The 55,101-nt window shown below is 41.8% G+C and overlaps 1 protein-coding gene across 1 annotated transcript; it reads right to left on the bottom strand.

Annotated features, from left to right (window-relative positions):
- Positions 1–5,969: 5,969 nt before the first annotated feature.
- On the bottom strand, positions 5,970–15,570 carry EMB1270 (Pentatricopeptide repeat (PPR) superfamily protein). Its single transcript, XM_078586548.1, has 5 exons — positions 12,020–15,570; positions 11,705–11,902; positions 11,120–11,210; positions 9,964–11,023; positions 5,970–9,867 (listed from the first exon to the last, which is right to left on the bottom strand). Exons 1-4 carry the CDS (start codon positions 15,529–15,531, stop codon positions 10,478–10,480), a joined length of 4,347 nt encoding a protein of 1,448 aa, XP_078442674.1. The 5' UTR covers positions 15,532–15,570; the 3' UTR covers positions 5,970–9,867; positions 9,964–10,477.
- Between the last annotated feature and the right edge of the window lie 39,531 nt (positions 15,571–55,101).

Raw genomic sequence — 55,101 nt, 5'->3', positions numbered from 1 at the left:
CATAGAGAGGGATAATGATAAACATGGCCTTGTGGTAGGGTGAAAATTTTTGCACAATGTGTGAAAATTTGATCGCTCCAAGCACTCTGCATGACATGTAGTGCAGATTTGTGTGGAAATTTGAACTGCACACCACAAGTAGGATAGAGAAAGAGAGATGTGTGTGTAAGTGAGAGTGGCATAGAAGAGTGACTGAGGTAGAGAGAGATGAGCCTCAATCTCAATAATGGGAACAATGAACATTAAGCTTCCTCTAGAGATTTATTGAACAAATTTGTCACATCTATTTCTTTTTTTGGACAGACTTGGGTATATTGTGACCGTACTGAATAAGAGTTATTCTATTCATTTTCAGAATATGCTGGTTGCTTCTAGTTATAATATCTAAGTAGATGTTTCTTGTTATAATATCCAAGTTAAGAAGATCAAAAAATCTTTGAAAAGATACATTACTTGTGAATTTCACATTATGGGTAAGCTACCCAAATCACCATTCTTAAGGAGCGGAGAAAGCCAAAGACATACTAGAATAAGAAACAATTGATATTGGATCATTCACTACTTGTCAATCTTGCATTATCGGTAAGCTACCCAATTACTGTTCTCGAGAATGAGTGTACCACAAATATACTAGAACTGATATATTTTGATGCATGCAGTCTGATGCATGTCGAAGCAAGGGATGGTTATCCTTGCTTCATCGCTTTGATTGATGATTTCTCTAGATTTGGATGGGTTTGCTCGACGAAATATAAGTTTGAAGCATTTGAGAAGTTTAAGGAGTTTAAGAATGAAATAGATAGACAATTAATAAAGAGTATTAAAACTATTTGATCAGATTGAAGAGGAGAATAATTTAGTATGGAGCTCATACAGTTTTTGAAGGATAATGGCATTCTAACTCAGCTGACTTCTCCCTACTCACCACTTATAACTTGGGTGTTAGCAAGGAAAAATCTTAATGAATTGGATATCATGAGATATATGATGAGCTTCTCAAAATTACTAGTGTCCCATTGGGGATATGCAATTAAAAAAATGGCAAGTATGGTGAACGTAGTACCTAGCAAGTATGTGACATCTACACCATATTTGATGTGGAAGGGAAAGAAATCTAACTTTACATATGATATAATATACGGTTCTTAAGTCCATCTGAAAAGGCACAACCCCGATAAGCAAGAACCAGAGATTCTGTTATGTATATCTGTTGGATATCTAAAGGAAACTCATGGATACTACTTGTACCTCCCTAAGGAAAAAAATTTTGTTAGCAAATTGGGTCACCTTCTTAGAGGAGGAATATCTTCTTTGAAGACAATTGAATGGTTAAGATGGGATCATCTGACCTCAGTATAAGAGCATACAATCCAATTAAGACAATGCAAGGACATCCAGGGGTAAAGAAATGGTAGGGTTTGCCCAACCGATATCCGGGAAAAAATGGGATCGTGCCAGATATCGGATATTGGACGATATCTGTCTCTGAGGGGTAGACGCATATCGGTACCGGATACCATAGGTAGAGGGACGCGACAGATACCGGATGCCAGATATCGGTTTTAGATATTCGGATATCAGAACCGGTATCGACTGAAAAAAATTAAGCTATCTATCTCATTCAATGGTTTATTTAAATCTAATGACTTACCTTTTAATAAGTTATCAAACTCTATTAATATATACAGAGTAATATTTTTATTTTCTTCCATATGGGATAACAGGATTCGCAGTTTACATTAAAATTTGAATCCTGTCATCCCATATGGAAGATATATAAAATCGTGCGCTGTATATATTACACAAGGTATATATATTAAATGAAATAATATTATATCGATAGATTTTCTTTATATTATAATCGACTTATATATAATATATATTTATGATATTAACACTTCGTCTAATAAATACAGCCCAAAATTTATTTATCTTCCATATGGGATAAAGTATTCAGAGTTTGTTAAACTCAGAATCCTGTTGTTATCCCATATGGAAGAAAAAAAAAAGTTTGACTTGTATATATTACAGTGCCAATAATCAAATTAAAAAGCTCTAAATACCCTCTACCGCAAGTTGATTGGCCTAATCGCTCTTTAATAATGAATGAAATATATTTTTATAAAATATATCGATGTTGGATATCGAAAACTGATATCCACACCCGATATCCGATATCGTCATCCTCCCCCCTGAGACAGAGACGGATGCTGACATTGAGACGGATATCGGTATCGGATATCGGCACTGTAGCAACCGATATCCGATATCCAGATATCAAAAATAACGGATACTGGAAATTGCCTTTCCAAGTATCCGATACAGCATCTGTCTCGATACCGGCATCCGGTACCGGTACCGGTATCGGGACGAGCGAACACTAGGCAATGGAATATCAGCCAAGAATTTTCCAATGATTTTTTAGCACATTAGTACCAAATCACTAATTCTGATGAATGATTAAGATTTGACAATTGTTTGTAATCAAAGTCATCCTAAGAGAATCAAGTAGGTGAGGGACTATACATACACAATAATTGATGACATAAAGGTTTCATGATTGAGTTGATACACTCTTCTTTGTATCTTTTAGAGCTTGAGGTATAGCTTGGCACCCCTTCTCCTCTCATCCCTTTCTCCATTCTCCCCTTGACTCCTCTCTATTCTCGATGTGACTGGTACAGTGTAATGATGATGGTGTAGTATGAAGAGGGCTCATTAGGATGGAGGAAATCTAATGTGCTAGGGATCGGGTAATTCTATAGGCTGCACATTTGAACAGCTCAACACATCACACAGAGATTGAGAAATCACAAATCCAAATCTTGCTCAAGTGTTTTGTTGATTAGGTTTTAAATGTCGCTTGGATTTTGTTCATATTCTTCTGCTTCATGAATCCTCTTTGTTTCATCGAAGTCAAGGCTATAAAACCCAAAACTCTTAAGTGTATCAATTTTTTACTACTAATTCTACCATGTCATAAATCATCCTGATCAACATTTAAGTACAATACCATTCATGGACTCATGTAGATAAATTAAATGAAGTCTTTCCTTAAAGATCATATATTTTTTATAGCGTATCTACATGAAAGGTTACAAGATATATTGTACTCATCATATAAGATAGCACATTGTATTATTCTTTTATGATATTTTCATGTCCTTCTCAAATGTTTTATAAATAATAATGTTTATGATAATAATATATCCATGATAAATTACTTAAATATATTCTCATTATAATAAGATCATTATTGAGAATTTCCTCTGACTTTACTCTTAAGCTCACACAAGAATAACGATTTCTATGATCTAAATAAATAAATTATGAATGAAATGTGTAATAAAAAATGTAATTTTTTTATTATTATTCTAGAAGAATAAATTATATATAGTACTTCTTGGCCTACCTTAGGAAGAAAATGTTTAATCCAAGAAACTGTTTGTAGTTTTCATGGTTTGTTTGTGTCGTTTGTCAATGTGATGACTTACAATTGGAATGCATTAAATGTTTTGAGGACACCTAGAGATCAGTTTGTTCCATGTGGCATGTCCAATGAAGCCAAACCATAGGGTCAAGAATGCCTTGATTATGCGCTTAACCATATTATCAGTCAAGATTAAAAAATATCAGGATTTTTTTATTTTTTCAATAATTTCCTGAACCATGCTTGATAATAAAATATTGAACATAATTATAGTTCAAAATATATTAAAAATTTTCAAAATTTTGAGACTAATTTTGCACATCATTCTCACACTATTAAGAGTTAAAGGTATTTATGAACTCTTTTTACTGGTTAATGGGTATCATGTAATTACATATCAAATAAATCTTAAATGTCAAAGATATGGATGTCTTCTTCACTGGGCACCAACTGATGATGTTAATCCCAGATGGGAGAAATAAGAAAATCTAGTGATGAAACTAACATGAGACAAGTAACAGCTAGGTCCATATTCTCAGTTTCCCACAATCCCACTTTGGTGGTCTTTGTTAAACAACACATTTTGGATGATAAGCTCATTTTTTGTATGAAGACAGTCATTTCTTAATGAGACTTATGCAATAACATTTAAAAGTTAACCTTAAGCTCCTGATGTGAAGTATTGTGATAACGAGTCAATTCATAGATAACAATGTTTAATACATCTTAATGTTATGATTAGTAAAGTACAAACATGGTGGAACGAAAGAAATGAAATGTATTGATCTTCTTTCAATGATCAAGCTAATCCAGGTCAAAGTCAAAAGAATTTAATGTGTCGATGATATAGTAACCAATCTAATAACACAACTCAAAAAGTATACTCACTAATTTTAATGATTTTAAAGTGATCTATATATATGATCAGAAGCACTCTTAATTAAGTGACTCACACAAGGCCTTGTATGTGCTGCCCAAGCCACACACTTTGGAAGATGCAAGTGGGAGTCAAAATAAATGAGAATAAATCTTACTAGAATCAGAGTAGATGCAACGTGTTAAGCTCTAGCTGCCTTCTGTCCTGGTGGCCAACCACTCTAGGAGGCAACGCTAAAATATGCTTTTTTAAAAATCATCACCTCTCCTAGTCTGAAAATTGAGGTGCATGACGGAGAAGAACTAAAGAAAAGTCCATAATGCTGTGAAAATTCAATGCTACAATAATCCTCAAAAGCTCATAGATGCTTTTGAAAAGTCATCACCTCTCCTAATGTGAAGATTGAGATGCAAAAGGAAGAACTAAGGAGAACTCCACCCTCCTTCTATGAGATTTGGACCAACGAACTACTTCTTCTCTTCCATAATGCTGCATCACAGCCTTGAGGTCCCTATCTCTAATGTTTATGATTAAGGGGGTCTTTTGTCATGAAATCTTCCCCTTCTTCATTCTCCTAACAAATGCTCTGGTTGACTCTCCATTCCCAGTGCTTGAGTACAACCATGAAAACATCAAATCACCATGCACCAATCATTGTACCGGCATCTAATGTTTGGTAAATATTTAACACGTGTTGTTTGCTAGGAAATTCAAGTCAAGATGTATTCGTGGCAGGAAGTTGTGAGAAAATATCAAAATGAAGGAAAAATCATGAAATTCATCTAAATATGAAATTAACTATCAAATGATATTATAACATGAAAATTAAAATAAATTATACTCATAATTAATTGTATTTCACATTATATTAATGCATCAATTTGCATGTTATCAGTTGGCCAATAAGTCCCTACTTCTGACCCCGATAAGATACCACACATCCCTATGAGCTTCTTTGGTGATCTAGTCAGCAGCTCAATAGATCTGTCAGCTAGTTTGCTCAGTTGAGGGGGGAGGACATTGTCTTGGTCTATCTCATCGTCTTTGTTGACCATGTTGTGGCACCCACTTGAGCCAGTTAAGAAAATTAAATAATAATACCTCAAAAGTTAAATGTTGTTTTTTCATTTTAAAAACTCATCAAAATGAAGGGTTGAAATTTTTGGAAAACTTGGAAAAAATATAGTTAAGTTTTTATCAAAAAATTACCTACAAATTTGTAGAATTCGTGGAGTTATTATATGCATGGATTTCTAAGCCTTAAAAATGGTGTGCTTTTTCCACAATGATGCTACAGACTGATGACATCACGTGTGGGATGTTTGTACATCATGAAGAAGAGGTCAGCATATGTGGTAGTGGCATAAGACATTCAGATCAACCAATTGCAATGTGAAATATAGTTTCTTTTCCCAGTTGTAAGTCTCAGGTAATATCTCTCAACTTCTGATCTTCCTGAATTTCTTGTGTAAGTTTGATTTTGTCGAGCCAATGCGTCATGGACAGAGAATTACATTCCCCGGTCGATGTAGGTGGTCGTCTGGATAAAGCATCAGCCACTATGTTCTTCTTGCCCGCCTTGTACTGAATGCTGAAATTATAGCCTAGCAACTAATAATACAACTCAAAAAGTATACTCACTAATTTTAATGATTTTAAGGATTTGCTTGCTTCTTCTGTCCACTTGAATGAATTTTTCTTCAATAGGGATGTCAAGGGTTGAGCAATAGCAGCATAATTTGATACAAATCTCCTATAATAACCCGTCAACCCTAGAAATCCTCTTAGCTCCTTTATGGTACTTGGCAACTTCCACTGTTGAATAGCATCAATTTTTGAGGGATCAGTCGGCACTCCAGCAGCCGAAATGCCATGTCCCAGAAATTCAATTTGAGAAGCCCCAAACTTGCATTTAGCTGGGTTAACATAGAGATGGTTTTGAGAGAGTAATGAAAACACTTCCTGGAGATGTTGATCATGCTGCTTGCTGTTTTTGCTGTATATTAATATATCATCAAAGAAGACAAGTATGAACTTTCGAAGATGCTTCCAGAAAATCGAATTCATTAATGCTTGGAAAGTTGCCAGGGCATTGGTTAAACCGAATGGCATCACATTAAACTCAAAGTGCCCATGGTGAGTTTTAAAAGCTGTCTTGGGGACGTCATCCAGATGCATTCTCACTTGATAATAGCCGGACTTTAAGTCTATTTTTGAAAATGTAGTCATCCCATGCAGTTCCTCCAACAACTCATCGACCAATGGAATGGGAAACCTATTAGGAATAGTTATTTGGTTGAGTGCCCTATAATCAATACAGAGTCTAAAACCTTCATCCTTCTTCTTAACAAGTAGGGCTGGGCTAGAAAAATTGCTGTTAGAATGCTGAATGACCTTGGAATCCAATAATTCCTGGACCAATTGCTCTAGTATATTCTTGTGCTGGAAGGAATATCTATAGGGTCTTTTATTGATAGGTCCGGACCCCGGAATGAGAGTTATTCGATGGTCACAATCTCTTTTGGGTGGTAAATCATTAGGAGGTGCAAAGACTTGAGGATATCTATCTCTTATCCCACGCAAAATTTGATCTAGGGATAGAACATGTACCTCATGATGTTGGGTGGTCGATTACCCTTGCACAGCTAGGCTCTGCAGGATGGTTTCCCTCCACTCCTCTTGCGCCCTTTCAAATTCGAATTGTGAGTACCTAAGTGAATTAAACTCAGGATCTGAGATGATGGTTCTGATTTGCCCCTTCCAAAATATCTTCATAATGAGGTGGTGGTAGTTGCAATGGAACCACCCCAGGGATTTTAGCCACGGTATCCCCAAAATCAAATCACAGCTTCCCAAAGGGAATGGGATGAAATTTTGCTCAAACTTGAGCCCTTGAAATGAAATAGGTAGGTTGAGGCAAATTCCATCTGTTTGTCTACAGAAGCCATCTCCCACCGCAATCCTGGACTTGTGATAAGGGCTGATGGGAATTCGTAGAGCTTGTATCACTTGTGGTCGAATGAAATTATAAGTTGCTTCTCCATCAATGAGTATTTCAACTTGATGATTATATAAGTTTCCCCACAATCGGAAGGATCAAAATTGCTTAGCAGGCCTCTGCTTACTTGCCTGCACTGCCATGAATTCTCCTGGTAAGAGGGGTCCTTCGTCCAGTTGCATCAAGTCTTCTTCGGTGATTGGTTGATTGTCACCTTCACAATCTTCTTGTATCATATATATGCTAAGCTTCTTATGGCATCTATGACCAGGAGTATATTTCTCGTTGCAATTGTAGCATAAACCCTTCTCCTTTCTCTGTAAGAATTCCTCAGTGGATAACTTTGTGATTTTCTTTTTAGTGTCTCTGGGCACCACTTCATTTCTAGCTGTGCTTTGAACTTCTCAAGGGGGTTGGTGTTGAGGTCGCCCTTCACCCCTGATTGTCACATGCGGTCTCGCATTGCTGTAGGTGTGGTTACTTCTGGGGAGATTGGTAACTGCTCGATCTTGATGCTCTTGAGCGTCCAAAATTGCTAGATTACTCTCAGCTTCTAGAATATAATCCATGATGTCCTGGATCCCGAAAGGCCTGTACTTGTTCAGCTCCACCCTGATTTCGGGTTTTAACCCATTAAGATAGACAGTCTCCTGGATATCATTGAGTACATGCGACAAGAATGCAACCAGGTCCTCAAATTCTGATCTGTATTCAGATACAGTACCTCTTTGTCCGAGGTTCATTAACTGCGTACACAGGGATCTAATTGAAAAATTATATCTCTTTTCAAAATAATGTCAAAATCCCATCCAATTTTCAAACCCAAAATTCTCCTCTGTATATATATACCACCCTTGGGCTGCTCCTTCCATGTGTAACGAGACTAGTTGAAGCTTCTCTTCCTTGTTGAGTTTGTGAATTTTTAAAAACCTCTCAACACAGTTGAGCCACATTTGCGCATTAGCGCCATTAAAGTAAGGCAGATCTCCCTTGCGAAATATAGTCCTTTGCTCCATCGATGAGTCTTGAATTACTTGCACCCTCCCGTGCTTGGGCTGATCCTTGTGCACATTTCTTGAAGATTGAGGCGGAATCGCCTCTAATTTGGAGTTCATAGCCTTCAATTGCTGCATAATTCCAACTAATATTTCAGCTGGTACCGGCACATCCTCACACTTCTCCTTGCCTTTGCCCCCCGTTTCTTCTATTTGTTCTGGAGGTTGCTCGTCAATTTGCTCTTGATGAACAACAACTCGCGATTGTCTTGAATCCTTGAATTTTCTTAATTCTTGATTTTTTGCAACCGCTTCTTGACTCAGATAACTCGATAATTGGATGATAACTCTTGGATCCGAGGATCGTAGGCTCTGATACCAGATTGATAGCGTAAGGGTCTATGCGATTCCGATCGGATGAATTTCCTGCATATAAGGTCGAATATGTTCCAAAGTATCCGAATAGTTGGATAATTCCAGGTACAAGACTCTTGCTCCCCGGTGGTGCTCCCCCTCCTCAACGAGACGTCTCCCACTTGGAGCTCCTCCTCGACGGCGATGGCCCCAGTTCCGACAGATGAATCCCGCTCCTAGGCGCCCCCCTTGTAGGCGAGCTCCTCCTCCCAAGCGACGGTGAGCTCTCCCGCCACTTCTTGGATTTCCCGATTCAAACGACTCGGGACCTTCTTCAAGAGTTTTGAAAGAAAAGATGGACATACCTGTCCCTCCCTTGCGGATCTTTATTTATAGGGGAGAGAGGTCCCTCTCCTCCCGCATTACTTATCTCGGTCAACGGCCTGTTGACCAGATCTCATTTTCCCCCTTCTCTGATATTTCCGGGAATAGTATTTATCAACATTCAACTAATATTCCAAGTGCATGTTGAATACATCATAAATAGTACTAAATTTCAATATTCAATGTAGAAGCACTTGAATTTTATCATGTCTTATCAAGCTATATTTCGTGTGAATAATACACCGTAAGCTTATATTTAGTTTCTTCTTAAACTTGTAATGTCCAAGTTCAACGTCTACTGGGAAAACTCTCTATTCTTTTTGCAGTTCAATTTATCGTGCGTCCTTGACATTTTTGAAGCATCCTTGTTTTTTAGGCATACATCACTATGATAATTGTTCCAGCTCAGTTTCTTTGGCTTTTGTTATCTGCAACAGTCAAATTCCTCGTAGACTGCATCAATATCCGTCATCTAACATTTCAACCCAATTAAACTTATTATCGTAGTCTATTTAATATCTGCAACTGTTGGGAGAGAGATAAACTGTAGGACTCAACTCAGCATTTTGTCTGGAGAAGTTCATTCAAAAGTTCTGATTATATGTAACGATGTTTTTATTGAGAACATGAGGTATTCAAAGTTTTTGTGCGAAGCAGGGAGCATTAATTTAGGGTCTCAATGATATTCGAGACAGCGAGAGTTTCAGAATGAACATTAATGAGTCATAAAGAATTGATAAGACCTTTACCATCATGAGGCCTGTGGGTGAGATCTGTGTCACTTGTGTTATCTGATCCAGGAAGTAAAGATTTTCTTCTTCCTCATCAACTGGAAAGTAAGCAATTCAGAATCAGAGAAGGTAAGGGATCACCACAAGTAAAGAGGGAGGTGTAAACAGGAAAGATGAATAAATCAGCATTTTACCTGGTTTCCCTGGCCAATTTTCGTCTTACTGCCTGGGGAAAGAACCTAGCGCAGCCCCTTCTCGCCTCATGAACACAAAAATGGGTCCAAGATCAAAGATATACCTCTCTTTAACGAGAAATCATAATCAACCGCCACTAAATTTGGTAGACGAAGGCTGCATTATGGAAAGTGTGAATAAAAGTTGAATCCATCGTAGCAGATCATCTTTGCACTGGTTGTACAAAGACACGTCACTGCCTTTCAAGACCAGGTGAAATTAGCCGTCTCGTTTTTTGATTTGCCATGAACCTGTTGCTTCAGAGCATTCATAGTGAAAGAAAAGAAGCTGCTAATCAAAGTATTAATCGTGGATCAAATCATCTGTTGACGATACCGCCTCATGTTTCTTCCGATCTGAGCCATCTAGAGTCGACATCTACCTCTTCGTTCCTTTTTTTCTTCTCCGATTTCTCCATCCTTCCACTGAAATCCAACGTCAGTGCTGAGCTAGTAAACTCTTTCGGCATCTTCATCATTGTGATGTCGATTCTGTGTGGGTACGATGCCGCCTCCTCATAAATTTTCCGTCACTAAGCCTCGTCGGCCTTCTAGATCTGACATCCACCTCCTTCCTCTTCATCTTCTCCAATTTCTCCATCCGCCCATTGATATCAGCAGTAATAGCCTTGTCTCTTTTCTCATCAGACATGAGCGCCAACCTCGCAAACTTCTTTGGCCTCACCTGCCCCATCCTTTCGAATATTTCTTTGAATGCAGGGACCAGCCCTGCTCTCATGAAGCAACCGTCGACCAGTTGTATCGAATTGGACTTTGGCAGGGAAGGAGCGTCCTTCAGCTCTAGGTCAGTGCAGAATGAAGAATCCTTCAGCCACATTCTGAGGGAGTGAGCCTTCGCCACAAGCAAACCAGTGCGAGTTTTACATGGCAGAAATGGCGATCCCATCTCCCACAGGTATGTCTTCAATGTGTCGTTCAGAGAAACCATGTTGTAGCGGGATGTTCCAGTGATCAGGACTACGGATTTCGGAGACTCTGGCGTTCCCTGAAGTGATGCATCCTGGTGAATTATAGAAAATACATCAAAGGGGTCAATCTGGACATCCTCTTCAATCAATCTTAGACGAAAAAGCTGTAGTTTTGGAGAGGGATTCACCTGCATATCATCAAGCCACAAGGTGAGAGCAATGAGGGCGGCGCCGGGAGAAAGCTTCCTGAAATCTGCTCCCCAGTCTTTCTCTGCCACCCTGGATCAATGTTGGCAGGTAAACTTTTGCTACCATAGAATGTCGTTTTTTTATTAATGAGAATGTGGATGAATGCAGCCATACATTGCATACTTATAATGCTCCAAGTTTTAAACGCTTTCATGACTAGAGGAATAGCAGTAATTTGGAAAGTTCAACAATTTTTTTGGAGAATCTTTTACCTAAAACCACACTCAGCTAGCCCAGAACTTACCGTTTAAAGTAACTTTCAACACCGATATTTCTACCGGGCAGAACGATTTAAGAACACCGTGCAATTATTTTTTCTTAGTAAGCCTTCTATTTCCCTTCTTCCCATAGGTTTACTGATTACTCCAGAAAACATTTTTTTTCGAGTTAGCTAAAACAGAGCTCTTTTGGTCCAAAAAGAGTCAGGACACACCATGAAAAGCATGCAAATAATGATAAAATAATAAAAAAATTAAAAGGGTAAATAACTTCTCGATAGAAGTTCACCTAGCGTAGATGTTTACCTGAACACATTGCGCCGGTAAATACCTTTCTTGATAGCTAGCTGAAAAATCCATGAAGCAGTGGCTCGACGCTCAAATGCCCAAAGCAGATCCTCCAAAGCATTGACAAAGTTGAAGGACGCATCCTCCTCAAATCCAAGTCGGTCAAGGAAGCTATCAAGCTCTACAACTAGTGTCTCAGCCTTTGCTGTCAAGAGCCTGTGAAGCAAATATTAGTTCAAGATGCTATTTGGATAGATGATTACCAAACAAAAAGAAGAGAAATTTCTGGGTTTTGGGGGTCAAAATCCATAGAGTTAGAGACTACCAACCAACCTCATTGGAAGATCTACCCCGACATCACGGAGTGCGCTTAAAAGCACCATTCCTTGGTCAGTCTCACTACACAGACTGGCTGCACGGATAAAACATGTCCATATCTTATGATCGGGTTCGATTCCGTGGATCTGCATCTCCTGCATCTTTTTAATACCCAAATCATAGTCCCCATTCTTTAGATATGCATCGATGACAGACATATATGGCAAGGTCCCAATGCCCAATCCTGAGTCTCTCAAGTTATTGAGCACCATCTCGGCCTCCTTAGGTTTCCGAGCATCACCGTAAGAAACCATGAGCATATGCATAGTCGAGATTGTTGGTTCCACACCTGCTTCTTTCATCAGGGATAGAACATGTTCAGCTTTTGAGTGGTTCCCCGAGTCCCTGTGAATTTTCAACATGACGTGGTATACAGAACGATCTAGTTTCTGCCCTGTTGACCGAATTTTGTCGAAGAGACTTTCTGCCTGTTCCCACAGTTTTGCCCTACCAAAGGCGGCCAGTAAGCTTTTATATGTGCCAAGCTTGGGGTGTAACCCATGGCTGATCATCTCACCCATCAAATACAAGCCTTCTTCTGGTCTGTTTTCCTTGCAGTATGCCGAAATAAGGACACTGTAAGTATCCTCGTCCGGCTGAAAACCTTCATTCAACAACTTTTTGTAAACTTCTTCCGTTTTTCTAAAGTCTTCAATGTTCAGGTACATCTTCAGGATTGAGTTGAAGATGGAAAGATCAGGTTTGAACCCAGCAGTTTCCATCTCAGAGATCATCAGTTCAACATCTCGAACGCGCTTTGAGCGGGCTAGGAGACAGACCATAGTCCTGTAGAGATGCAGGGTGGGCAGGTACCCGGCTGCCTTCATTCCGTGGTAAATTTTCTTCACTTCAAATATATTTCCTGCCTTTGCAAACGCTTCAAGCATCAATAGTATGGTGCTCTTACTAATCTTAAAGTCCATATCTTGGAGCTCTTGGATGACAACGTACAGCTCCTCCAGCCTCCCGTCAACGATCAACGCCTGCATGAGCCCATTAATAGAATCCACAGACGGGGAGTGGCCATCTCTGATCATGATGTTGAAGATAGCTCTAGCTTTCTCATAGAGCCCGCTCTCCGCATAGGCATGAATAAGCGCATTCCAGACTTTCCTGTCAAGTTTGGCCTGAAATCTGTTCCTAAGACACCCCACCAACCCCTCTGCCTTCTCCCAAAGCTTCAATTTCCCTAAGGATTCGATTAGCATGAGATAGGGGGAAATGTCACCTGTCAGGAACAGACCAAAACTCTCTGCTCGATCCAAAACATGCTGAGCGGTCTCCGGGAAACCCAACTCGCAGTACGCCGAGATCATGCTTCGGAAGATGATCTTAGACGGCTTGATCCCAACAAAACCCATATCCGAGAACAACTGGCAGGACTCGGAAAGAGCACCCTTCTTCTCACAGCACAAGATCAGGGCCTCAAAGGCCTGAACTTTGAAGTTCCCCCGGTCGTAATCATACTCCAAGAGCGCCTCCTTCAATCGCTCCTCCTTGCAGAGCATGATAATGTTAGCCTGACGGAGGAATCCCCGAGAGCTGGGACAACGATCCTTGATCAAATCAATCAGTACCCGGGCTTCATCATCCCTTTTCTCGGAGCCGTAAGCGTTCAAGATGGACACCAAACTCTCCTCATCAACCTCATCACCTCTAGCCACGGCCCGTTTGAGGACCTCCAAGCCCAGTTCAAAGCACTGCGCCCGGACAAGAATCAAAGACACAGAACCCAAGTCCATGACCTTCTCCATATCGGCCGCGAGCTCTCCGACCTTGTCGTCTTTGCCGGCTTTTCCGAGGGCGAGAAGAAGCCCGCGATAGAGGGTCTTATCCGGGCTGAACCCATCTCGAACCATGTCCCGGTAGACGGCCATCGTCTTCCCCAAATCCCCCATTCTGAGAGAAACCTCGAGCCCGACGTTGTAAGCGAGCCCGTCGAGCGCCACCCCGGACTCCCGCAGCAGGCCGAACGCGCGCTGGGCTTCCGCCCACAGACCCGCCTTGGCGAACCCGCAGACCAGCGCGCAGAACGCGCGCAGACCGGGCCGGACCCCCCGGGCCATCGCCTCCTGCACCACCTTCCCCGCCTCTTCAATCCTCCCGGACCGGCCCAGCGCGTCGACCAGGACCGTGAGCGTGACCGGGTCCGGCCCGCGGTCCATCTCCCTGTACAGAGCCAGCGCCGAGCCGGGCTCGCCCTTCTTCCCGTACATGTGGATCATGGTGTTGTAGGTGACCTCGTCGCGGGCGAACCCGGCTCGAGCCATCTCCGCGCAGAGCTCCTCCGCCGCGGCCGAGTCGCCGGCGCGGGCGAAGGCGTGGACGAGCGAGTTGAAGGTGACGGCGTCGGGGGAGAAACCCTTGCGCTGGAGCTCGGCGAGGAGCCGGCGGGCCGCGGCGGGCCGGCCGGCGCGGCCGTGGGCGGCGATCATGGCGTTGTAGGTCCAAAGGTCGGGCTCGCAGCCGGACCCGGCCATGTCGTCGAAGACCCGAGCCGCCTCGTCCGGGCCGGAGCAGGCGCTGATCAGCGTGTTGTAGGAGACGGTGTCGGGGCGGAGCCCGGCTCGGCGGAGGTCCCGGAGAAGGCCGAGGGCGGACCCGGGCTGGACCCGCCCCGACCTGGCCCGGGCGTGGAGCAGCGTGTTGAAGGTCACCAAATCGGGCTCGCACCCGCGGTCCCGCATGGCGCGGACCAGGGCCCGGGCCTCGTCGAACCGCCCGGCTCGGGCGTGGACAGCCATCATGGCGTTGTAGAGCTGCGGCGCGGCGGCTAAGTCCTTGTTCTTCTCCGCGGCGGAGAAGATCTTCTCGGCGAGCGCGGCCTGGCCGTGGCGGCCGAGCACGGCGATGGTGGCGGCGGCCAGGCGGGGGCCGCCGGCGGAGTGTCGGCGGTGGAGGGACAAGTGCTCGAAGATCTCGAGCGCGCGGGGCCAGCTCGCGGCGCCAACGAGCTTGACCAGGAAGCAGAGGTCGGTCGGGGTGGTCTGGACCAGCTTCGCGTCGAGGAGGGGGCCGACCGGGTCGCCGGGTCCGAGGGTTAGGACCCGGTCCGCCAGGAACTGGACCCGCCGGCGCCAGTCCTTGGCGCGCTTGAGGGCCAGCTTGGTCATCTTCTTGGACCGGGTGCGGGTCTGGTCGGGGAGGAAGGGGCCGGGGTCCGACAGCGGGGGGTCGTCGTCGTCGGCGGGGAAGAAGAAGGCGACCGAGCCGGGGTCCGGGTCTGGGTCCGGGGGTGGGAACCTGGGCGCGGGGGTGGGTTCGGGGGCGTAGTCGGAGGTGTCGAGATTGGGCCAGCGGACGGCGGGGGAGGCGCGGTCGTAGACGAAGGGCTTCGGGGAAGGAGCCTCGGAAGAAGACGGCGGCGCCTCCGCTCGGACGGCGGCGGTCCGCGGCTGAGATTGGTGGCGCCGCCGCCGGGGAGGGAGATGGAGGAGCGCCGCTGCCGCGCTCCCTGCTAGCGCCATTCGGATGAGAGGTTGTATCTCTCTCTCTCTCTCTCTCCTTCCCTCTCTCAACCCCAGGAAGTGAGGATATTTATATATCTCAAGGAATGATAGTTTTACTATAGTGAGTTGCAATTTAGGCAATTCTTTTACCACATATTAACTCTTTACTGATGATGATGACGATGATAAAATGTTGATGATAATGATGAATGACTAGGGAAACTTAAAAAAAATACAGCAGGCCTTGGGACGGGTGTCGATATTAGGACGGATGCTGAACCAGACTTCGGAAATGGGCTAATCCGATATCCGGATAACGAAAGACAATATCAGAGATCAGTTGCTACAGTGTCGCTATTAGATACTGGCATCCGGCTTTGTCTCAAGGGTGGGATGACAATATTGGATATCAGTTTTTTCACTATCTGACATATCAATATAGTTATATTTTGAATAATTTATTAATGCGTAAGTAAGATATAGGAGCTATATATATTGTATACTTGAGCATTCATTATTTGTCTTAAAGGTTTTCATCAATGTTCAATTAATATTTCATACTCAGTCTGGGTCAGTCCAAAATGGGCCCAATAGCATGAGCAACGCGATCCAATATATATAAACCTTTTTCTTTATATGGGACAATGGGCGCTCATTTTCAAAACCAATATCCAGATGGTGTTTTTGTTATCTGGATACAATTTTTTGGTACAGGTTTTGATATCCGATATCCAGATATTTGGATATCAGATAACAGATTAGATATCCGATACTGGCATCTGCCTCGTCCATATGCCTATGATTTCCATCTCGATTTCCAGTATTGAATGGATATTCAATATCCATCTGATATCCAATACCAGGTATTCGAAAATGCCCTGATTTTACCCGAATATTGGATATTGGTTCTCCAATATTGGATATCATGCGGCCTAACACTAGCCCCTCGTGTTGTAACATACATATTGTGGGTTTTGAATTCACACAATAATTATAGCCGAGTAGTTGGTAGAGAACTATATACATATTTATTCTCCAAGATTATGTGTCCATGATCTAGAAATGCCAAGAACTTCAGCATCAAACAGAAGAATAACCTAGCCACATGTCACTAACGATGATATAGAAAGATAATAATACTCGAGTAGTAATCCAAAGAAAATTTAAGTACATTTTTCCCAATTTCTGTCATTCTGTACCAATTTCTATCATTTTCCCAGTTAAAACCATAGCCCACTACCAACTTTTTTGTGCCCAAATTAATAAATTACCTGAGGTATTAGGAAACTACAGTTTTGAGCCCATAATTGTATAAACTATCTCACGACCATACTTTTTAAAAATGATGACTGTATAGTACCAATGGATAATTTGTGTAGTTAACATTTATTGAAATTTTGGGTTTAGTCCACTTTCTTTTGTAGCCTTCAGGGTATATCTTGAATAACTTGCTTATAATATAAAGAATGACTAACATGCTTGAATAAATTGAAGGATATATATCAAAGCATCGATACATATCACATTTTCTTGAAAATTTAATTGACGTTCAAAAAAGTTATGTAAATTTAATAGTGATTTGTGGATGCAAATGGGAGAAAAAGAGACGCTCTAGTCTATGTTCTAGACCAAAATAGAAAACCCAAGCCATGGCCCAATATTGGAAGTATATGTGGCCCGCAAGCCAATCACATATTCCATGTCATATTTAATATTCATTGATACAAGATATACATTAGAATACACATGTGTTCTGAATATTCATATTCAAAGGATATTCAAGATGGAAATCAAAATGTATGGATATAATATCACTTTCTAGTCCTTCTCATATGATGAGTATGGCTGATCCCATAGCCATTATTGTGGAGAGAGAAATGGACGATAGATAGTGGGTATTACTATTCAAAAGATTTCACTACATCGATCTGTATGAATCCCTCAATGGTTTATAACTAGCTTCAGTTCATGCATCAATATCAAAGCGTGCATCCAAACTCATTTACATGTTTTCGAGAATCTTTAATAATCTACATGACTACTAAATTGTTTTGATTAATTTTTTGGTGTGAATATACAACATGTTAACTGCACCTTAGTTATGTACAATAGATCACATTTTACATGTTACGGGTTGACCTTTTGGTCAAGTTTATGAGGATGTATTAGTTTCTTTTTTAAAATCTCAGGTATCAATAATAAAGGTTGTGTAAAAAATAAAAAAAAAATCAGTAGCATGCCAACAAACTGCATGCTAGCATGCTACAGCTCAGCAAGTTGGGGTTATAGGTGTAGCTCAAAAAGCCATAGCTTATCAAGACATATGCAACATCATAGGTATTTTGGACCATCATTACTTAAGAATGTCCACGATTGCACCTTAATATCATATATTGAATCCTCCATAACAGGGATTGGATGGCCAGTGGAAAAGCCATCTATTTTTTTCTCCGACCACTGCTTTTGTCGCTGGTGAACCATTTATGGTGATAACATGGAAAATCTCTTCTATGTGGTTGAAGAAAAATCTGAGAATGAAGCCACATAAACCTTGAAGAGTCCTAGTTCAGTCCCATTCCATAAAAAAACTAATTTGGTTATTCCTATGATAGGTTGGATGGAATTAGAAAACCAAATCTCTGAAATAGGAGAACGATAGATTTTCTCATCCTCTGCAGTATTCATAATTGTTTCTAGTTGGTAGGGTGACATCTTTTCAACTTAAGGGATAAATCATGAGCTAGTGAACAAATAAAATTATATTTGTTTGCTAACCTAAAGAAAGATGTCACCCATAGCTAGAGGTTACCATATTGTTAGATTTTGGGGCTTTACTTGAAGGCTATGAAAATATTATCTAAGTAATAAAAGTAGAAATAAACTCGAAATCAAACTCCAAAACAAATAAAAAATTGTGTACCTTGTGGGGAACTTGTTCCACCCTTGACTTACTTTCATGGAGAGCATTATGAAGCCATTTATGTGTCTGCCCTCAAGAAAAATCCACACGATCAAGATGCTCTTTGATCTCCATTTTCTCTTCTCCAAATATTCTAGAAGCTCTTGTGGAAGACACTCTCCTTAGTTGAAGGGAGAAATGAGAAGGAAGAGAGAGGGAGGGGTCAGTGCTGGCTGGCCTGGGTGCCTAAATGGATGCACCTCCCCTGTATTTTACTTAAAAAAATTTTCATACACATAAATTTATAGACCAAAAATAATAATTAGCCAACCTTATTAGTTAACTATATCAATGTATAAATTAATTAACTAAGGATCAATGTAATTGATGCGAAACGCCGACGGCCGGGATCGAGCGGCGCGTTTCACGTCACAGGATAAAATGATGATGTGGCCTGAATCAGAGTAAGAAATGATATGTAAATGAACAAGCAGTTAAGAATCAGGGGAATAAGAACGAGTACTATGACGGACACCAAGGGTGAGTGATCCGTGGATCAAACTCCCAATGACCTTCGGGATAACTAGACGTCTACGACGCGAGGGGCGTCTGACGGCCCTGTCTAGTTTGGAATTTAAGTGGCCAGAAGACAGTCCTTTTACCCCAAGAAAGTTCCTATTCTCGTCAATGGTGGCTCGTCCTATTCTGACGATGCTCGACAAGTCGTGGCAGAGGACGCGATAGCGGGAGACAGCACTGTAGATGATAATAATACTGGATTAGGATGGAGAGGAGACGGGCTGACCTTTTACATCACTTAATCCACAGCGTGTCAAGATGGGCGAGACGTTGGCCGGTCGGGAGGACTGGATTGGACTTGTTGGGTCGCGCTGAGTCACGGCACAGCGGGAGGGTCGCGATGCGGCGGGTGGCTTGGCGGAACAGGTTGGCGGCACAGAGCGGATCCACGGGCAGTATCAGCGAGGTGGCGGGGACGAGTCGCGCGCGCGCGGGACGACCGCGCGCGCGAATGAGGCTGGGGCGCGCGACCAGACCGTGGCGGCACGAGCCGCGTCACGGGCGGGTCGCGCGGCGGTGTGAGGCCACAGCACGGACAGGGCCGGGATGGCGGCTCCGCGGCGCGGGGGGGGAGGTCGTGGTCGCGAGGCCAGGCGGGGCGCGTGCGGGATCGTGCCGCGGCGCAGCGCGGGCAACGGGCGGAGCGGAGCTGCGACGGGGAGCGGCGAGCGCGGCGTTGTGGATTGCGATGGGGTCGGGGGTGGTCATGGACGTGGTGTAGGTGGGGGAAATCAAGAAATGGTGGGTTAAGGGGCAAGAAGGTGGCGAAGGCAGAGGCGAGGGAGAAGGGTGGCGCAAGCGATCAAGAATTGGTGTGGGTGGATCAAGAATGGGGTTATGCGGTGAAGGGAGGAATCAAGAAGATGGTTGGGCGGTGATGGTGGAGATCAAGAAGGCAGGGAACAGGGCGAGGGGTTCAAGAACGAGGGAAGGAGGGCCGGGACGAGGTACGGGAGCCAAGAAACGTGGTAGAAGGTGGTCGGATGGAGGGATGAGAAGGTGAAAATGAGGAAGAGAGTCAAGAACCTTGGTGGGGTGGATTCTTGATGGGTCGCGGGTGGGTCTCCACGGCGGAGACAGGTTTCCCGATGCAGCGCTCGGCCGTGGTCATCGCAAGATTCCGATGGCGTCCGAAGTGGTCTCGACGGGTGCCTTCTTCGTCTCTTGGCGGCAACAGCTTCTTGAATATCTATAACGCATGCGGAGTGATCTCGGCGATGCGGTTGAACACGTCACGCCCGGAGTGATCTCGACGGACAGGACGTGGGCTCTACTCTTCGGAGTGGTCTCGACGAAGAGATGGGGCTAGCCAAACCCCCTACGCTATGACTACGATAAGGGGAAGATTCTTGAAACAATTTCAATTCAAAAACTTCCAAATGTTCCTTGGGCATGCCCTCCCCTTATATAGGGAGGAGGGGTGCCAAGAGAACGTGGGGAGAGATCGAACCGTCGTGAAACGTGGTTCAGTCTCTCCTTACAAATTCAAATACAATTCTAAAATATAAAATCAAAGACGAGGACGGGCCCTACGATAATGGCCCAATCCATAATTCGGAAAGAAATACAACATGATGATGAAAATAATAAAATGGTAAAGCCTTGCTTACCCGGAGTACTTAAACCCCGGATGACGGACGTCGACTCGAGCGCCTCGGCGTGGCTGGTGGCGCGTCATCGTGGCATCCTCGGGTGGCGTCGTCGTCGCTGAGCCGCCATCTGCTGGATGGTCCTCCATCAGTAATCCAATTTAGAGGCTAAGTTAACAGCCAGTGGGGGCCAATCTACACATCATGCTCTAGAAAATACATAGTATCGAATGAACTCTCTCATGGAATCTTCATTGTCATCAATTATCATATATATGTATAATCCTTTGCCCACTTTGAACGACTTAGAGTGTTTTTAATCATCAAACCCTAATCTTCATTAAGTTGATACTGATGTATAATAGGAATCATTGGAGAAAGTCTTCACCAATATCCTCACTACTCTGATGGATAATATGTGGCCGTCAAGCTAAATCACACCACCATGTTTTACTTAAGTTTATTGAATAAAATATTAGTTCATTATTATTAGAGTGTGAAGTTTATAATGAAGTCCATGAATATGTTCAATGTCCTAGTGCATTGTAATGAGATTATTATATAGTGTTCACTAGTTTTTAAACATGTATTCTAAATCATCATATTTGATGGATAGTCGAGATGGACATTGAATTATCCAAATAGATTAACAATATCTGATCCTACTTATACGATAGGTATGGCTGATCATGTGGCCATTATTGTGGAGACACAAAGGACAGATGGTGGGCTCCCTTTAGAGAAAGAGTTCACTGAGTTGATCTATATGAATCCCTGAATGGTATCATACCTAAACGACAATCAGGTTGATTCCTGTCACGGTTGTATAAGTGATCTGTTGACCTGAGACACCAAGGACATCTCCTAGATGGACGATTACGAGTCTATAATCATGAGATTCAAACAAGTTTTAACTCAGATATAGAAACAAGTCCACAAAGATGATTGTGTGGTCAAGAGAGGATCACTCACCCTTGCTATAAGAGAATATTGACTCAAGGAAGACGATGCATCCAAATCCCTGGCCAAGTTTGTGAGGAGATTGGAGAAGATATTCTCCAATGATCCCCTTTATGCATCAATACTAACCAAATGAAGAATTAGAGTTTGACGATTAACCATACCCTATTTCATATGGAACTCTTGCCCGGATGAAGGATTATACATCTATGGTAACCGATGATGGATAAGGTTCCATTAGATAGTTAAAATAATACTCAATATGTTCTAGGCCAGAGGTGTAGAGTGGCACCCCACGGGCTGGAAACTTAACCTTTCGATTGGGTTAAACTGATCATCTACTAAATATCTATACGTTGATATAGTTAATTAATAAGATTGGTTGATAAATGCTATGAGACCTCAATGTTATTAATTAGATTGACATATGGGCCTAGAGGGTCAGTCGCATAAGACTAAAAGGATGTTGGAAGATAAACTTTATTTCAAAGGTTTTTTTGAAAAATCTTAAATTAGTACAAATAAAGGGGGCACCCATTTCTAGTTTCTCCACTCATTCCACAAGCTTCTTTGATGGTGAGAAGAATCATAAGATCTTCAAGGAGTGTGGAACAAGGAGAGGAGATCTAGCAGGCTTCTAGTCATGTGGATACTGCAGGAGGCTGAGCAGTGGATCGACTTGAAGAAACTCTCCCTAGAGGCAAGTCAAAGGTGGAAAAAGTTCCCCAAAAGGTACTCATTCTATTACATATTTTATAGATCATTTATGAAATGATGTATAAAATAAAATTTAAATTTAGTTTTCATACAACAAAACTATAGCCGTAGAACTCAACAACATCATCTCCCCTAATTCAATCTCCTTCTATACTGGGGGCAAACAGTCCCATCTTGACTACCCAATGACCTTCGTGTAATTCATATTATATTTGAGCTAAGACTCATAAACCATAGTCAAAATATGGTCATGCAATCCCAAGATACCCTTGGTATCACAGGTTAATGACTCACTTATACAACTGTGACACAAATCAACCCCTTTGGCTTTTTGGTATTATACCATCAAGGGATTCAAATGGATCACTTCACTGAAATTTTATCTCTAAAGAGCACCCAACGTTTGTCTTTAGTGTCACCAATGGCCACACCATCAGCTATAATTATTGTATAAGTAGAATCAGATAGTGACATTTTACACAGAAAGTTTGATGTTCATCTCAACTATCCATTGATACAATGATCTAGAATACATGTTTAAATACTAGTGATAGATGTACTATGATGTCATCATAATTCAAAATAGCATTGGATGTGTTTATGAACTTTATTATAAACATTGCACATGAATAATAATAAATATATATTTCTTTCAATGAACTGAAACGAAACATGGTGGTGGGATTTGCTTTAGGGCGACATAATATCCATCACATACAACAAAGTGATTAAATCTAGTAATTCAAAATCAAAAAACTCATATAAGTTAGACTTATACGAGTCTAAAAATGTATAAAAGATAAAAATATGATTTCAAAAATTGTTAGAAAAATTTTTCACTTCTGTTTTAAGAATTTCATAGAATACCCTTGTGACTATCTTTTTTTTTATAATTACTTCTTCTATAATATTATTTGAGTAAAAATAAAAAATTATCCATATCATTGGCTCTATTTATACATTATTGTTCCAATGTTCAGTCTATATGTATCCAATATTTGCATGAAAATATCAATAAACACATGCTCTCTCATTTAGGTGTTTTTCCAAATAGTTATTGTGCACTCTTTTTTTACTTTATTTTTTTACCGTCTTTCCAATATCATGATACCCTTTTCTCTCTCCAACTATCTCCCTATATCCTGCCCTATCCTATATATAAATCTTCCTATGCCTTTAATAATATCAACCTATACTCTCAAGAATAATAGTATTCGATACTAGTATTAACTGAATTCTAATTCCTTGATTCACTCTATCTCGAATAGTCCCTATGGAGACAACTTGACTCTCTTTTATACATTATTGAGCAAAGTAAAAAGCTTATAAATATAATGAAGTGAAATTACTTACAATGACAGCTCACTATCCTTATTTTGGTTTACTTCATCGTTGTATAAGCGGTACTTAGACCTAAGACACCAAAGAGACTTTCTGGATTGAGAGTTGTGTTTTGACTATGAGTTATGAGTCTATATCAACAAAATTCCAAACCACCATAGCTCCAATGCAGTAACAGGTCCATGAAGGTCATTCTGTGGTCATGACCAGAAGATCCACACTCGGTATTATAGGAGATTGACTCAATGAAGAAGATGTTAAATCCCTAGCCAAGGCCGCAAAAATATCGTAGAAGGTGTTATTGTGTGGTCAAGATGGGATCATCCACACTCGTTAGTAGAAGAGTTTGACGTAAGAAAGAATGATGTATTTAAATCCTTGGCAAGGATCACAAAAATATCATAGAATGCATTCTTTGATGATTTAACCATGCATCAATACAAACTAGGATGACAGTTTAGGGTTTGATGATTAACCATACCCAAAGCCATTTGGGAGTCTCACATGGATGACAGATTATACATACATGATAACTTATGGTGGGGAATTTACATAAGATAGTTGACGTACTCTTTTGTTTCTTCTAGAGGATGAGGTGTAGGTTAGCACCCCACAGGCTGGCAACTTAACCAATAAATTCAATTAAATTCATCCTTGATAATTAATATATTTATTGATATAGTTAATTGATTCCTTCACATAATAAAGAATTTTGAGCCAATAAAGTTATTGACTAGAGTGAATCATGGGTGTGAAGGGACACACAAATAAGATAGTAAAATGATTGTAGATGTACTCTAAATTTTGGAGACTTTAATAATTTTTTTAGGGACAAATTTTATGAAAATTTCCCGAGGACTTAGGTGAAAATTACTAGGATTTTATAAATAGAGTGGGGCACCATTGCTTGATACCCATACCTGTAATTTTGAGTGCCCTCCCCATTCTTCTCTTTCTAATCCCTAGTAATGCATCTAGTGACACTAGATGGAAAGGAAATTAGATTCTAAGATCATAGCTCTAGGGAAATAACAAGATATATATGGTTTGCATAGATTCTAAGATAACATGGGTGCTTCTAGAGGCCAGACATCTCAATGGCTTAAAGAAGTTCAATTGAAGTACCAAAAAATCTTGGCCAGAAATCTATGCAAATGTGATGCTTTGGTTTATCTATGTTTTTGGTTTTTAAATCCATCTTTGATTAAATATTCTGATGCACACTGAATTTTGGATGGAGCCAATCTAAGCCAAAAATTCCATGTACCCAATACATAATAATTTTATCCTTGCAACCCATTTAAGCCTTTTAAAGAGACGGATCAAATTCAGTTTTGGAAAGTCTATTTTTGAATTTGAACCATCAAAGGAATGAACAACAACTGGAAATATAAGTATCTAGCCCTAAAAACTCTAAGAATGATATCCCATTGCTGGGAAACTCAAGGCACTTCTACTTAAAATATTTCCCACTCCCTTAGTATCTTACCTTTGATTTCTTCTCCCACAGTTGTTGTTGGTGGCCTAGTGCATCATATTTATTTTATCTATTATTACTGTAAAACAGTGTAGGGCTGACTTCAAGCTTAATCAACATTATTGGAGCACCACTCAGCCCTTGGGGAAGTGACAACAATGATTGTGTGATCTCCTATCTTATTCATTTGAATTCACTCACATTTTATCTAGTAAATCCTTTCATATATAGCCAAGAAAACAAGATTTCCTACGCCACAAACCACACCAAAACTCTGTTTGTGTCCCATTCTACATCAATTCTAATCAGTACACATCTTTGTTCACTTTTATTGCCAGCCATCACTCTAAAGGCCCGCAAAGCATATATATGTTCACATACTTTGTTGCCTACAACGCTAGTTAACCATGATCAGTGGGATGAACTATCTGATTGTGTTGACTCCATTGAATCCAAGTCAAATTGATTAACCACACTAATCATAAACTGGTTTGGTTGTTTGAACAAACTGTTCAAGGACCGAATGACCAGGTCATTAATTGACTCCATGCCATGCTCCTACCACTTGTGTTTGTTCACTCAGCCCTTGCTATTGTTAGAGTGGCAAAGAATGTTATATTTATTCATTTTAATTCCTTTTCTGGCTATAAAAATTCCCAAAAATCCTAAAAATCTTAATGATACAATAATTATTTATATTTATTTAAATTATTTTCTACTATTTTTCTTAAATTTCATTGAACTTCAATACAGATTCACGCCACTCCCACACATCCATTATAATTTCACCACATATCCACCCCCTGTCAGTGCCACACTAACATTATTACCATACAACCATAGTCCACCCTCGCCATGCTCTTTCCCTATAGTACCCTCATCCAAAAAAATTCCAAACCCACTCATCTTGGCCTCACCCACATCCCCACCCCCATCTCCACAGTCTACTATCAATCCCAACCCTCAAGGGGCTTAACACACTCTCCAATTCTCCAAGTATCCAACCCCACCTCATACATGCAATCGTACATCCCCAAGCCCACCCGCCAGGGCCTCAATCCACCTTACACACTATCTAATCCTCCAGGTCCCAACCCTCACCTTCTACACTTGTTTGTAGGTCCCACACCCACACTCAATGGCCTCAATCCAGCCCACACACAGTCCAATTTCCCAAATCTCCAGAAACCACCATCTCCTTAATTTCACATAGTTCCGACCCCCACACCCCCATCCATTGGCTCATTAAGAAAACTGAATATTTTTGGGTAACTTAAAAGATAAAAACTATTCATAATTCATATATTCAGATCACATGTCTACTTCAAACAAAAAAATAAATCAACCATGAGTAAGAATAAGGCTGGGTGCTGATAACATGATAAATGCAAGATTATTTACATACATTTTATATGACTCTGGTATTATTAATTTAGAATTTATCATGCTATTATTTGAATTAACTAAATATTTATGCATTGGCTATAAATTCCAATTTTTCACATTATGGTTATTTTTAACTAACCTCCTTGATTTCTTTGAAGTAAAGCAGTTTTATTACTGATGAGTATTATATAGTTCCAAATGTGCATAAATTTGAAGGAATGAGAAGATACAATTCTGCAAGAGTTGAAGAATTTTTGAGAGTTAAGTGATTCTCAAAAAGGGGCTTGAAAGGATCAAATGGTGATGTGGGCCCTCAAAAGAGAAATAAAAGGGAGATGGGCCATGACCTGACCTTCCCATTGGGCTCTCAAAAGCCTTACAAAGAAAGAATCTGAAGATTAGAAGGGGAAGCTCTCAACCCGTGGAGAAAAAGAGGCAAAATGGCAAGAAAATAGAATAGAAAATGCCCAAAGGGATATTTTAGTAAATCTTCCTATGTATAAATAATATTTTTCTCCCTCATTTCCCCTCATTCTAGACGTGCTCAAGCAAGTGTCTGGCCAGCAGGACAATGCATTTTCCAAATCCAGGTTGTTCAGCCTGCTTAATGTAAGTTTGTTAAAGTTTTCATTCAATGTCTTCTCTTGTTTGCATTGAAAAATGTCTGATCGTGGCAATATAAGGATCCAGACTCAAGAGGAAGAATTAAGGGATCACCAGACTTGTAGTCAGGTTTTAGGAACTTAGATTTCCATTTTCCCATCATTATTTATCTATTTCCCCATTAAATCCATCACTTTCTCACTCTAAACACTTTTTTTTCTATTTTGTCTCTCTAGATCTCTAGAATCGATTCTTTCTTTCTCTAGACCTTCATCCATATCCCTAATTTTTTCCCTAAAAATTGCATTAAAATGTCCACCATTTGCACCATCAAATTCCATCTCAAACTGCTTCTACACCATTTCTTCATTTTTTTCTCTCTATCTCCTCATTTCAACCACTTTCTCTCTCTAGAGCATGTTCTTTTTCGCTCTAAAGTCTGTCACTATGTCTCTCTGGATTCTCCATCATCTCCCATTTCAAATTCCAAAAAAATCACATCGAACATTCATCAACTAGGCCAAACAAAATCAGATTTCTGCTCCTACCACCGCCACCATGCGTTGTTGGGCTGTGCGACGCGTGTGCTGTAGGGATACCCTTCCACCTGCCTGTCCAGGTGTGGGCATCTCACGCACCACACCCACCGGGAAAAAGGGTGTCATGTTCAGGACTTAGCCAATTTTTGCTAAGTCCTGGCTTAATTGGGTCGACCCATTAGGCCGGCCTACACACGCCAGAATCATGCCTGACGACCCAAAGTCCCAAAGCAGAACCGGTGCTGCCCGCCGCCGCCGCTTCCACCACCAGCAATTCCTGGAAAAGGTAAAATATTTATATTTGGAATTTAAAAATTGTAAAAAATTAGGAAGATCTCTTAAAATTATTTTTTGCATTTAAAAAATCATAAAAATAGAAAAAATCTCTAAATTCATCTTGTCAATTTCTAGTAATTTTAGTGTTTAAAAAATTATAAGAAAATATCTAAGTCTCGATTTTATTATTTCTAGTGGTTTTTGGTGTAAATTTAATTCTATAAAAATATTTTCTATTTATGAAAAATAATTAAAATTAGGAACATTAGTATAAAATATTTTAAGTGTTTTTCTTTGTATTTATGCTTCAATTTAAAACATATAAAAACATATAAATTAACTAAAAATATAGAAAAATCCCAGATATTATATTTTTCACTTTTAAACTCATTTCCTTCATTCCCAGCTTAAGAAAAATTCTGAATTTAAATTTCTGCCTCTCTGTGGATTGACCCCGTACTTGGCAATATTAATTACAGAGTATTTAAGTGGAAATTTCCATAAATAGTGTTGGTTAATTCTGAATTAAAACAACGACATTAACCCCCTACATTTAGACTTTTTAGGTGAATTTGAATGAAAATTCTAAAGTATGTGTTTTGATAAATGCTCAATGTCTATTATGCCATGAGTAAGTCAATCGGTTTTACATTAGATTTTCCATGGTGAATCTTATCTGCAAGCATGCATATAAAGATCATTGACTTTAGAAGGTTCGAGCTAAGAAAAACACGCATGCACTGGTTGATGACCTTCATGTAACGACATCTAATCATTGACCTCTGGTCAATGATTAAAATCATTAAATTATGAGTCAATACTTTTCTGATATGCCTAAAAATATGTTTTATTTCATTTACCAAAATTGATAAACCCTTGACCTGTGAAATGTGATGGCCACTATGGACTTATCTACATAATTTCATATTTTTTCCTAACTAATAGATTATTTACAAAATTTATATATATATATATATATATATAATTGCATGCTGGTAATATTATGAAGAAAATGATTTCAGACATCTACCATAAAATTTCAAGTTTTTTAGATGTTTAATTCATGGAGGAGCAGAAACTATAGGTTTTAACTTTAATTAATGTTCCAATGAATGAAAAATTGTGATTATACCAGCTCAAAGTTAAAGCAGTTAATTTATCTTATTTTTCTATCACAAAATTACTTTATATGAAAATTTTATACTTACAAAAATTACATACTTTCCCATTTGATTTTTAAATTAAAGATAGGAAGTTTTTTAACAATGATTTCAGATATGTCATCTCTCTTTCATTGCAAAAATAAAAAAACAAAGAGTAAGAAAGATATCTCACCGTGTGACAAAATATGCATGCTCTTTTTAATAAGCTTTTCAATCATTTTTTCTTACTTCATTACAAATCGATAGGAATTGGAATTTTTTTTATGTAGGTTTGAAGAAGTTACCAAAAGGACAACCTTCTAACAGAAATTTTGAATTCTCAATGATCTTGGCCTGGAGATTATCACTTTGCAAATTTGGTAACTATTTTAAGGTTTATATTGAAAAATGAAACTATTTGTGTCATTCATTAAATCAAAAAGAATTTATAAAATTGTACCATTTGATTTAGTGTTGACGAAGTTATAGGGGAGAAGGAGAGAACAGTGAGAGTTCAAAGGGAAAATTAAGTAATATTCAACTTGGGGGATTCACTCAAAATTTGATCATGAAAATAATTCCTGATCAGTCTTCATGTCATTATGAGGATGTGGCTAGTTTATTCACATTTCTTCGTGGTTTAATTTTAAAGTTATAGACAAAAGGAGGTTCAGAGGTCACAAATTCCTGAAATGGATTTTATCTTCTTTTGTAATAGATTCCTAACCTGAAACTTAGTAGACAAGTGCAACAGCTACATTTGCCCTTTCCATTCTGTTGTTTCCAGCCATTTTTTGGGCTGATCCAGAATTATTTTGAAAAGGTGTGAGATTCCTATGAAAGTTGAGGAATGACCAAGAGCAGAAAGTCTTTTTTGATTTATAATCCAAGTCTAGAGAAGAGGTATGGGAGCATCCATCTGTTGAAAAAAAACTTTCATGTTTGTTTCAGAGAGTACTTTTCCTTTTTCATCATTCCTGAAATCAGAAATTTAAAATGACTTCTCTTTATGTCAATTCTGCACAAATTTTCCATTCTCATATGGAAATGCATATTATAAAAACCACAGTCAAGTATGATACATTAACTCTCCACTTGTACGAGCCCATGATCACTATACGAGATGAACCTGAGTTTGGTTAATTGAAGTTAGCCCTAGGTGTAATAGGACTCCTAGTTACTGCACGAGGTTGGCACATATTGTAACTGTTGACTTTGATCCTGAGAAAGAGTAAATATAGAGATAAAAAGAAGAGAATGAGTGAATTAGTAGATAGGTAAAAGGAAGGCATACTGAACTATCTTGTGATAATTTAATCTTCAACATGTTTTTCTGTGAATGATATTGAATGATTAATTTTCATCGAATATTTATCTAAATAATATATGAGTACTTTTATTCACTTTATATGCAAACTTTAATTGAATCCTACTTGGCTTTGGAAGCTAACTGGGTGATGGCTTTGGGGGCTGAACAAGAGTTTTCGTGGGCTGAGTCAACAAAGGTCAAACAACTTTATGGTTGAGGATGACATAGCTATAATGACTTCCATTTTCTAGGTATCATCGTTATGCATTATGCTTGGGGTTACGCACAAAATTTTGGTTAGGCCTCATCATCACCTTGACCTAGATATCCCGACAGCTTTAATGGCTAGCCTAATCTACCAAAACAATTTAAGTTTATCGTATCGTCTATCTCAATCCCTTGATAGATAAACCATTTCTCAAATAGTTCTCTATATTAGAATAAATAAAATTTAAAGGACCTAATATATCCCCTCATAGGTCATAACTTATCCACATAACTCACAAAATTTTTTAAGGACCTAAGTCAACCCTCAATCATCTAATGAATGCTCATTTTCCATCCACTGTGGAACCCACCCGTTTTCACTATTTGACATGCACCCCCTCATCAGTCCACTCTTTGTCATAAGGATGTGGAAACAGGTACATCCATAGAGGAGATGACTAGAATGAGGAACCCTGGAGGTTACAAGGGATGTGAGAGCAAAATAATGGATTTGATATATTTTGGTGGCGACGACGTCACCGCATCGACATTGGACGCACCACCAACGTCATCTGACACGCCGGGCATGCAAACTCGTCAACAATATCCACCAAATAACCACCAGACTTTGGACGTGCCACCATCGCCTCTCGAGACGTCCCGCATCATGACACGTCGCCAACGACAGATCCAGAACTGCCCTTTGACGTGACATGATTACATGTCTCCCACGTTTTATTTTTACGTCATTTCCTGTATTTTCTCTTTCCTCCAAGGCCTATATGAAGGCCGATGTTGTAAGAAACACTTGGCAAAGTTATAATCAAGAATTGAGTTTTCTCTTCTTGAAGGGCAAGCCCTAGCCCCATCTTCGCCGAAGCGTCATTGCCTTCGCCGCCAGTCATCGTCTTCGTCCCCTTCATTGGAATCCTCGCCCGTAAAAGCGGCCACTCCGGCCGCCGCACAGGCCGCCAACATCTCCTGTGCAGGCCGTCGTCCCGGCCATCCACGCAGATGCCAGCGTCACCGTCAACCGCCCACGCTAAGGCGGCCCATGCAAGTAGCAGACCCCAACCACCTGCGCCTTGGCCGCCTGCGCAGGCAGCCAAGTTGGTGCCCGCACCCCTCTCGGCTGCGCAAACCACCGCCAACCACCCACACTAAGGCTGCCTGCGCAGGCAGCCGACCTTGGCCGCCCGCGCAGGCAGCCAAGCCAGCGCCCGCGGCCCTCTCGGCCACGCAGGCCCCCACCAACCGCCCACGCTAAGGGCACATGTGCAGGCAGCCAACCTTGGCCGCCCGCGCAGGCAGCCAAGCCAGCGCCCGCGCCCCTCTCGGCCGCGCAGGCCGCCGCCATCTGCCCACGCTTAGGCCGCCCGCGCCTTGGCCGTTCGCGCAGGTAGTCTAGCCGACGCCCGCACCCGTCTTGGCCGCACAGGCCGGTGCCCGCGCCCGTCTTGGCCGTGCAGGCCGCCGCCTGCCGCCCACGCTTAGGCTGCCCGCGCAGACAATCGACCCCGGCCATCCGCGCCATGGCCACCCGCGCAGGCCATCTGCCTGGCAGCCCGCGCAGGTACCTGCCTACCTGGGTCGCCCCCACCCACCTTGTTTATTGCTCATCTGGCAGCCTTCCTTGCTTGTCAGCAACGCCCTTCGCTAGGGCCACTCAACGCCCGGAACGCCCAGTTATATCGTCCAGTGGGCCATACAACGCCCGGATCACCCAACCACATTACGACCAGAATTTCCCATAGCCTCATCACGCACTCTGGTGCCGAGGTACGCCTGAACTCTTTGGTGTCGTATGTTCTCCGTCCAGTATTCCACGAGAATTCTTCCATCGCCATCGGATTTGCTTTGAGTTTTTTGGAATTTCAACAAATAGTGGATTAGGTCTTCTCGTGAGTTTTTCCACGAATGCGAAGTCGATAGTATTGGATTTGGTGCTTTGGCATTGTCGCGGTGGTTGAAGATAGTACTCCCCCCCTCGAGGAGGAACGGGGCTGCACCACCATTATTTCATTGGTTTTAAGTTTTCGAAACCGATCGTGTGGATTTGTGGTCTGTTTATCCCGCCTATCCTAAACCATTCCTACGACCCGCACCCATCGTTGTCCATCCCATCTCCTTAGTCGTCTGCACCCATTACTCTAGTTGTCCTGCATCATATTTAGAAAGTAAATATTACTTTCTCTTATGTAGGATGTAGGGAAACACCACATGGAAATATCCCGCAATGGATAAAGAAGACAGATCCATCAACTTGGCCCATTTCACTTTTGATCAGCCATCTTGACCAGTTGGACTAAGTAGAGTCTTCATTGAATAGGCAAAGTTGATGACTCATGAGATGTTGAAGTTTTAGACGACAATCAGGAAGATAGAAACATTGGTGAATGAGGAACATAAGGAACAAGCAAATATAATGAGTTGTAAAAAGAATGAATGCGAATTCGGGAAAAAATTGAGGATAAAATCAAAATAGAATTTTAAGAATATAAATAAATTTTCCCACACCATATATTACTGTTGCATTCTGGGGCCTTGAATGAGAAGAAAAATATGGTTCAAGTAGTGGAAGACTAATAATATAATCGAAATGACATCTACAAAATGATCAATCAAATCACCTAGGGATAGATCAAAATTCTGTATTTCTTGGGTCCTCAAGTGAGACATGTTAGCAGCTCAAGTTTGCACCATCTAGACATATCCATGTGATCCCTAGCACATTGAATCTCCTTCTTTTACCATGATGAGCCTTGTTCACATTCCGTTGTTGTCATCACACCATCCCAGTGGCGTAAGGAGTGGAGAGGACCCAAAGGGGGAAAAGAGAATAAAGGAAGGATCCCCGAAATTTGTTTTTTGAGAGAATTTCACTCAAAACCTTTCCCTATTTATACTAACAGAGTGTTTTTCATAAAAACCCCCAAAATTTAAATATATCTTCTAATGCCTAAAATACCATTTTTATGCAACCATATAGGTCCATTCATGAGTCTCTTCAACCACTCTCGTAGTCCAATAACCTTTATTGACCTTCTAAATTAATGAACTATATCATCCAATAGATTAATTAATGATGCATCGATTTAACCCAATCGATAAGTTGAGTCTCCAGCCCATGGGGTGCCAAGGTACACCTCGTGCTCTAGAAGATACAAAGGAGTGTGAATCAACTCACTTGTGGAACCTATATATCATCCATTACCATGTATGTATAGTCCCTCATCTACTTGACACTTCTTGGATGATTTATAGTATGTTGCAGTATCAAACATCTCCGTTAAAAATAATACGTTTAAAAAATCATCAGAGAACTCTTCTCCAATATTCCATTACCTTGGCCTTCATCACATTATCTTCCTTGAGGTGTCTCCTCTTATGTTGAGGGGAGACGATCCCATCTGGACAACCCAATTGTCTTTGTGAATTTTTTTATACACCCAAACAAAGAATGTTTAGATTTCCATGAATATGAACTCGTAGGTCATAGTCAAAGTTAAACCATCCATCAACAAGATTTCTTTGATGTCTCACATCTAAGAACCATCTATGCATCTATGACGTGAATCAAAATGATTGATAGTTTGGTATAATGCCATTCTGAGATTGGAATGGATCAATTCAATACATTTTCTTCTAAGCAACAATCTATCATTAGTGCCTCCACATTAATGGGTACGGGATCAGAAATACTCAACATATGCGCGAGACTAGATACTCCTATTCTTTGTAGATACTTTGATGTCCTTCCTAAGTATCTTTCAAAGAGGAATATTTAGAGCACATTCTTGAAGACTATGATCTCCGCATTATGATCTCATCTATTCATGGACTTCATTATAAGCATCACATTGATGTAACATGACGTGCCGGGATCGAATGGCTCGTGTTACACCACAAGGGGAGGAGGGCTAACCAGTAGAGCCCCGGCGCAAGGCAGCAGCGTCAATAACGGTGATGCGGTGAGCTTTAGCTACGGCTTGCTATAGGCAACAAACATAGGCATCGGCGGCGCAGAGCGGCGGCTGTTCTACCTGCAGCGGCATGTACTTCGCGGCGGTGAACTGGCGGTGGCATATTGTCCGATGGACATCTCCCTTGAAGCTACTCTAGGAGACCATAGCGGCATGCCTTGGATGGCGCAAAGGCGCATCGGCATAGGGCCGCCGTAACAAGGTAGCATCGGACTTCAGTGATGGCAATGTCAGACATTGCTATGATGACGATGATGGCTGTAAAGCTAGCTACTAGCAGACGGAGGTAGGCAACAGCGATGATGATGGCGGATGTTCTTCTTGCAGTGGCATGTACTTCACAACGGTGAATTGGAGACGGCGGGTCATCCGGCGATCGCTCCCCTCAAAGTTACTCTAGAGAACACTAGGCACATGTGTGGCGCGAGTAGACGCGGCGGTGCAGGTAGGCGCATCTGCGCGGATAAGCACGGTGCACGGGTAGATGCACCGGTGCAGATAAGCATGGCGGCGCAGGTAGGCACAATGATACTTGTAGGCGCGACGATGCAGGTCGGCGCGACAGTGTAGGTGGGCGCGGCGGCCTAGGTAGGCACGACGATGGGCTCAGAGGTGAGAGTGGTGGCGAGGATGGTGGCAGCACAGGTAGGCGTGGGGACAGGCTTGAAGGTGAGCATGGTGGAGAGGACAACGATGTTGCAAGTTGGCACAACGGTGCAGGTAGACGCGGCGGCGCAGGTAGGCACAGCAGCATAGGTAGGCGCGGTGACGGGCTCGGAGGCAAGCATACTGATGAGGACGGCGACAAGTGCATGTTGGCGCGGCGATGGGCTCGGAGGCAAGCGTGCTGATGAGGACGACGACAAGCACACGTTGGTGCATTGGCGCTGGTAGGCATGGTGGCAGGCGCGACAGTGGGCGCGACGACATGACGTGGCGGTAGATGCGGCCAAGGTAAGCAGCTGCGTCTGCGGTTGCGGCTGTAGTTGTAGCTGCGGCCAAGGCCAAGACAAGCGACTGCGGTTCCAGCTGCAACAGCGGCCTGGCGACTATCAGTTGTGATTGTGACTACCGCTGCAGCTACGACTACGGCTGATGGCCTAGCGGCTGTCAGCCACGGCTGCCAGTGGTCGGTCATGGACGGCGGCTGCAGCTGTGGCCACTACGGGCGGTGATGGCCGCTGCGGGCGATGATGGCTGTCGCGGGCGGTGATGGCCACTGCTATCGTCAGCGGCCGCTGCTCGCGCATGCTGTCGCTGTGGGTGGCTGCGGCCGCGACTCACGGCTGCCACCGCGCTGGCCTATGCGGCTGCGCTGACGGCTATGGCTGCGCAGGCGGCTGCCATAGTGGCTTCTTCTGCCCCTGCTACGGCTTGCAGCTGCAGCCGGGTCGGCGGTGGTGGCTGTGGCCTTGTCCGGCGATGGTGGGTGCGGCCCCTGCAGACTGCTCGGGCGCGTTGACGACTGTGTGGTTGACCCGCGGGTGATGACGGCGGCACAGGCGATGTCGATGGCGGCTGCTCCGGCAATGGCTGCGATGAAGCCCTAATTTCTCTTCTTGAGGGGCATTTTTGTAAATAAACTAAACTCGAAAACTAATAAAAAACACCTAAAATAAACCAGAAAAAAAATCAGGGGCTACATTTTGGCTTTCTTTTTTCTTCCTCTCCTTTCTTACGATGGGCACCCCCCCTCTTATAGGGGAAATATGGGCCTTCCCCCTTACAAACAAAGAGAAGAAGGCCCAAAAAAGTTTAATAGAGGGCCCTAATAAGAGAAAGCTCCACATACACACCCATACACACGTTCGCACACGCACAAAATTGTAGGACCATACCGGGGTCCTAGCAGGTGTGAACAAAACCAAAGAACCTATGTCTATGTATAGATGATCCCCCATCACACACTTATAGTATAAAATATAAAAATATTGCATTAATGAACATGGAATGAAATATGTAATGTCAAATTGGCTTACCAGTCATATATTTATGTTGGTCATTGTGAAACCATAAGTTGAATGACACAAATTGTTAAAAAAATCTTAATAATAAAAATAAAAAAACAATGGGATTAATGGACCAATCAGATCCATCAACTAGGCTGATCCGAATTCTGATCAGCCATCATGCCCACTTTGACTCTATAGACTCTTCATTAACTGTGTAAAACACGTTTTCATACAAGTTTTTCATTCTTGATCTGCTGATACAGATCAGATCGCTTAACCCTATTTTTATGTCAAATGTGATATGGGTGTTCTCACAATACTAGGGAAGGATACGGTTCAGTCTCAGTCCAGTTTTACCAAAAACTTAAAACTAGACCTGAAGTTCAGTCCATTCTTGGTTGGTCATGCTGACTAGTAAATGTGAAAGTATATGTTAGGTTAACTCGATCCTCACTACATCTAACTAGAATTTATCTGAATCTCCCCTCAGGTGCCCATGTAGTTTTATATAATGAGAGAGTGGGACAGGGAGAGAAAAAGAGAGAGAGGAGTACAACTAGACAGTGAGAGTGTGAGAATGAGAGAGTAAGAGAGTAAGAGGAAGAGAGAATGAGAGGGAGAGAGTAAGAGTGAGAGAGAGGGCGAGAGAGGGAACAAGAGAGAGAGAGAGTGAGAGCGAGAGGGAGAGAGTGAGAGTGAGCGAGAGTGAGAGAGAGAGCGAGAGAGGGAACAACAGAGAGCGAGAGAGAGAGAGGTAGTGAGAGAGAGGGTGAGAGAGGGAGAGAGAGGGTGAGAGAGGGAGAGAGTGAGAGTGAGAGAGAGGGTGAGAGAGGGAGAGGGAGAGGGAGAGAGGGAGAGCGAGAGAGAGGGTGAGAGAGGGTGCAAGAGATAACGAGATGGAGAGAGTGAGAGAGGGGTGAGATAGGGAGCAAGAGACAACGAGATGGAGAGAGTGAGAGAGGGGTGAGAGAGGGAGCAAGAGAGAATGAGGGGGAGAGAGTGTGAGTGAGAGAGAGAGTGAGAGACGGAGCAAGGGAGAGCGAGACGGAAAGAGGGAGAGTGTGAGCGGTGTTAAATCCACAGGAGGCTTGGCCAAATTATTAAGGATGAAGAAGATCACAAATGAAAGAAAATGAATGTAAAACCATACCTAGAGCCATCATGTCTTCTCTTAATCGAATCAAATAGTCTTGAAAGAAGGTCTTCTCAATCAGCTTAGGACTACTTTCCAAAGTCTCTCTGTGTAATGGAATGTTCAGGAGAAAAATCAATGACCTTAGGACCCAAGGACCTAGCCCCTATTTATAGGGAGAGGAGATAATCCTCTTTAGTCTATCTTAATTAATCTCATCATTATAATTAAGGCAGACTTGTCCTCTACACATGTAATTACCATAATTATTGTTATAAATATCTTAATCTCGTCATTAAAATTACCGGAATCACGTTAAATTGTATATGTATTTGATAGCTTAATAATATGCAATTATATACATATATAATGCTCATAAATTAATCACTTAATCAAACAATATATATACATGTCAATGAAATATTGCACATAATCACTTGATGAGCTCAAAGTTATGCCATCATTATTTTTTAAAACATTTCAACCAATCTCGTCCATCAATAAACTGGCATAGAATCAAGGGGCTTTTGTCACAATAATCACAGCTAAACCCAAACATTGATCCCATATACCAAGTCAATAAATGACATATATCAAGTATGAATATGAAGCATGAGAATTACACAACACATGATTCATAGATGTACATTTCCAACTTAGTCCTATAGATTATGAATGAAGATCAATTGAAGTTTGTTCACATGGGCTTAAAATTAGGTGATTACTTGTGCATGAAAATAACTCCAAAATATGTCTATTTTTGAATGATCATCAAAATATAAAATCCCACTGAATTGCATATCCTCAAGAGGAATTAAACCCATTTGAGTAGTGTTCTCATGAAAGACCTTTGGCGGTAGCATTTCATGAGGGGATTCACTACCATGGAATTTGTCCCAATATGCTCGATAGAAAACTGCCCATTCTGAACTTTTTTCCTTCAGAACTAGGAACTTGATATCAATATGCTTTGGCATCGTTAAACTCCTATTGTTATTGGTAAACATATTGGCTGACTGATTCTCACAATAGAGCTTTAGTGGTCTTTCAATTCCATTAACAACTCTCAAGCTTGTGACAAATTCTTCAGTCAATTGACTTGACTTGATGCTTTATTGCATCATATATATTCTGCTGCCATAGTAGAACATGCTATCAGTGCCTTATTTTCACCTCTCCAAGATATAGTTTCTGCTAACACAAAGATATAGCCTGAAGGAGATTTTATGCTATCAACGTATCCAACAAAATCGGAATCATAATACCCAATGATCTCTAGATGATCTGATTTATTGTATGTGAAGTTATTTGTTTTTTTTTTCTGAAGGTATTGCATGACTCTCTTGGTCACTCTCCAATGATCCATACATGGATTGCTTAAATATCAGCTAAGTACACCAAGAATATGAGCAATAACTGGGTGTCTACAAACATGTACATACAAGACTTCCCACATCTGTTTAGAATTCCATGATTATGAACTTCTAGGTTTTAAACAAAGTATAACAGTCCATCAACCAGATGACTTTGGTGTCGAAGAATCACTTACACAACTGTGACATGGATCGACCTGATTGATGACATGTATAATACCATTCAGCGACTTATCAAAGAGCTAGTACTATCTACACTTTTGGGCTATGGGATTTACCATACTTATCATATGAGTGGGACTCGAGGATGATATTATATCTAGTTGTTTTGATATTATTCTCAAGTATCCTTTGAATAGAAATGTTTATAACACTTATTTAAAGGCAAGTGATCACAACATTATAATCTCATCATAATTGACTTAATCATGGCACATATTTATATACTTCAATTATAAGAACGACACCTACTTTAGAAGGAAAATATATTTTATCAATGAATAGGGAACAAGATGTGGAATATAAGATTGGTTTGCAGGCCACATAAATTTCCAACAATATGATCATCTGTGTCTTCTTTATCAAACTCATCGTTCTTCAGATTCTCATGAGAATATTGATATTTATGGTCTTTCTTTGATTTGGATTTCTCATTTATTGGTTCTTATTAATGTGGACACGAGGTTCCTAATGAGGACATTGTACACCATGCAGTAATTCCTTGTTCTCTATTTTGTCAAATGGAGATTCTCCTCCGTAATTCAATCAACGTATTGTAAGATCAAGACTACTTTGGTGAATTTCTTTGGTCCTTAGAAATCTTGGTCCTGTGTCACTATGCATGTAGCAAAAATATCAATCAATGGTGACTCTATTCCCGAGTATCTACCCCTTGGGAGGATGTTATTATCCCCAAACGACGAATAATCTGAGTCCTAGTCAATGCCCATTTTGTGGCTAACCTTCTCTCAAGAACTGGAAGTCACATTTCAACAGACTCAGCAGGTGCGATCTTTAGAGAAGCTCTGTCAGATCCATTTATTCGACTCAGTTTGATCTTTAGAGAAGCTCTGTCAGATCCATAAGGGTTGATAGCTAAACTCTTTACATTCTACATTTTCCCTAACGGGGCGATACTGGCATAATGAAAAGAAGGATAAAAAATGGGCTTAACGGACGCATCAGATCGAGTCACTCAGCCAAGTTGAATTAATAAACTCTGTCATCAACTAGGCCGATCAGAACTTCAGCTAAATTCTCGATACGGCATACGACATAGGTGTTCTCTGAATACTCGGTCTCTTTATGAAATCTGTTTGCTACCCAGTTTGGTGTTAGAAAAATGACAAACCCACCGGCAGCAACGCTGAGACAGCCGTTACAGTACTTGCGCTCCAAAAAGAGTTCCATACATTAGACAAAGCAGTACAAGCAGAAGAGAGGGAGAGAAGAATTCTCATTCTTCCCCTTGTTCTGAGCGCCACAAAAGGAGGAGGGCACAAAGAGAGGAAGAAGAAGAAGAAGAAGGTCAGCCGCTAGAACCTACTGTTACGGGGAGGGGGGGGGTCAGACTGCCATCCACACGGGCAGACTCTGCTACACAGAAGAAGAAGACGGAAACGCCATTGATGAGAAGTCGTGGAGATAGACTCCTTCCTCAGAGATCGACGCCGTCGAGAGACTCGAGGCAGGCCCGAAGAATCTCGCTCTTGAGCGCGCTCTCCTGGAGGGAGTAGTTGATTCCCTGGAGGCAGTGGGCTCTCCACCTCTGGTCCAGCTCCCTCGCCCTCGCCGGGTGAAGCCGCTCGAAACCCTTGAGAATAACCCCGCGCGGCACCAACCCCTCGTTCTCCCTCGCCAGCCGCTCCACGACGCCGCCCAGATGCCCGCCATCGCCCGGGAAGCTCGCGGGCTCTTCTTCCTCCGCGGGAACGGGAAGCTCGCGGGCTTGCCAGACCTGCCGCGAGAGCTCGAACACGAGCCTGTCGTGGGGCTTGGAAGGCGCGCGTTGGGTGCTCTTGAGCTTGGCCGAGGCGACCTCCCACTTGTGCCTCAGCCTGCGCATCTTGTCGTAAACTTGGCTCCGGTTGAAGGGCATGTTCAGGCTCTCGCGGACGAGATCGACCGAGGAGGCCGGGTCGAGCCCTTCCTCCGTCCGGCAGCGGAGGAGGGCTCGGAGCAGCTTGATCTCGTCTTCTTCCGACCAGATCCGGTCGAAAGTCGGCTTCTTTTCCGAACCCGCAGCGCCCTCCACCGCACCCGCCTCGCTCTTCCGAGCCCGCTTGCGGCCTCGCTCGCGGCTCGCACCCCCCGAGCCCAACGCCTCGTCGGGCTCAGTCTTACTCTTCTTCTTCTTCTTCTTGTCGGGGGCGTCGACTGCGGGCGTGGTGGGGGGCCGGGAAACCAGACCAGACGCTTTGTTCTGCTTCTTCGTTGCGCTCCTCCTCTCGCGGGTGGACGCTGAGGGCGTATCCTTGGGGGGTTTCCAGGGCTCGCCGGCCATTGAAAGCTGAAACGGCGAAGAGATGGCGGTGGGCGCCGGTAATGGGGTTGGATGGGCGCCGCGCGCGCCGGGCGGAGGGCGATGTTGCGCGTAAAATCGCTGGGGAGGGCAAAAGTTATCGCATGGGGCCTGGGGGCGCCCGGGGCCTGTGTTGGGGGGTGGGGGACTTAAAAAAAGTTTTCCACTCAAGTCCGGCGTGCACCACTCAATGCGTTACTTGATTATTATATTCTTAACCTTACCGCAATTTTCTCCATACAATATGTACATACTATAAAAATATCCTCTTAATGGTCTAAATACATCAAAGGTCTAGAAACTCTTTTTTTACTAATCTTCCTCACCAAATTATAATCTCTCAGTACCTCTGTAGCCCTGAGGACTCCACCCATGCCACAACCGTCTCTTTGTTGTTTTGATTGAGGCGTCTACCCCAGCAATACTCAAGCAATTCTAAGCTCCTTAAAGAATCCTCCAGTTAATCTGTACTAAGTCAGGAAAAATATGAACTGTTTGGATGAACTTAACAACTCACAATGACCACCTTTAACTTTTAATTGGACATCATGATAAATCAACTGAAGGAAATGTACTAATTGAAGAATCTAGTAATAGTTTCCTTTCGTAATAACATTTTCTAAAATAATGAATCACTTTTAGAGTAATATATCCTTGTACACTTTCATAATGTAATGTCTTCTTGAAATCAGAATATTCCATCATGATATCTTCAAGAAGAGCTCCAACTTCATTGTGATCTATAAAATGAAGGAAATGAGGATACTCACCTAGGTTAGAGTGAGTTCAGTATAAACCTTTGATGAAGGGCCCCTTATTCCCTTTCCCTCATCCTCTTTGTGGTATTGTAAGGCACCAAAGTAGGCGGCATGTCCTACACAGGATTTTGAGATCGAGTCCTTAAGAGTGAAGACCAATATGCATCGGGTTGGTGACACCCAACCCTGGTCTTTAAAGCTAAGGCCCTTTTGGTGGTTGTGCTCATTGCGCGCAATGGCGGTTGATCAGAGCAAGGTCGTGCACGGGCTGGGCATGTGAGGCTGCCAGAGGCACGCGAGCACGAACGTCAAGTGCAAGACGCGCAGGCTGAGCAACAGTGGTGCAGGCATCACACGCATGCGTGCACTACATGTGCGGGGTGCGGGGTGGGAGATTTCCCACCAGGATACTAAGGCATTGGTGCACTGAGAGTGCCTAGACGGTTGTGGGGCGCGTGGTGCTTCAGTGGGTAGTTTTGGGTGCACAACGTCCGGTTTGGGGCATTGAGCATGGCAATGCCTACGCGGATCACGTGCGATGGTGTCAGTGCAGGTGTCGGGGCGCGAGGAGCGCCAAGGGTGGGGTTGGACAAGCAGGTGTGTCAAGTACCAAGGCCCACGGGCACGTGGCGCCCAGCCAGGGGCACGTGTGTAGCGACGGTGCCAACATGCACACACACGAGGCTGCTGGTCTCAAGGCGCAAGGGTGACACTACTTAGGCAAGCATCGCCTCGCCTCGTAACTTCGGTATCATCCCTGGTCTTCCCCCATGTAATGATTATGACTATAATGTAATATTTTATGATAGATAATGCAATGGCCCCAATATATGTACGGGGCTGCAACCCGGCCCTCTCTCGTTAACCTCCAAGCATTCTAAAGCTATTGATCAAGACTTCCAATGCACAATCGAAGGCTGCTCAGTGTTCTCGCCCAAGCACTTAGGCCAGCACACGTTCAATCTGGGCATTGTTCCTAGCTCGAGATTTGACTGTGACAAGAAGTGATAGTGAAAATTCTAAGTGATCTAATAAATCACTCAAATAATTGCCACAACCTCAATCAAGAATATCATATCATGCATCGTGATTTTAGAAACCAATTTTATTTTATTAATATCTATGTTAGCTTTTATTATCATTTTATTTTCATGGCATTAAATAATGATAATAACCTTCTCTAGTTATCTATTGTTGGGTTCTAGTTGCTGGATTGACTATCTGAAATGATCTTGTCAGCTCAAAGTTTTAGGTGTAGGAAGTTGTTGTAACTTTTAAGGATTAGCCAGAGAAAACTTCAGAAACAGAGTGACAAAAAATGAAGGAAAAGTAGGGGAAATTGATGTGGATGATGACAAAACTTCATATGTACATTTGGACAGTGTTTTTGCTCATATCTTGGATGCCCAATGCACCTTCTTAAACTTGGGTACTATATTTCAAATGACCCAAACAAAAGTCTCTTAAAATCATGCAGAATACTCTAGCCCCTTGATCAATATCCCATTTCATTCATATAAATTTATTCACTTATGGAACTTAAAAAAATCACCATCAACAAAACTACTTGACAGAAAATTTGAGCGGGGTAATTACAAATGCCCAAAATGTGCACAAAATGATGTTTACATGAAATTCAAAGTTAATTCAAATTATCTCGTGAATAATAAGTTAAAGTTAATATTTAAATCCTTAAATTTTATAGAATTAAATGATAAAATGATCACACTTATCATGTTACATTTCCACCCACCACAAATGATGTGCAGATGTGAATTCAATTCAAATGATATAATCAACCATCGTCAGCCAGAATCAACCATAAATAAAATGGATGAGACAAAATGCAGGGAAATTGGTTTGTCTCCTGATGTTATTCTTCTGTAAAATTTGGGCATCAAGTGGTAGGCTGTGCTGAGGAATTTTCACCTTTCAAAATTTGCATTGCACTCAAGGACAACCAACATCAAGACCACAATATAACATGCCCGATCAAAAACTGAAATATTATTCACATCAGCCTCAAGCAACGTTTATCCCAAAATAATGGAAAGATTGTCCTTTCTATGACTTTTGAATTCCTCTAAAAGTTATCCCTAGTTCTTTGAAAATGGGGCACAAGTCCAAATTTAGAGATATTATGCAGTTTTTTTTAATTTAGACCTAATAAACTATATTGTATAATGATTTATCCCCATAACACTATAAATTATACAGGGTACTTAAGGAGACAATCCATAAGGAAACATTAATGCAATTTCAGGATTTTTCTAAACTTGAAAATGAAAGAAATAGACTCAAAACTCAGAGTTTTTTGTATCCACATACTCTTGAGAAAATGGCATAGTGAAAAGAAGACATGAATATATCAACGCCACAAACTTGCTCTTGTCGACTTAGCCTCTCTACCACAACATTTTTGGGATGACAATATAGATATTGTTGGGTTCGGTGCCTTGGTTCGTCCACGAAAATCACGTTTCCATGGATGTGGAAGTGTAGTCGATCGATTCTCAATCGATATTTAAAATAAAATTGAAAGTACCTTTTGGGGAACTCGTTCCACACTTGAATTTACCGCTCTGAGATTGTTCTGAATCCGTTCACGCGTCTGGCCTCTAGAAGTATCTACGCGATCACTCGGTGCTTGGATCTCCACGTCTTCTTCTTCTTCAACTCTTCTTCAAAATCTAGAAGATCTCCCCACCATGAAGACACTCTTCCTTGGATGAGTGGAAAAGAGAGTGTGATGGCGAAGCCCTCAAGCTATCTATGTATATTTCTTTATCTAGGTTTAGATAAAATTTCCATTTTTTAGATTAATTTTTTTCCCTTATTTTCCTCATGGGTCCTATATAAGGAGCCCTCATGTATTAGAACAATAGATTTTCCCTTTGAGAGAAACCACTTTTTGGAAAGAGGTCAGAGTGACCTAGAAGAAGGCAGCTCCGCCGCGCGGCGCGACCGACCACGCCACCGCGCCGCGCGCTGCGCGCCGCCCGCGCGCGCGCCCGCGCCGCCTTGCCGCACCGCTCTGCGCCGCCTCCACGCCGCTCGCACCACCTCGCGCCACCCGCGCCGCCTAGCCGCGCCCAGCCGCGTTGTGCCGCGCCCTGTCGCCGAGCCAGACCGCGCCAACGCGCACCCAAGATCAGCCAACCGGCCCCATGGGCCATTCGGGCTAATGGGCCGGCACCAGCCGGCCTGGCCCATCAGGCCCAGCCGCCGGCACCGTGCCCTGAGGCGCCGCAAGTACGCGCCCCGAGGCGCAGTTTTCCCCTTCAGCCGCCTGGCACACTTCCCGAGGTGGCTACATCAGCCCAGCCCTTGTGGCTTTCATTATCGGGCCGCCTCCGGCCCATCGGGCCTTCTGGCCCATCACCGTGGCCCAAACCGCGGTCCCGCCAGTGGCCCAGACCTCGGCCCAAGCCATAGCCAGGCGCGGCCCAAGCCATAGCCAGGCGCGGCCCAAGCCATGGCCCAGCCGCGAGCCTAGCCTCGGCCCAGCCGCGGCCCACCCCGGCCGCCGCCGCTGACACCGACCGCTGCCACCTCAGGCCACCGTCGTCGCCTACGGCCGCCGCTGCCGTCATCGGCAGCCGCCGCCGCCAACGCTTGCCGTAGCCGCTCGTCGCCGCCGCCCGACATTGCCGCCGCCGCCCCCGCCGCTCGACACCGCCGCCGCCATTCGCTGACGCCGCACGCCGATGCCGCTTTTCAACGTCGCCACCGCTGCTCGACGCCGCTGCCGCTTGACGCTGCGCTGCACTATTTCGCCGCCGTATTCATCATCCGGCCGGCTGAACCTACCCCCCACCGGTAGTCGGGCCCACCAGCGCCCAGACGACTATCCATGGAGCATTGACCACACGAAGATAGAGACACCCTTTGGCCCCAACGAATTGAGGACCCCCCGTGCATGACCTTTCCGGGACACCCCCACATAGAGCGGGCGTGTCGTCCCAGATGATCGTCCCCGAGGAGGACGACTGACACCACGACCTTTCGTCGTAGGACGACGGCCACGTCATCTGTCCTGCATCAGAGTTGAGAAAGGGAGGGGCTGTCAAATCAGGCTTGCATGGGTGCTTAAAATGAGACCCCTTTCCCTCTTTATATTTCACTTAAAGTTTTTCTCAAAAACCCTCCAAAGTAAATTATATCCACCAATGCCCTTATAACCTTGTGCGTGTGACCCTCTAGGCCCATGTATCATTCTAGTTAATAATTTTAATAGCCCAATAACATTTATTGACCAACCTTATTAATTAACTATATCAACATATAGATTAACTAAATACGGATCGATTCAACCCAATCGATAGATTAAGTTTCCAGCCTTGAGGTGCCAAGCTACACCTCATGCTCTAGAAGATATGAAGTAGTCTCGAACTCTCTCATGGAACCTTTACCATCATCGGTTACCGTATATGTATAATCCATCATCCACGCGAGACTCTTGAATGATTTAGGGTATGGTTTATCATCAAACCCTAATCCATGATTCGATTAGTACTGATGCGTAATGGGGATCATTGGACAACGCCTTATCCAATATCCTCACTACCCTGGCCAGGGATTTTTCTGCATCGTCTTCCTCGAGTCAATATCCTCTTATACCGAGGGCGGATGATCTCGTCTTGACCACTCAACCATCTCCATGAACTGGTTACTACATCCGAGCTATGACTTGTTTGAATCCCATGATTAGAGGCTCGTAAGTGATAATCAAAATATAGTCGTTCATTCATGAGATGTCCTTGGTATCTCAAGTTAGTGGATCACTTATACAACCGTGAGATGAATCAACCTCATTGACGTTTAGGTGTAATACCATTCAAGGATTCTTACGGATCAATTCAGTGAACTCTTTCTCTAAAGAGCAAGCAGTAACTATCTTTGGTGTCGCCACACATAATAGCCACATGATCAACTATACTTATTGTATAAGAGGGATTAGTGATGACTTTAATTATGTCATAAAATAATCAGGGAATTGCCATTAATCAAAGCATTATTTGCATGCATTATTTCTATATTTACCATTTCAAATATGATTTTTACTAACCCCACTTGGTTCAGAGAATCAAGTGGATGAGATCTCATCTTTCATTTAAATGAGTACAGGTGTAGATGAAATCCAACGAAGAAAGCACCTGATTAAGCAAGACTTACTTACAAGGTCTACAGGACGAAGTCAAATTCTCAAAATACTGAAGGTCACTCACTTGGGCCAGCCTAAAAGCCCAAGAAGCCCAAGAAAGCCCAAGAAGCCCAGGAGAGGAACCTATAAACAGTCCTTCAAGGAGTCATTTGAGGGCTGTCTAGAATTTCTGCCTAAACAGGTTAGGTCTTGAAGGAGAAGAGTTTTGCAGACCCTCCAAGAGCTGATGAGCATAGGAGTTGGAGAGAGGAAGCAAGCTGAGGCATAACCAGAGCAAGACGATCACCACCTCGCCGTAAGGATCGTGACACAAGGTTGGTGTGATTGTTTTGGTTTCGGAGATTTCTCTCTTCCCCTTCTAAGACAATCGAAGTTGGGTTGGAAGGCACAAGGTCTCCAATCAAAATTGTTCATCGTTCGAAGTTAATTTCAAGTTTGTTTGTTTGTTTAAATCGTGTCCTCTTCTCATTGCCTCTCAATTCGTCCATCCGCCTACTTTCATCTAGTTCACAGTCCATTCTCCATCACCAAGGATCAACAGTAGTGCATAGCAGGCCGCGCACATCCTCTGCACATAGAGGCTGCACGCAGCCAACATGCGCACACAGCCTCTGCACACAGAGGCCACGCGCAGCCAATAGAGACGCGCACCCTCTGCACAAAGAGGCCGCGCGCTGCCATCAGGCGCGCACAGCCTCTACACACAGAGTGATGCGTGCAGCCAACAGGCCGCTCAACCCTGTGCGTAGAGAACCACGCGCAGCCAAGGAGGCTGCGCGCGAAATCAGCTCTCACCCAAATCTACAGGCGCAGGCCTGTAACTGAGGAGTTACAGGCGAGGGCCTGTAACTGAGCAAAAATCACATGTATAAATGTCTTCTGAAGATTAAATTTTCTAAAATCTAATCTTTTGAAGAAATTCTCCAAATTCCATCGACTGAAGATTCATCTAAACTGATTTTACTGAGAGATAACTAAAAGTTAATCACTGAAGAATATTCTACAGAGTTTTACTGAAGATTTTGGTCTTGCTTGTTAGAATAGCTTATAGGAATTTGATAACATAAATTAAAGTGAAAGGAATTACTATTACCTTACCTGCTCCTTGTGGATCGACACCTTACTCGTCCTAAGGCTGTGAGGTTATTTTTATTGTTGATTAGCCCAAATACACACACAACTAATTAGTAAAAACCAGTAAAAAACAGCATAATTTGAGATTATCAATCAGCTAGTGCTATTCTATCTAGATAATTCGATGTCTTTCTCGACTATCCATCGAATATGAATATTTGGAATACATGTTTAAAGACTAGTGATCATTGTATTATGATATCGTCATAACTCACTAAGTCATTGCACGTATTCATGGACTTCATTATAAACATCACACAGAATAATAAGGAACGTAAATATTTTATTCAATGAACTTAAATAAACATGGCAGTGTGATTGGCTTGACGGCCACATTGTATCCATAAGATATATCAACTTATGTCATAAATAAATTTCAAATCACCATGTAAAATATTTTTCGAAGTACTACCACACTACCAGTTAGTCCACACTTTTGTGTCCCTATTTACTAAAGCTAATACCTTATACTACAAATAAATTTGAATAACAGTTCGAGGCCTATGTATTCCTCAAATATAGTGGTTCACACCTTGGGTATCGGTGGCTTTTATTGACCAAATAGGAATATATATCTTACTTGATGTGGTGTTTGAAGATTGCACACTTCCATATGCCTCTTCAGCCATCTTATCACAACCTTTCTCTTCTCCATTACCTACATCAAATCTCTCGACCAAAACATCAGATATTGATGGAAATATATGTGGCCAACAAGCCAATCACATATTTCACATCTTGTTTATTTTTCATTAATAAAGTGTATTCATTATACTACACATTGTTCATTGTTCATTGTTCATTAATAAGTTCATGAATACATCAAATGACTTAGCCAATTATGATGAGATCATAATATGGGGATCACAGGGCCCTAGGCATATGTTAAAAATATTCCTCTTTAAAGGTTACTTGAGAAAAAAACATAAGTATATGGATAAATTAACACTATCTAATCTTGGCCATATGGTGAGGATGAATTGTTTAGTGGCCATTAGTGTAGAGATGCTAAGGATGAATAGTGGGTGCTCTTTAGTAGAAAGAGTTCACTAAATTGATCTGCACGAATCCTTGAATGGTATTATACCAAATTGTAAATCAGGTTGATTCATGTCACATTGGTATAAGTAGTTCTTAGACCTAAGATACCAAAGACATCTTGTGGATTTACTATTGTACTTTGATTATGGCCTACGAGTTCTTAATCATAGAGCTCTAAACAATCTTAGTTTGGATGTAGCTGAAAGTTCACGAAGATGACTGAGTGGTCAAGATTGGATTTTCACACTCAATATTAGACAACACAACTCAAGAAAAAATGATTCGACTACGTCTTTGGTCAAGGTAGTGGAAAATTTAATAAGATTTCTCTAAAAATTTCTGAACACGTTGATACTAACTTGATGATTAATTACAGTTTTATATTTTACCATATCCCAAGTCATCTTAAGAGCACCAATTGAATGAGGAATATATGTAAATGATAAGGAATGACAGACAGGTTCATGTGTGAGTTGATAATCTCATGGGCGAGAAAGTCGACCTATTAATTAGTTAAATTAATGTCATTGAATAATCTATACATTGATATAAATAATTAATTTAGAATCCCAATAAAGAATTTTTGGTCGTTGGAGTTAATAAATATACTGATATGTGGGCCTCGAGGGTCACATACAAATCATATTTTGGACACCAAGAGATATCTTAGAGTTAAGGGGTTTTATGAATACTTCCTACTTAATAAAAATAAGGGAAGGACCTGAATTAGACTCACCTAGGTCACAAATTTTTTAAGGCCCTTCCCTTCTTCTCCCTTCTCCATTTGCCTCCTCTCCATTTTTATGTGATAAATGTCGATTTATTGTGCTATGAATAGCCTAATAGGGGGGTGAATTAGGCTGTCCTTTAAAATTTTACTTCGGATATTAATATAATCCTTGATATATCCTTATCTATATTTTAAGGTGATGTGAAGGAGGAAGACAACACTCGAGATTTTTATACAGGTTAGGGATAGCCCCCTACTCCTGTCCTGTGATATCTGACTGGATTTTTTATTCAGTCCCTAACCAAGTTTTTACAGCCCCCAATCTGAAACATCCAGGTAATAGGGATGCACGGATATCTCCTATCTAGGAATTGAAAACACAAATGACCTTGAGACCCCTTGACCATTGAAGGTACACACACTTTCTCCTCTTCTTCCAATGGACCACTCAGGTCCCTCACAATTGCCCTCTCTGCCCTCACTCAAATTTTTACCTATCTTCTTACAAGAACAAATCACAAAACACTATTGAGTAGTCAAAATAATTCGATAGAAGCTTTCATAAACACATGATACATACTTTAAAATTTGACAGAATGAATATTGATGTCAGACTTGATACCTTTGAGTTGTGGAAGCCCTTGTCATTGATAATTTTTCTTAATATTCAATTGACAGTTTATCTCTATCTATGAAATCTAAGTTTTCGTCAATAAGCATATATTTCTCTTTCAACTATATTAAATACACAAACTTAAACAGTAAGAATAATTTTGACAGAGCTTCTTTTATGTTTTAGTGTCTTTTCAATTTTTATCTACTCAGGTTAAATTTAAGAGTTAATCAGAAAGAAGTAAACCAAGAAAAATAACCTTGAACCCAAACCTGACAGAACTTGTGAAAGTCCTTTACTCGTGATGTATGATTCAGTTCTCCTGAAGAGTTATTTCAACACGTAAAGATTTTCTAAGAATAGAAGAATATGTTCACCGTAGGACTAACTTCCATCTAAATTTTTATGGCAATCTCAATCAATATTCAATGTATTTCACTCACAAGTTTGCAGATAGTAGTATCTATCTCAGAAATGCAACGGAAAGAAATATTCCACAGATTTTTTGATTTACAATATGAATCAAATTTTGTTCCCCAATATTATTATTCTCAAATATTAAGTACATTTTCTCAGAATCTTGAGAATCTATTTGATAAGTCAATTCAAGGAATTATATTGAAATTCAGCTCGATGGATTACTATGAGTTTATGGAGTAATTAACTTCTGTGAGATAAAGTTCAGCAGTTACATAGTTTAACAAAGAATGCATATAAAATTTGTGTAACAAAAACCTTATGACAGGAATACGTTGTCGCCTGTTGAAGTTTCAATGTATGTATTCCTGACCAGAGATCTTATTGACAGGCTATAACGAATCATGCAGATAAAATTTTTGTAATGAAACCTTACAATACGAATTTTGCAGTCGTAAAATGATTTCACAGTTGTTTGTTGAAATCTTAATAAGTGTATTCCCGATCAGATGTAACAAGAGTTTGAATAAGAATTCACAGTCATCTGTTGAATCTCAATTAGGGTATTCCCGATCAGAGGTAACAAGAATTTGTTGTTGTTTGTTGAATTCTCAATATATGTATTCACGATCAGAGATTGAATTTACTTTTTGAGATATTCTCTCATAGAACCTTGTCAAAAAATATGGTTTACCCTGATGGAAATATATGTGGCCGGCAAGCCAATCACACATTCCACATCTCGTTCCGTATTCATTAATAGAACATATTCATTATAGTGCACGTGTGATGCGTATAATGAAGTCCATGAATACATGATCGAACTTAGTGAATTATGATGAGATCGTAATACGGAGATCACTAGTCTTTAAGCATGTGTTCTAAACATTCCTATTCGAAGGATACGCGAGAAGGACATCAAAGTATCCGGATAGAATAGCACTATCTAGCCTCACTCATGTGATGAGTATGGCCGGTCCTGTAAGCCATTAGTGTGGCGACACTAAGGATAGATAGTGGGTGCTCTTTAGTGGAAAGAGTTCACTGAAGTGATCCATACGAATCCCTGAATGGTATTATACCAAACTGTCAATCAGGTTGATTCATGTCATGGTTGTGTAAGTGGTCCTTAGACTTGAGACACCAAAGACGTCTTGTGGATGGACGGTTGCACTTTGGCTATGGCCAACGAGTCTCTAATCATGGGATTCTAAACGGTCTTAGTTTGGGTGCATCAAGAAGTACACGAAGGCGATTGAGTGGTCAAGATGGGATCGTCCACCCTCGGTATAAGAGGTGAAAGCTCTAGGAAGATGATGCAACGAAGTCCTTGGCCAAGGCAGTGAAATATCGGAGAAGAGTTCTCCGATGATTTTTGAATGCATCAGTACTAACTCGGATGATCGATTAGGGTTTGACAGTTGACCATACCCTAAGTCGTCCAAGGAGCGTCAAGTGGATGAGGGATTATACATACACGGTAATTGATGACGAACAGGTTCCATGAGTGAGTCGATACACACTCCTTTGTATCTTCTAGGACACGAGGTGTAGCTTGGCACCCCACGTGTCGGAGTCTCGACCTATCGATTGGGGTTAAATCGATCCGACGTTAATTAGTCTATATGATGATATAGTTAATTAATTTGGAAGGCCAATAAAGGTTATTGGGCCGCTGGAGTCATTAACTAGACTGATACATGGGCCTAGAGGGTCACACGCAAATGGTCTTTTGGACGTTGGAAGATATGCTTAAGTTTTGGGGAGTTTTTATGAAAAATACCCACTTAGTATAAATAGGGGAAGGCCCTAAACAAAATTCACCCAGGCCAGAATTGTTCAGGGGCCTTTCCCCTTCTTCTCCACTCTCCCCACACCCCCTCTCCATCCCTGATGTGATCAAGACGACGTAACAATGCCGACAGAGAAAGAACGAGGCTCGTCAACGAGAAGGAGGAGATCTGACGCGCTGAGGACCGCGTGGATACGTCTAGAGGCTGCACACTTGAGCAGCTCGACTCGTCTCGCTCCGGGATCGAAGAAATCATGAATGAGATTCGTGCAATGTACGCTATTTCATTGTTTTTGTTGATGTCGTTCGATTCGCAAAGAGTCTTCCGCTGTGCATCGTTTTGTTCTGTTCATCCATCTCAAGGCCTCTAGAACCCAACATACCCTTAAAAAAAACACAATAGAGAAAGAACGAAGTCCAGACTTATCTCACTAGATCGCTTCTAGTGGGTATGGATTTTCAGATCTCTGGTTTGCTTCTTGAGGTTGTGGATTTTCAAATCCTCTGGTTTCCCTTCTTCTTTTCTTCTAAAATTGTACAAGAATTTCGAATCTATCTTCAGCCAGCAGATCCTTCTTCAAGAACTTCAGAGAGAGAGTCGAGATCACAAGAGCAGTCGAGAATAAAAAATATACAAAAAAACACTTACACACTCCATTTCGTGTTTCTTCCTTTATTTGAAGATTCTAACTATTCAGACTAAAATGCCCCGGCAACGCTTAATGTAACTGTTACTTCTTGTTGAGGGTAAATAGGAAAAAATGGCAGTAAGCTAAATTGAGATGAAGTAGTAAAATAAGATGTTTTCCAAAAAAAAATTTACACTCAGTTATGCATCTAAAATAAAACAAAATATTTTTCATGTATACATTTATCCTTCAACTTATTATTTTTAATAAAAGCTAAGGAAGCTATTCAGATGATTTTGACCTAAACCTTAATCTTGACTTCTGACCACTAACTATGACTTAGAATTGTGAGTTAACCCATGTTGTGGTGTGCAGTAAATTCATCAAAATCCCCAAATCAAGATTGATGCTTATACATTACTCTTCACCTAGGTCACAATTTCTTTTAATGCCCTTCCCTTCTTCTCCCTTCTCCATTTGGCTCCTCTCTTTTTTTTATGTGATTAAGACATCGTTAGGACAAAGATAGAGTCCGAACATGGCATTTCAATGTCAAGGAGAAGATTCAATGTGCTATGGACTGTGTGGATATATCTAGAAGGTATAGACATGAGCAGCTCAACATGTCCCGCTTGAGAATCGAAGCAATCACGGATCCAATATGACCCCAAATGATTTGAGCAATATCATTTCAAATGCCATTCAATTGCATTCCAAGTCAAGGCCAAAGGACACAACTGATGCACATAATAAGTCTACTCGACTTACTTCCTCTACTACTAATGTGGCCTTGAAATCAGACTTTAATGTCATTCATATAAAGTCTGTTGACAAAGGGAACATGATATCCTAGAATTGATGAAACAAAGGAAATATTAGAACTGTTATATTGAAAGGAAGAGAAGAGAGAGAGGGAGATGAAAAAAAGTTGAGGAGATCATGGAAGAAAAATAAAGATGTGGGTTGAATAAATCTACTATAGCCCAGAGGGGCCTACTTTAAGAATTTTCTAAAAGCTGAAGTATACAAGCCAAACATGCCCATCTTGGTGCGCATCGCATCGTTAGATATCAAAATAAGTCTCTTGGTGAAGATTTTTGTGAGCAGATGATATGAAACAACATGTGTAGTTGAGATAACCTCTGACACTATCTTATCCCAACTGTAATTGCATTTAATCTTACTATGATTCTTCCGTTCATGGAACATTAGATGGCAGACTGATTATCATAGTGCATGGGAATTGTATTCGGAGATGTGATGCTAATGCCTTTGAGAAGTGAATTAAGCCACACCATCTCTTGCTTCCTCTCAGCCATGGTTCA

The sequence above is a fragment of the Wolffia australiana genome, chromosome 14, assembly GCF_029677425.1.
Source record: "Wolffia australiana isolate 7733 chromosome 14, ASM2967742v1".
Classification (NCBI taxonomy): Eukaryota; Viridiplantae; Streptophyta; class Magnoliopsida; order Alismatales; family Araceae; genus Wolffia; species Wolffia australiana.
This window is presented reverse-complemented; position numbering and strand designations above follow the sequence as displayed.

What these genes read in the sequence shown, in the direction of transcription:
- EMB1270 (XM_078586548.1), bottom strand. Translation starts at nt 15,531, where the DNA reads ATGGCGCTAGCAGGGAGCGCGGCAGCGGCGCTCCTCCATCTCCCTCCC. An exon ending in TACCGGCGCAATGTGTTCAG is followed by an intron (nt 11,211 to 11,704) that starts GTAAACATCTAC and finishes ACATTGATCCAG; the next exon opens with GGTGGCAGAGAAAGACTGGG. An exon ending in TGTGGCTTGATGATATGCAG is followed by an intron (nt 11,024 to 11,119) that starts GTGAATCCCTCT and finishes ATAATTCACCAG; the next exon opens with GATGCATCACTTCAGGGAAC.